Source organism: Bidens hawaiensis, unplaced genomic scaffold, assembly GCF_021521415.1.
Source record: "Bidens hawaiensis isolate Kalapana, Puna unplaced genomic scaffold, B.hawaiensis_p1.1 tig00018997_1, whole genome shotgun sequence".
NCBI lineage: Eukaryota > Viridiplantae > Streptophyta > Magnoliopsida > Asterales > Asteraceae > Bidens > Bidens hawaiensis.
In genome coordinates, this window is record NW_027492889.1 from 81,381 (window position 1) to 153,469 (window position 72,089).

Here is a 72,089-nt window from a genome sequence, read left to right on the forward strand (position 1 = left end):
TATAATAAATCTCTTAAGTTAAGATTTACTTAAATTCAATTAAAATAATAACATAATAGGTCTCTTATGATTCACACTCGGTGAATTTTCAAAGATGAATATCCAATGATATAAATATCTCATTAACGATACTATGTTACAATTCACATTTAGTGAATCTCCAAGGAGTTAAATACACCATCAACATATATTAATTCACATTTACTTATTTCCAAGGAGGTAAATATCGCATTCTTGTGCATTTCATCTTAATACACTCACCGCATTATTCCTGACCCTCTCCCTCTCATGATGTGGTTATACAATTGATGTTTCGTCCTAGACTTTAGTTAACGAAACAACTCACGAGTTGTTTCATAAGCAAAATTCTTTTTGCACTGTCCATTTAAAATTATCCTTTTTAAAAAAAATCGTTTAAAATAATCTTATAAAATAATTTTACACGTCATAATAAATATTGTTGTATTTGATTGTAAAACTGCATGTGCCATCCGAAGATATTGAACACACAATTATAATACAAACGAAGCTACAACATAAAGTATAAAATACTTTTTACTAATAAATATTCAAATGGATAAATAGATGACATCTAGAGATCAAATCTCAAAGTGTTATATTATCTTCAACAATTTCTTCATCCAATTGAAATAATTTCAATGATATCATTTTAAGCCATGTATTAAGGTGCTAACTCAAATAGAACTCCATGCACACATATCATCATATCCTCATTCTAATTTTGAAACTATACTCTTGAACAAATATGTTCAAAACAACATCAAAGTAGCGAAGCTTGAACAATCATTTTTTTTTTGTTCACATGTAACATCCTACTTTCGATAAATTAATAAAGGAAATTTTGTTTATTCAATAGTATGTCAATTATCAGTATTAGTTGAATAAACTATTAGATAGTATGTCAATTATCAGTATTAGTTGAATAAACTATTAGAGGGTGCGCTTAGACTTTAAAAGATTGAATAAGAGATGTAATGGGTCTTAGGTCCATGGGCTTAAGGGAGTATAAATACCCCTTAAACTCTAATCCTTTCCATTTTTATCCATGTCTACACTATAGCCTACACCTTCAAAAACACACACGCCCTTCTATATCCCGAGCCAAGATGGAGGAAAAGACCCGAACCCGTTGGTGCTTAAACGTCGTAACGAACCAAACCAACATCGAGACTAGATCGTGTTAGTAGATCGACTCGTTTAAAGGTACATTTTACAAGGAAACACTTGTTCGGCTCGTTTAGAATCCTTAGATCTGTACATATGGTAAAAACTAATCAAACACAAAGATTCTCGTTGAAATTCGATAACATCTAATAGGTTAATCAGTTGTATTGTATAAACAACCGGGCATATAAATGAATCAATCGCACCATTTAAAACCTGATGTTTGAATGATTAGATGTTTAGGGTTTGTAGGCGCCGTGATTCCGAGTTGATTGATTCCAATTTCATGAAGTTTCGTTGTGAATCGAGGGTCAATTGCAGATTTTGTGTTAACTGTTCTTGACGATTTTGACTTTGACGCTTGAGCAAAGTTTGGATAATTCTGATGTTCATTCGTTATGAGCAAGCGAGTGACTGTTCATTCGTTAAACCATCATAGCGAATAAGACACATTCGTATGTTCCAGTAAAGAATGAGTCTCCATTCGTCACGAATGACCTTATTCATTCGTTATCCATAAATTCGCCGTGAGGAGACAACGAATGGAACCAATATTTATAGATACATTCGTGTGTTCCTATAACGAATGAGCCTTTTATTCGTCTTATAGGAAGCACGAATGGCCTTAGTCATTCACTATGAATTCATTCGTCTCAGATCAGACCATTCGTTACGAAAGGAACCATTCGTCATAACGAATGAGGCTCAACCTAGAGACCATTAGTTATAACAAATGAGATAGTAGATAAAACATTATTAAAGAATTATAATGGAAATTTTGTTAAGAACAGTTAATAAAAATAAAAATTTTCCAAGATGACCTGGCAGCTTAACCCCAGCCAAAGGCTCTGCCCCTTGGACCCGCTAGGGGATACCGCCTCTAGAACCCTGCTGCCAGGGGCGCTGCCCCGACCCTCTTTCGTTGAGATTTATATTAAACTAGAAATACAATATGGATAGTGATAGTTATTTGATACGTGTAATTGTTATACAGTTAGGCGTGCCCATTTAAAGAAAGGAGTTACAATTAACTCTGATAGGAACCGATCTCTGGTGAGTTTCTAGCCCCAATTCCTTGTTATGTTTTCGGGGCTGTGTGCATAATCGATGTGATTAGTTAATACACTTACCCTAAGTGGTAAGTGTATGCCTTATATGATTTATGTGATAGTGATTGTCGGTATGTGAACGATCTTCGGATATTGCACGAATCGCCTGGAAATGTGAGTTTTATATAAGATGCACGAAAGATACATGAACGATTAAGAGTATGTATGAAAGTATATAATAAAATGTATGTGTTAAGAAGTGAATGTACGGTTGTATGGAAAGAAGAGTCTAGACCCTACAAATATCTGAAATAGAAGGGACCAGACCTTAATAATATCTGAGACAGATGAGACCAGACCCTACAAATATCTAAGATATAAGGGACCAGACCCTAATAATATCTAAGTTGGTAAAGATAGTTATGTATGTAGTATGAAAGTATGAAAGAATGCACGTATGGATAAATGTATGTATGAAAGGAAGGTAAATAGGTAAAGTATATAATATGCATCTTCGGATGCGTATATGAAAGTAAGTGTATGTATTGTATGTTGCCTGATTAACTAGAACTCACTCAGCGTAGATGAATTTTAGTATGCACGCAGGTAAATAGACTGAGACAGCTGGCTTGAGGGGGGCACATGGCAGGATCTGAAGATGTTGGCATTTGAAGATTTGTCATGATGTTTTGATATCTTATGTTATGTTTTAAAAGACAAGTTATGAATGTTTGTAATGAATGTTTGACCTATAATATTATTCGGCAAAAGTTTTAATTAACTCTGATATTTAGAACTGTGTTTATGAGTAAATCCAACGCTAAGGTAGGGCACCGGGACCGGGGCATTACATCACACAACACTAAGTTGTTTTCCACCTTTAAGTATCCTTGAGAACGTTATCTAAGTTTAATATATACTACTTTTAGCAAGAGTATTGAACCATTTTGAATTATCTAAAATATGCAAAACTTTGTTTAAAGATCATTCTAAAACATTTCTTTAGTTTTGCAATATGTTATATTAATAATATCAATAAGGTTTTACAAAATTATACATAAAATATCAAACGTTTTTAAACGTTTTAGATTTAATACCCATGTACTAAAACGGTTTCTAGCAAAAAAACGTGTTATAACGTGCACTTTATAAAACTCAACGTTTACATGTGACATTTTCCAATGATACAATCTATAAAAGAAACCATTACTAATTGTTTTAACACATATGCTAGATAATAAAATGTGTACATAAAACATTTTTTGCCCGTATGGTTTATAAGATAAAAAATTTCTAACAAACATGTTAAAACTTAAACGACACGCTATAGAAAAACTATACATACATCAAACATACACGTTGAGACAAAACCTTTAAATTGTTGGTTTTTCTAGTGTATAGCCCAAAAGTCGCTCCATTAACACCGTGTTAATGCTTTATTATTGGTGACTTAATGAGAGGAATATAAATAGACACGGAAGTCAATGTTCATTATTTCACTAAAATGCACCTGATGGACGTCTACGGGCACTATTTTCTAACACACTCGTTAGAAATAAACGATTACATAAACCATTATAAAATTTATTGGTTTATATAAAATAAACCAAATCTAACACGCTCATTAAGAAATAAATGATTACAAAAATCATAAAAGGTTTCTTAGTTTATATAATATAAACTACTTGTAACACTCGTGTTAATAAACGAGACGTTTGGACAAACGTTTTAAACCATACAATTTATAATTTGTAAGAATTTCTAACACACATATTGCTTATAGAATACATCTTGTTTGTCTAATGCACGTTCGAGAATTTAATGTTCACAAAGAACATAGGTTTACACCAATAAACCCGGTCTAACACACAAGTTAGACTAATAACGATTGTAAAACCGTCTTAAATGATATGATTGAATCATAAACCATTCACCTTGTATCAGGGTATATGATTTAAGATTGTACCACATCTCTAAAAATACACATCTTTTATCATGATATAGAGTTTAGGATTTTACCACATCTCTATAAATCCAAACACAATAATTTTTATTACATACATCCTTTCAAAAACTAATATACACTGATTGTCGCAACAATCACAAAATAATTTTAATATTTTTCGTGAACCCAATATCCTTAGTAAAAAGGCTTAAGACTGCCTTAACAATCTCAAGGAAATCTGTTTTAAGACTGTAGGTATATGGGTCCCTTTTTATATTAAAATTAATACAACTAATAACGATACTCTCGTTATTAACACGAGAAAGTAAGTAGTACATATACCTTAATACAAAATAAAACAAATAATGAAATGCATAACAAATATGTTAAATGATTCAACTTAAGAATTTCATATGATAAAGTCTTTAAACTTGTTATTCAGCAACATCTTCTTAAAATCTCCCTGACAAGAACTTAAAAAATAAAATTTTCAATTTTTACCACAACAACGGCGTCTAGTAGTCTCTTTGGCTGCAAGAATGAACAAAACAAAAGTTGACGGTTGAGGCTAAGGTTACATCAGGTAAAATTTCCAATTTTTACCACAACACACTTCCCTTAAATCAGATTTCGCGCCTCTACATAAGACAACGTTTCTGTCTCCCAGGGTACAATGACCGAAGCAGTTTGTACTTCCGGAGATGTTCATGCGCCCGTGGTTACATTAGAAATTTTAGTCTTACAACTTGTGAAAAAAATAAAAAAGAATGAAATGTAGAGGAATCGAATAGAGAAACTCATCTCTATAGGTTATCAACATATGGGTATTCAAGAATTTCTTCTTCTCCAAGAACTCTTCATGTATGCATACATTTTTCCTTGTATTTTCAAGCTAATGTTTTTTTTTTTCTAGCATTTTCAAATGAGGCACCTAGCCTACCATATATACAAGAGTCATGGATGAAAAATCTCTCTTAATTAGAAATTAACTAGAGTCATAAACTCTAATAAACTAATCAAGTTTCTTAAGTAACTCTACTTAATAGTTTTCGCCATATGAAAAGTCTAATAATAATAATTTCAAAAAAAATAAATTTCATTCACAATTTTCTAATTTTCCAACAGTGTCTTTTGTTGGTGCATAAATGTCAGTAGTTCATAGTCTAGTGTCTGTAATCGAGTCTGTAATGTTATTTATGTTTTTGTTTAAGCGAAGTTGTTAACAAGTTCGCCTAGGCGAACTTGTTGAACAAGCGAAGTTATGGACAACTTCGCCTGAACATATCAGGCGAAGTTGTCGTGTATTTATATATAGGTTACGGCTTGTTTTGTGTGAGTGGGTTAATCGTGAAGTGAGTCGTTTGAGTCGATCGAGTTGATCTAAGTCTGTATCAGTGATTCATATCACGTGAGTTCGGTTATTAATATATAACGTGTTTCGGTTTATTCGTGTGTGTTTGTTTGATTTGCTTTCTACGCTTGTAACGATCTACGCAGGGATTCCGCACCTGAGTAGACCGAGATATCTCGTGTGATCTGTCCAAGGAACCTAAATTGGTATCAGAGCGTTTGCTCGATTGTGTGGTTCGGGATATTCACGCGGGTGTAGAAATCGTCCCGTTTCGACTATTCGCGGGACGTGTTTTCTGTGTTTTTGATCATTCTTACCTCCTACCATAGTGTCAAGCCTTTACACCGTCAAAAACCTCGTTAAAATCCGATTTACAGATCTGCAGAAACTTCGTGTTCATCAGGCGAAGTTGACGTCACTGTTCGTAGGGTTTCGGCGAAGATATAAGGTTAAGCGAAGTTATCCACAACTTCGCCTAATTCAAGCGAAGTTCTCTACAACTTCGCCTACCTCTTAAGTTCGCTTACCTCAAGCGAAGTTAAGAATCAGCGAAGTTAATCAGCAGTGTTATCAGCGAAGTTCTTCAGCGAAGTTCTCTACAACTTCGCCTACTTCAAGCGAAGTTATCCGTAACTTCGCCTACAGTACTTTAAAAAAAAAAAAAAAAATTTCTTAATTTTTCATGTTTCTTACTTTTCGGGAAAGATGTCGTCGATCAACATCTCTGAGTTAGTGAAGATGGAAGTTGAAGCAGGGTCAGCTACCAAGGCCCCAAGATTGCTGAAGGGAACCGATTTCGTTGCATGGAAGGATCGGTTCATACAATACGTCAAATACCAGGATGCGAAGATGTGGGTATTCATCCAGGATGGTTATATTCCACCAGTTATGGAGTATGAAGGTCGTGATCAAATTAAAAAGTATAGTAAAATGGAAGAAGAAGAGAAAAAGATGTATGAGGCCGAGAGCAAGGCTCATGCTACTATTACTATGGCTCTTCCTCAAGAGATCCTTCATACGTTCAGAAAGTATACATCAGCAAGAGAGCTTTGGGAAGCTCTTGAGAACAGATTTGAAGGGAATGTAGGAATCCGTGCTTCAATGATAAAATTGCTCAAAACCCAGTTCTCAGTCTTCAAGTATTTGAAGAATGAATCCTTAGATGATATTATCACTCGATATTACCATCTGATGACTGAATTGAGCAACTATTCCATTTCCTACCGAGAAGAAGAAATAGTTGAGAAGCTTCTAGATGCTCTCCCACCAAAATGGGAGATGTACACTGTGCTGATGAGGGAAGACAAGGACTTTCCCACATATGATCTTGAAACGGCAGTCAACAAGCTCAGAACCTTTGAGCTTAACATGGTCAGAAAAGAGACACCTATGGATCAGGTTCAAGATCCAGGTATGTATGGAGCTAAAGTCAACACTAGCTCAGGATCGAAGACTGAATCTGCTGCCTACTACACAAAGGGAGAGTCGGGCCCCAACTCATCACATGAGGGGCATGTGTCAGTTAACACAAATGGGGATGTTTGCTATGTAGCAGCTGGATTGAGTGGTACTCAACCCCATGTAAGCAAGAGTAGTTGCTCTCCAAGTTCTTCCAGCAACAACTACTCCAAGATGCCTATGAGTGTCAAGTCTGCTGAAGAGCAGTTTGGTCTCTATGCTTCTTTCATTGCTTCCTATGAGAACTACATTCAAGGGAAGATTGTTGATCCAGCTATGTTGGATGAAGATTACGATCAGATTGATGCTGACGATATGGAAGAAATGGATTTACAATGGCAAATGGCCATGATCGTGAGAAGAGTAAAGAGGTTTATGAGAAAGACGGGAAGGAAGTTTGTCGGTGGAAAGCCGGGGTTTGACAAGGCAAAGGTGAGATGCTACAATTGTCAACAAAACGGTCACTTTGCAAAAGAATGCAGGAATGAGCGTGTGGAACGAAGTCAGGGTAGGTCTCCACAGCAAAGTGAGGGTAGAAAAGATTATAGTGCCATGATGTCCAGAGAAGATGGTGAATACAACTGGAACCTGCTTTCTAAAGAAACTTTTGAGCAGGCAAATTTGGCGAAGGTTGAAACTGAAGAAAGTGAGAAGGTTACCGGAGAAGAAAAAGCTTTCATGGCAGATGTTAAAGATCAGCTCTCCGAGGTATGTTCTAAACCAACTTGTTCAAAATGTGAGAACTTGTCTGAGCAACTAGCAATCATAACCGATCAGTATGTTAGGTTGGATGCTGAATTTAAAACCTTAAAAGAAGATCATCACTTTATTAAATCAAAAGAAAATAATTATAAAATTAAAATAAAAGCTTGTGAAAAAGATGTTAAAAGTCTAAAAACAAAACTTGCTGAAAAAATTGAAGTGATTGATTTAAGTTATGAAGTTTTGGAAGAAAAGACCAAACTAATTGCTGAGAGAGAAAAACAGATTGCTGACCACCAGGTGAAAGTGGTGGAACTGAATCGAAAAACTGGAGCAGTTCAGAAATTCTTCTGCTATTCTTGATCACCTTGTTAGTGATCAAGGTTCCTCTGCTAAGAGAGGAGGAATCGGTTATCATGAGGTTCCACCACCTTATAATCACAATTACACTTTTAACCCTAGTGTTCAGAAATCTGTTGACTTTGAGATTGCTCAGACAGTGCCAATTAAAGTAACTGTTAAAGAACCAAATGTTAGTAGAGGCGAAACAAGTTCGCCTGTTTCAAGTGTTGAAATTTCTGATCAAGGTCCAGTCTCGTCAGATTCGGATAAGTCATCCGAGTTTGGTAAGGCAAAAGAGGAGGTTGTGTTACCCAAGAGTGGTGAGAAAGATAAAACAAATAAAAGGAGTACTCCACTAAACCCGTACGTCCCACCATATGTGAGACGAACGGGCGGTAATATAGCCTCGACATCTAAAACACCGGTTGAGAAAAAGGTTGAGCATAGGTGTTGTTTTAGATGTAATCAATTAGGACATCTTGTTGCAAATTGCCCTCTGAAGCAGCGATTCAGAGGTGTAAGGCCTACTAAAGCTGAGAATAAACCTAATAGTAATTTACATGCTCCTAAAAATGAAAACCATTTAAAATTCAAAAATGTGACTAATTCAGGTTTTCATAGAAACAAATCTCAGTTTTACACTACTAATAACCAAACCACAAGCTATAATTCTTTCAATTCTCAAAGGTTTGGAAGGCCTCTCAATCAATCTTCAAGGAGGTTTCCTAATAGGACTTACAGGAATTTTAGAGATACTAACTTTGGAAAGCCAAAGTTTGGGATGTATAGATCCAAGACCAATTGGTCTTGGGTCCCTAAATTCTAATCTTTTGCTTTATTGTGCAGGAACAGTTGAACAGGGCTGCCAACAATCTTTGGGTTGTAGATAGCGGCTGTTCCCGGCACATGACGGGTAACAAATACTTGTTACACGATTTGAAACCTGTTCAAGGAGGGAGAGTGAGCTTTGCCGGTGAAAGTGGTGGCAAGAATACTGGAATGGGAACGGTGTCAAACGGAAAGATGACTTTGGAGAAGGTTAACTTTGTAGAAGAATTGTAGCACAATCTGCTGAGTGTGTCGCAGATCTGTGATAAGGAGTACACCGTTCATTTTACGAAGAATGAGGCGATTGTGTTGAAACCTGGTTTTCAGATACCAGAGGAGTGGATTGTGATGAAGGCTCCACGTGAAAGAAATACATATATTATGGATATGAGATCAACTGAAATGGCCACGGCAGAATCATGCCTTATGACAAAAGCGAGTGAATCAGAGTCCGAATTGTGGCATAGGAGAATGGGGCACATTCATCTTCGGAAGATGAACCACATTGTCAGGAATGGACTTGTGCTGGGCGTTCCCTTGAAGAATTTCAATTTTGAAGATAAATGTATAGCGTGCAAGAAGGGAAAGCAGCACAAGAAATCCCATCTCACCAAGAAAGTCAATTCAATTGCCAGTACTCTGGAGTTGCTTCACATGGATCTCTTCGGTCCCGTGAATGCAAAAAGTCTAGGAGGAACTTCTTATTGCTTGGTGATCACTGATGACTACTCACGATATTCGTGGGTGTATTTCCTGAAATCAAAAGACGAAACGGCTCAGATGGTGAAGAATTTGATTACCAAAGTTGAGAACGTTATGGATAAAAGGGTTAAGTTCATCAGGAGTGACAATGGAACGGAGTTCAAGAATTTTGATATGGAGATCTTCTGCCTTCAGAGAGGGATTGAACACCAATACAGCGCTCCGTATACACCGCAACATAATGGAGTGGCTGAAAGGAAGAATAGAACATTAATTGAAGGAGCCAGAACTATGCTGGCTGATTCGAAGCTTCCTGTGGTGTTTTGGGCTGAAGCTGTTGCTACAGCCTGTTATGTTCTGAATAGAGTCTTAACTGTTAAAAGACTGGGTAAAACGTGTTATGAGCTTATGCATGGGAGAAAGCCCAACTTGAGTGGTCTTGAACCATTCGGGTCCCCTTGTTCGATTTTGAAGACAAATTCTAAATTTGGTGAAGTAGCCGATGAAGGAATCTTAGTCGGTTATGTTGTTGGGACTCCCAACAGACGTGTCTTCAATACATCGACCAGCAAGGTTGAGGTGGTGTGTAACACCGATATCACAAGTTACCAACCGCCAAAACCAAGCAACGGACCTGCTGAGTTTTTCGACTATGTTAAACTTTTTAAGTCTTTTAACATACCATATTTGGATATTGCTGAAGAAGAAGAGAGAGTTGCTACGAAGATGATCCTTGATGAGGAAGAAAACCTATTGCAAAGATAGTTGATCGATAAATGTCAACCTTCCTCATCAAATGCTGTTGATACCCCTGCTACCTCGACTGAAGAAGAATTTTTCAATCCATTTCACTCTCAGCATGAAACAACCATTGACGAGCTCTCTTCTAACTTGGAAGACAATTTGCATGTCGGTTCTGTTCCGACCACGAGAATTCATAAAGATCACCCTTTGGAGAATGTGATTGGTGATGTGTCCTCCGGTGTACAAACAAGACGTAGCTTGAATGAGCACACCTGTATTTACACAAGCATCAAGGAGACAGGGATAATCAACGAATGCTTGTACACCTGCTTTATCAGCCAGATTGAGCCGAAGAATTATCAAATGGCTCTCAAGGACAACTCGTGGGTCGAAGCCATGCAAGAAGAGTTGGCTCAGTTCAAGAAAATGGAAGTATGGGATTTGGTTGAAAAACCGAAGAATGTGCATGCGATAGGCACAAAATGGGTGTTTAAGTGCAAGAGAGATGAGAAAGAGATTATCATAAGAAACAAGGCGAGGCTAGTCGTTAAAGGTTTTAATCAACAAGAGGGGATTGATTATAATGAAGTGTTCGCTCCTGTCGCAAGGTTGGAAGCCATTAGATTGTTTTTGGCGTTCGCTGCTTATAAGAAGATGAAGGTATTTCAGTTGGATGTGAAAAGTGCGTTTCTGAATGAAAAAGTTGATGAGGTAGTGTATGTTGAGCAACCTCCGGGTTTTCCTGACCCAGACTTTCCTGATCACGTGTACAAGTTAAGCAAGGCATTGTATGGACTACATCAGGCACCTCGTGCCTGGTATTCAACTTTATCAGATTACTTGCTTGAAAATGGGTTTGAAAGAGGGAAGATAGATAGCACGTTGTTCTTCAAGAGAGATGGAAGCGACTTCCTGCTGGTGCAAGTCTACGTGGATGACATTATCTTTGCTGCATCAAGAGTCTCCATGTGTCAAGATTTTGAGGCCGTCATGAAAAAGAGGTTTGAAATGAGTGCTATGGGTGAACTAACTTTCTTTTTAGGATTGCAGGTTGATCAGGAGAAGGATGGGATGTTCATTCATCAGACCAAGTATGTACATGATGTGCTCAAACGCTTCAAGATGGAGGACAGCACTCCATTCGACACTCCAATCTGCGTCAATCACAAATTGGGTGCTGAGTCAGACAGTGATGCAGATGTGGACCCAAATCAATATCGGGCTATTATAGGTTCTTTAATGAACTTAACTGCTTCTAGGCCTGATATAATGTTTGTTGTTTGTCTTTGGGCACGCTTTCAGGCAAACCCAAACAAATCTCATCTGAAGGGTGTGAAGAGGATACTGAGGTATCTCAAGGGCAAACCGAAGCTGGGGTTGTGGTACCCGAGAGGAGGAGACTTGGAGCTAGTCGCTTACACAGATTCTGATTATGGAGGGTGCAATCAGAGTCGGAAGTCAACAACTGGAGGATGTTAGTTTCTTGGTGGCAGATTGGTGTCGTGGCAATGCAAGAAACAGACTTCGGTCGCAATTTCAACCTGTGAAGCAGAATACATGGCAGCATCCAACTGCTGCTCCCAGGTTCTTTGGATTCAACAACAGTTGCGCGACTATGGTCTGAATTTCTTACTTACACCTATTTGCATTGATAACACAGCTGCTATCTCAGTAACTAACAATCCCGTGAAGCATAGTAAAACTAAACATATTGACATGCGTCATCATTTTATACGGGATTGTGCTGAGAAGAAACTGATTGTGCTTGAAAAGGTGGATACGCTTGATAATTTCGCTGATTTATATACTAAAGCGTTTGACAAAACGAGATTTCAAAACCTTATTGAGTTGAATGGGATGATCAATCCCGAGTAACCATGCTTTTCAAGTTATATTAAAAAAAAAATAAAAAAAAATAATAAAAAAAAATCACTATCGCTTAAATGCATGTCGGTTACCACAGTTTGAAGGACATGTCTTAGGATATGTTTGGTCCTCAATTCTAATTGTAGAATATGAGGATAGCCATTAACCAGATGACTGAAAGTGACCGGGGCGGTTTATGATGAGTTTTCATTCTTTCGCTGAAAATTAGTCGATCGTACTTAGTTAGAAGAACACATACTAGTATGTGGTCGGCCCAGCTGATCCATTGGATCTTCGGGATAGCCGTTTACCTGAAGACTTTGTTTTGGTCGGGGCGATTAATGTTAATTTTTTTTTAAGGGAAATGAAATTATTTTTCAAGTCTACTACTTCGTAAGAAGTTCGTTAGCTATGTTTAACAGAAAATTGATCCAACCTTGGAAAATGATATATATACTGATTCTGTGTGCTTAACTAGTGAAGTTATTAGGCTTAAAAGGCTTTAGGACAGTCATTGTATGTCATGGTAACTTTTTATGGTGCGTAAAAGTAGATGTGATACAAACTAAAACTACTTGATTTTACGTGGAAACTCCTTACGAGTTTTGCATGTCTTCATATATATCTTTCCGAATGATAGGCAGAAAAGCGATTACCCAGTCATACACGAGCCCGTAAGTGTTCTGATTCCCGTGAAGATAGCGTTTCAAGAAACTGCAGTGATCCAGATTCGGGACTTGCATTTGGTTACTACTCTGAAGTCTATGTAAATGTTTATCATAAAAAAAAAAAAAAAAAAAAAACTTATGAGTTATTGAAACATTCTAGAGTTCAACATATCAAGACTTCTTAATCATGGAGTAAGAAAGAGAACGGGAACGAGATGAAGAGTAATTACAAACTTAATCAGACACTAAGGGTCGAGGTCAATTCGGGGTGACTTGGGGAAAGCCAAATATGCTTTGAGAATAGATAGGAGGCATCATAATCTCTGAGTTGTTGCCCACTTAATTTTTGAGCTTAATTGAACTTAACTCGTATCACAGAAACGATGAAAACCATCTTAAGTTATTTACCTGCTTACAACCTGTCTCTATATGTCATAATACAGCTAAACACAGATCTATGTGACAGTCACGTAATTAGTATAATTCCTGTTCGGATCTTTTCTAAAACGTGGTAGTCCCTATCGAGACTGAAATTTGATCCCTTGTACTTTAATTTTTTAAAAGTTTTTTTCGTACTTAGGTAGTTTATGATTTTATAACTGGTTACTTGGACTTGATCGTGTTATTTAATTCTTAAAGGGAAGTTTTAAAAGTTAATTGCAAAATGTTCAAATTAAAAGGGTTGATTTTGTAAATATAGGCGATGTTGTTAAACAGGCGAACTTGTGAATAACTTCGCCTATGCGAAGTTAACCGTAACTTCGCCTGTATAACTTCGCCCCTATATAAGGATTTTCAAAGGTCATCAGTTCATTATTTGAAATATCAGCGAACTTATCCTCGATTCACACAGCGAACTTATCTCAGTTTTTCATCCGATTATCTTTTTTCCGATTTCAATCAGTATTCAAGGTGTGTTTGGGTTCTATATCTTATACTCGATGTTCGATGTTGTTAATCCTAGGTTGTTTCGACACCCGGTTAACGACCTCGGACGTTCGAAACCAATACCCGATTTCAAAACTTGTTTTACGTGTTCATGAGCAAACTGATCGTCCGGACTGCCTTAATACCATGTGTTTTAGTCTCCTAAATCGTCAAAATTGGCCGAAACACCAGATTTTCGATGTTTGAATCAAACTCACTGTCGCCGATTCAGATTCAGGCGAACTTAAGGTTTAGGCGAAGTTATCCGTAACTTCGCCTGATGCTCAACTTCGCCTGAGGCGATGTTGTGATGAGGCGAAGTTATTCGTAACTTCGCCTGGACCTTTTTAAATTTGTTAATTATTAGACGAACTTAAAGATGAAGCGAAGTTGTTCCCAACTTCGCCCCAACTTTAACTTCGCCTATACAGAAGTTATCACAACTTCGCTCATGGTAATAAGCGAACTTGTGTTAAACCTTAATGTGTATCTAACTTGGTTCGTTTGTTGCAGATATGGCTGCAGTAGCAGGTGCTGGAGGTGCTGGAGGCGATGACGGAGATAATCAGAGACAATTCTTCCCGGGTCACAACATGTTCATCACCTTAGACCCGGAAGCGAGTGGTGTGGAGGATTACCGGGAGATAATCACATTCCTCCTTCGCTCGAGGATATTCCACGCAATCACGACGACTCTGCCGATATCCTTACCCAATATCGAGGATTTCTGGCAGACGGTGGAATACGATTGCCGTGTTGAGCCCCCGGTTATGCGAGCAACCGTCAACAACCAAGAAGTTCAGTTCTCATCTGAACAAATACGGGTGGCGTTACGTTTTGGAGAGGAGACTCGGAACGACCCTACGGAGTTTGTGGCTCCGTTTCGTGATGGAGCATTCCTACGAATGGGATATTCTGGTCCCTTGGGCGATACCCAGAGACGGAAGGGGTTCCTGCTCGATCAGTGGCGCTTCCTCATGCACGTCATGATTGTGTTTATGTCAGGGAGGAAGGCGGGTACTGACGGAATGGGTGCGACCATGCAGTCTGCAATGACTGCTCTGACTTATAACAAACGTTATAGCTTTAGTCAGATGGTCTTTTACGAGATCGACAGACAGAGGAGGGCGATGGCTCGTGAGCGGTTCATAATGTATCCAAGATTCATCCAGATGATCTTGAACCATGTGGCTCCAACTTTACCTCAACGACGCCCAATAAGATACGTGGAGAATGTGTGCAAACGTATCTTTGCTCAATGCCGTACTTCGAGTGCGAGGAGCAAGCCTGAACGTCATCCAAGACATACTCCACTCTTTGGGTTCTTAATAAACCCGGGGTATGTGCCAGCTCGGGGGGATGAGTTCAGAGACCCTCAACCACAACAGGCAGGAGCAACTCGAGATGTACCTACTGTGCCTGTGGTGTCGGCTGAGGAGGATGTAGACCTTGATGCTGCATTTGGCGGCCAAGGATTCTTCGACATGGACCGTTTTGATCCACAAGAAGAGGTGCAGGTCTCTGCTGCACAGGTTAGGGAAGTGCGTGTTACTAGAGCAGCTACGACGGTGGCTGACTCAGATCTTGATGACGTTATGGATGAGGCGAGGAGGATGTTGGTGACTAGAGAGAGGACGTTAGGGAAGAGAAAGAGAACGGTGGATGATAGTGAATCAGAAGAAGAGGAAGAAGATATCCACAAGTTGATTAGACGTTCAAGACGGGAGAGGACAGGTGCTGGTATGGGAGCTGGAGAGACTTCAAGGGTTGTACGTTTTGCTCCATCCGCACTGTCGGGTATGTCGATTGTTCCTACTTCTGTACAGGTTACAAGCGCCGCGGATGTTCCCGTGGTGGCTACATCAGCTGTCGGCATCCCATCCATCACACTACAGACGACGACTCCGGAGATTGTGTCGTTACCACCTCCAACGCTTACTCCTTCAGAGGTGGTGGCACAATTTGTAGAGTTTACCGTCGTTGCAACTGCAGGGTTGTCGGTCACGATACCACCTGCGGTTACGTCCACAACTGCTTCTGATGTCCCGGTTACATTCGAGATCCCTGCTGAGTATACTCAAGACACATCTAACATGAGGTTTGATTTCGATGCAACCCTCTCAGACTCGGAGAGAATAGCTGCACTTGAACGGGTCGTGGCAGAGCAATCGAGGAAAAACTTTATCCAGACCCAGGCTATTCAGCGCCTTGTAGCAGAGAATCAACTACAGTCGTCCCTCCTGGTTGAACATGGGCGAATTATAGATGCTATGAAGGAGTTCTTGGCATCTCAGGGGGAGACAGGCTGTAGATGCGACGAGTTAAGGACAAAGAGGAGAAATGACAGAGACGATGATCCCAATGCACCGAAAGGTGCAGGTGGTGAGTTGCCAAGAACTACTCAAGCTCTTGGGACTTCCACAGCTCAGGGGGAGTCTGCAGGTGCAGTTGGTGGTGATGAGGTGGTGATGGTTGATGATGATGATGATGTGATCGATGCGTTGAAAGAATTGGATGATGATATGCTAGAGGATGATGTGATGTTTGATGATGATGTGCTGCCTATTGAGGAGATTGGAGCACAGATTGTGATTGAAGATGAGATTGAAGAAGGTGAAATAATTGAAAAAAATGTTGAACACGAGATCCCAGATGTTGAGAAAGCCGATATGGGTACTGAGATGGAAAATGATGAGACTGAGTGGGAGGAGCAGCCTAGGTGGAAGGAAGGTTGTGCTCATTGGTTTATTAAAACTAAGAAGCCTGCTGTTCCAACCATGTTCAAGAAGAGTTATAATATCAAAGGCTATGCTGAGTCGAAGAAAGGAATTATTTGTTGGCTATATGATGAACAGATAAAGTTGTTTGTGGTGAAACGTTTTGATGGGATTCAGTATTTTAAAAGAACGTTGAGATCTCCCAATACATTGCCGGAATGTGAGGTGAAGGATTTGGCTAGATTGGGGCTGATCAATAGAAGCGACGACAACATGGCAAGGGTTATTGGGAAGATCGTGTGGAAAGAAAGCATAAAAGAGAAGAAGTTTGAGTTATTAAAGCCACAGAAGGGAAAGCTAGTGGAAGATAAAGAAAGGGGAATGAGAGCAGATGGCAAGCCATGGATGGTAATGAAGTACAAACCGATTCGATGCATTAAGGAGGTTCCAATGAAGATTATGCCTCACGATGTGTTGAAGAATCATAAATGGTGGTATGTTGATTGCCAGACTGCTGAAGCCGTGATGGAAGACGAAGACGAACAAGAAGTGCTGAGGGTGTATGATCCGATGCATCTTGTTAATTTATCGAAAGCTGATCTGCAAGTGTTGAATGAAAAGAAGATATTCTATATTCCTGCTTGGAAAGACGAAGCGAGGAAGTATCAGCGAGTAGTCACGGTATGTGTTAGAGAAGGAGTGCATGCGTGAAGATTACAAGACAAGTGCTTAAAGATCAAGATATGAAGCTACTGCCAAGGGGGAGTCTGTTGGTGCATAAATGTCAGTAGTTCATAGTCTAGTGTCTGTAATCGAGTCTGTAATGTTATTTATGTTTTTGTTTAAGCGAAGTTGTTAACAAGTTCGCCTAGGCGAACTTGTTGAACAAGCGAAGTTATGGACAACTTCGCCTGAACATATCAGGCGAAGTTGTCGTGTATTTATATATAGGTTACGGCTTGTTTTGTGTGAGTGGGTTAATCGTGAAGTGAGTCGTTTGAGTCGATCGAGTTGATCTAAGTCTGTATCAGTGATTCATATCACGTGAGTTCGGTTATTAATATATAACGTGTTTCGGTTTATTCGTGTGTGTTTGTTTGATTTGCTTTCTACGCTCGTAACGATCTACGCAGGGATTCCGCACCTGAGTAGACCGAGATATCTCGTGTGATCCGTACAAGGAACCTACATCTTTATTGCTTCAGCGGTTAGAAGTTATTAGTCTTTGTCATATTAAAATCATGTGGTATAATAACGACAGCACGTAGAACTCTTACATGTGGTTCGAACATCATGTATGACTTAAACCCAGTCGTCGGTTCTACTATTTCCATTGTATTGCAAGTCCATGTTTTTAAGTTGAATTGATAATAGGCCTTTCTATAATTTTCACCTAAAACAACAGCTTTAACTCGAGCATTAACAAAGTATATGAGTTTACGGACAAGGCTGTTGAAATGTGATCCAACTCCTAAAAGTCAGCAGATTTTATTGCTTTCAGTTTGTTTACTTTGAATGATTATGTTTCGTCTTTGGTTGTTTTGGCAGCCTGATTGTTAGGGTGTTAGCCGTTTGATAAAATTAACATTTTTTTTGTTGATTTTTGAATACTTTTTGAGTATTTTGCAGTTTTTCTGTTTTTTTTTAATAATTTTTTTTATATATTTTTCAATATTTGAAGCTAAAGCAAGATATAATTTTCATTGTGACTAATCACTAACAGGCTCGTGTATGACTAACTATTAGGATTTTTGCCTTTATTAATATGACTTATTTGGAGTCAGCAACTGCTTTATAAGAGTGTAACCACTAGCATAGGCAGATATTTATGTTTATATCACTATGATACTTACTCATTTGTCAAGCTTATCTACACATCAAACAATGATCTTGTTGGCTTTTGATCTACTCTTTTCATGTGCTAGAATCACTAAAGACAATTTCTTATCATTTTCCAAAGGTCGGATCAATTTCTCAAAATTTTTGATATTTTAATATTATCTGACTCCCTCTAAGCAGGAGCTCCCTCTAAACAAGAGAATATATTTTAGATCTTTTTCTGATTTTCTTAATTAAAAATAAATAAATAATGTAAAATATTTTTGGTTAGTCAACTGGCTCATTTTTTTTTATTAACGAAGGTAAAATCTTTTTGGTGAGTTAAAGTTAACTCCTTTTCTCCCTCTAAAATTGAGAAATATTTAAAAAATATTTACAATTTTATATACAAAAAGATAGATAATTATTTTAATCAAAATTGAACGATGGCTTTAGTAAAAAGGTCAACGACTGTTGTCAGATGGACTATCCTAAACATGCATTATCACATCATATAACAAAGTTGAAGAGATTCAAACCGAAGCCCAGCAGCTGACGCTTGATCCATCACTTGATAAGCGCTCGACAAGTTATGGTTGATCCATTTGAGCAAGGTTGGCATTGTTGAAGCACAAGGTATGAAACATTTCCCATTCCCTGAAGTTTGTCATCCCATATCGCTTATGAAATACTCGAATCCGCCATCAATGGTTTAGCATCAAATAGCAAGGGTTCGTCTTCCATCATATCTCGGGTGCAACAACCAATATCTAAGTATCGAATACCCTTGATAGTCCTCTTTGATTGACCCTACATGCACTAAGCGTTTAAATAGACATGGGTTCCCGATACTTAGTTGTCTCGGGAAAGTCGACCATAAATCGACCAAACTTGATTTTATTTCTTGAAAACAATTTATTTCTTGGCGACTCATCGTTTGAAAAACAGTCCTTAGGAATCCAAGCACAAACTTGTTCCTTGATTTTGGCAATTTTGGACTTTTGTTTTCTAAATTTTAAAACTGCTTTTGGTGAATCCTCAGACTTTTCAGTCTCAGGATTCTTTTTAATTTTATCCTTTTTAGTTCTCCAAAAAGGTTTTCTCTTGTGTTTTAATTTATTGACTTTGGATCTCACATCCATTTCACAGGCTTCACTATTAGCTTGATCAGTCCTTGAATCTGGGCTACTAAAAGCACCTTTTGGGGACTGACTAAGCCGCCTTTGAATATCAAGTTGTTGCTTGAACCAGTGCTTGCAATGTCTTGCAAGGTGAGAAGAATGACCACAAACAAAACAACACTTTCTCCTAGGAGCACTATAGAAGTCATCAGAACTATAAAATGGTTGGTGTGGTGGGAAAGGTGATCCGTGGAAAGGAACATGATTATAAAACACATTTGATGATTGACCCCGATCATCAAAAACATTAGTGTAATATGGATCAACAAAGTTTTGTTGATAATGACCATAGTAGTTGTTATCAAAACAGTTGTATGACTGAGGATTTTGTGATTGATTAGTTGTTTGAGAAAATGATCTTTTATTTGGTGGAACATATTTACATGAAGTACTCATTTGATTATTATTTTCAAACACTTTTCTTTTACTTGAATTATCCTCAGTCTTACAACTTGATGATGAATAACTAGCTATGTTCACCTCAATAGGCCTTTCCACCGACCCACTTTCTTATATACAAACCTCTAAAGAAGATGAACTACCATTAGGACTAACTGAAGGGAACAGCTGAATCAACAATTTTGGGAGCAGCAGGAACGAATGTCTTTGAAATTGGCGCATGACCAATACTATAGACCATTTCTTCCTCTGGTGGTGAGTTAAAATCAAAGTGAGGAAGGCTAGTATAGTTATCATTAAATGGCGGTGGTACAGCAGAACTATCATAGCCTATAGCAGTCTTTATTCTTAACTCCATTTGTGACCCAATTAGCTTATTCAGCTTTTTAGAGGCTAACTCAAAGTTTTCTATGGAAAATTTCTTTCGAGATAATTCAATTTCTAACTTAGAAATTTTAGCATTTAGTTCATCTATATGTTTTTCATGACGTTGAGCTAAATATGTAGCAATAGTGACCTTTTTCCTAAGTTTTGCCATATCATTACCATGAGTGTTAATCCTAGTGGTATAAATCTTTGCAGCTTTCTTAAGATCATCATTCTAAACTTAAATGCTACGAATTTGTTCAAGAATTTTAGCATTGTGGTTTCTATAGTGCAGGACTTTATCAATACAATCTTGTGTGCAAAGTTTGTGTACCTCGGGAATGCGAGAGGCAGGTGTAGGAATCCCATCAGTGGAGCTTGACGAGGTGTTTGCTTGACTACTACCACATGCAGCACACTCGGGGATGATATGACTTGCTTGACTGCTCACACCCGCATCACTTGTCTCATCTTTATTTTCTTTTGACTGATTGTTTATTCGAAGGTTGGCATCCATTGATTCAAAATATTTGATGGTAGAAGTCAACTCTAAGAGTGTTGAGGTATCCAAGTTTGTCGTTCTCCTGATGGTAATCACACTGCTATTCCATGCGTGAGGCAGTGAATCCAACAACTTCATATTGATCTCAGACAACTAGGGATGATACCGACACTACTCAATTTAGTACCGAGTGACTCAAATCTGTTGATGAGAGAGGCAATTGATTCTCCTTGAGTATGTTTAAACAGGTTGAATTCCTCTTTCAACATGTTCTTTTGGCGTTCCCTCATATTGAGACTTCCTCCAAGCTCAGAATTGTAAAACATTTTTTTTAAGTTGACTTTGAGTCTTTTGAAATAAACCAGAACACTTTCTTAGACCTTGAAATCCGGAGGAAAAATTGAAGTGTTAACTTTAACTTATTGTTTGAACTGCTTGTCAACCCATTTCAAACAAAACTGAAATTTCTTCTTGGGTAAAAAAAATTATGAATAACCAAACTTTTAAACTTGAACTGAACAACGAAACCACCAACTTAAAGATCTCTAGATGTCCACAGGTTCAACAAAATAAAGGCCTAAGTTTGAATGTAACGGGCATATGAATATTGGACCCACAATCAAATATTCCAACGTTGTATTTTATTTCTTTTGAAATACAAGGAATAGGGACTTCAAATAAAACAAAATAAATTGATGGACTTCAAAAACAATTAAAATGCACAATTTTATCCTACGGAGTACGGACTTCGGTCTAAACGTCTGGTATATTCACAATTTTATATATCAATTTTTATTTTGCGATATTATCGTCATTGATACTATATTTAATAAGTTTTCTCGTACTGGATAATATAAGTTATTTTAGTTCTAAAATATATTTTAAATGTAGGTCTCGAAACCGAATCAAACAACAAAACAAAACAAGTACTTGTCGTTTTTGGATCAACCGCATAACTAGTTGACGGAAACAACTAGTTGGACCGAGATCTCGGATCTTGTGTGTGTGGGTAAGGGAGGCCGAAAGTGAGAGAGGGTGTGGAGGTAGAGAGAGTTTTTAAGTTACTTAGATGAAATAAAATGCAAGAGTTGTATTCACAAAGATTGTGGAAAAATGAGTTAAGTGACCCTTTATATAGGGTCCCATTTCTCCAAGTTTACATAACATGATTCAAAATAAACATACTGAGATATGTATTACACCGACTCTAAACAAATATAAAGACATACACAATCCTAAAACTAATATAGAATATTGGCCCTGCATTAAAACATTAAAAAATGGAGATAATTTCTATATGTGCAGCTTTTGTTTGAATTAGGGGGAATCTAGCTAGTGATATGTTTTCACTTCATGTTTAGTTGCTTCAATTGTGTGTGGGAAAGGTTCAGCAAGTGGTGTGAAATTCTACCAATCTTTGCTTTTTCCATTAAAGACGTTTTTGACATTCACAAACATTTACATGATATAAAGCATAACAGAAAGATGATTCAGGCTATAGTTATGGCTTGTTGGTGCTTGTGGAACTCAAACAAGGCGATTCGGTGGAGAGCATACATGAAGACATAAAAATTTTAAGCTTTTTGTGAATTAAAAATAGAGTGAAACGTTTGGATTTAAATTGGATTAGATAGAATTTGTCAACTTTGTTTTGTTGTCTAGCATGCTAGGAAAAAATTTTAGAAATAGGAAAAACTTAAACAATAAAATGGTTTTTAGAAGAGAGAAAAATTGTATTGAAAAAATAGGAGATCCGCCATTTGAAATGGCGGATGTTGACAAACAAGTGGGGCATGTCAGATCTTGTCTGGTGAGGTGGATGATTACCACGTGTTCCGCCATTTCAAATGGCGGATCACGAATAAAATATTCGTGATCCGCCATTTGAAATGGCTGATGTCAACTTTGGTGATCCTCCAGTTTGACTGGCAGGTCACAATTTCTAAAATAGGCTACCCCTAAGTGTAAAAGAGTATTTTGATGGACATCCGTCATTTGAAATGGAAGATATCTTGACATCCGTCATTTAAACTGGTGGATGTGAATAGTATTTCTGGCTGATTTGACACATCTTTTTGACTAATTTGACACACCACCTTTTCAAATATTATTATTTATTTATTTTCTTAATAACGTTTTTTTAATAAGGTTATTTAACAATAATAAGATTTTCTTATTTGAGATATTATAAAATATTTTCTCTGTGTCATGTGGTACTTTGAAACCAAGTAAAAAGATCAAAATCTCATTTTCCTGATCTTGTGTTTTGTAATTTAAAATGATTGTTTCCGGTCCAAATTATCAAGGTCCAAAACATTGGGAATGCTAGGCTCTGTTTTTAAACGAGCAAAGTCAAGCCAAAGCTCGATTACTCCAGGGCCGTCCACGAGAATTTGATTTCTCTCGAAGACCCCGTGCGAATAAGAAAATGGGCCTTTAAATATAAAATTATGTATATGCAAAATCAATTTTGAAAGATAAATGTGCCAAAACTAAGTACGCTATTGTTTTACTATTATTTATTGAGTTTAAATTTATTTATGTGTTGTAAGTTTATTTTTTATTTTATTTTTTAATTACTAATTGCTAAGTTTAGTATGTTTTTTTGAACGACTAAAAATTTAGTTTTTTAATTAATTAAACATAACTAAATCTTTTTAAATTTAAAGTTTGTTGAATAAGTAAACAAATCAGTTAAGTAAAAGAGTAAAAGGAAAATTATATAGGCTTGACCCCTAACGTTTTTGCATCCCCATCTTATGCGAGGAATCAAAGAATTAGTAAGACGGATTTTAGAATTGAAAATGGACATGGTTGTTAAAAATATAAAAAATAAATAAATAAAATAAAATAAAATAAAATTTGCAAGTCAAATAGCAAACCAGATAAGTTGTAATGAAGAATTGAACCACTCAAAGTCTCAAATACATATTTAAAATGTGAACCAATAATCATATTTTCAAACTGTCAATAATAATAATAATACATAAAAAGTGGTGTGTCAAATCAGTAAAAAAGTTGTGTCAAATCAGCCAGAAATACTATTCATATCCGTCATTTGAAATGGCGGGTGTTAAGATAACATCTTCCATTTTAAATGACGGATGTCCATTAAAATACTCTTTTGCACATAGGAATAGCCTACTTTGGAAATTGTGACTTGCCAGTCAAACTGGCGGATCACCAAAGATAACACCCATATAACCATGACAGGGAGACGGGGTCCCCCAGGTTACGTTGCTCCGGAGCTCTGGATGTCTTTTCAAGTTACACACAAATGTGATGTTTATAGTTTTGGAATGCTCCTTTTTGAGATCATCGGGAGGAGGAGGAACATGGATGTGACACTCGGTGATAGCCAGCAATGGTTCCCGATTTGGGCGTGGGGCAAATATGAAAAAAAAAACAATTGAAAGATTTGATGATACTCTGTGCGATCGAAGAGAAGGATCAAGAAGTAGTAAAGAGGATGTTAAAGGTGGCTCTTAGTTGTGTTCAGTACAGGCCCGAAACTAGGCCAGTAATGAGTCTCGTTCTTAAAACGTTGGAGGGCATGTCAGAGGTCCCTGAGCCTTCAAAACCATTTACACATTTGTTTGCAGGGACTAACGAACCCAGTGATTCTTTGGCTCAAATGGCATGGAATGTTGCAGATTCGTCTTTGTCTGAAGTTGTAACAAGATCGGTTGTAGTCACAGGGACACCACTTATGATGAACAATGAGATTACAATGGCCTCCGAATAATCATGTGAAATGTTTTGAAGACAAACGTTTCTAGAATTTTGAGGCTAAGTCGTATTTAGGATTGTAGAGTGCTTGCACCCTTGCTTTTTATAGTTAAAACTACTCTTATCTCGTTCGAAAAGGATGAAGTATTCCTTTACATGCATGTTAAAGTTTCAATCAAAATTTGCATGATTGTAAGATATTTTTGGAGCTTCTATTCCATTTACGTCTTGTGTTAATTTAGTGCTGTAATCGAGTTGAGTCAGGCCAAGGTGTGCTCGAGCTGGCTCGAGCTCGACTCATTTTATTTATCGAGCTAAAAAATTGAGCTCGAGCACTCGAGCTCGTCGAGCCAGACTCCTTTAATTTTTTTTTTATTTTTAACTTTTTTATTTATTAATTTTAAACTTTTCATTTTACAAATTTTGATATATAAAAGACAAAAACTATAATTTTACATATATATATAATATAAATTTATAAAGTAGAGAATTTATAACTTTATATGTTTTACTTTTGTTATTTTTTATAAGATTTTAGGATCGAGTGGCATAATATCTGTATAATTTTATTTATTTATTTGTTGGTATGCTAGTATTATATATAGATATTAAAATTTATGGTTTAATCTAAACGAGCCGAGCTAACGAGTCGAGCCAAGACCGAGCCACGAGCCGAGCTGACTCTGACTCGAGCTCGGATTGCTTAAAAATCGAGCCGAGCTCATTTAGAATCGAGCTTTTTCCGAGTGAGCTTCAAGCGTGCCGCGGACTTTTTACCCTAGTGTTATATATGAATATATGTTTTCCTTTTTCGAAGTTCTTATATTTTTTTACTGTGATAATACTTTTTCACGTTAAAGATTCCTTTGCATAGGTACACTATATCTTATGCGTTATAGATTGTAATATTGCCGAACTTGGTCGTAAAAAGAATTTTGTAAGGTTTAATTACCATAAACTTTTAAATATCAAAATTCTAAACACTAATAAAACAAATTTATTTATAGTGGTTTAGTTTTTCTTATTTAAAACATTTTGTAAAATAGACACTTAAAGCTATTCGTAAAGCGCTTTAAAAGTTAAATCGAATGTTACCATAATTAAATGACAGAATTACAAATTTTGTCCTATAAAAAGCCAATTTACAGTTCGTGTCCTTTATTTAGTTTCTTTGCAGGCAGCGTCCTTTAAACATTTTTTTCCTACACGTTATGTCCTTTACGCTAACTGGGTTAGAAAAACTCAGTTAAGTATGACATGTGCCAGACATGTGATGGGCATAATTGTAATTCTAATGTATCCTTAAATTTAAAAAAAGAAAAAGAAAATATATATAATAATTAACTTAAAACAAAAAAAAAATGCATTTTCAATCTTTCTCTTTCTGTCTGCAGCTTCATCCTCTTTTTCTTCTTTCTAGCTCTAAAACACCACCACACAATTACAATCACACCACCGACGCAGAACCACACCACCACAGAAACCCCTTTAATTACTAACCCTTTAACCCGATCTCAATTAATCCCTCTTTTGCCCAAATTCCATTTAATCGATAAAATCCATAAATTAAATGGTTGGTTATGTACAGACTGGAGGAGTGAGATGGTGACCGGTGGTTTCTCAGGGAACTGGGGAACGGATCTGTGGCGGGAAGTGACACAGGCGCGATGGTGGCGTCAATGCAACACGCTAAGGTCGACATTTCTACCCCGATGATGTGACAACAAAGCTCGTGGTTGGATTTTGATGACAATGGTCGGTTTTTTTGTTGAAGAAAAGTAGGGTTTTAGATGTTTGGAGGAGCTCTGTGGCGAGGATGGTGGTGTTGGCGGAGTGTGGTGGCGACGGCTGTGGGTTATGGTAGTGGTGGCGGCGGCTGTGAGTTGCGGTAGTGGTTTGTGCATATAACAATGATGGTCACCGGAAGTCAAAGCAGTGGTGGTAGCTTAATTGTTAGTGGTGGCCCGTGATTTTGTTTTTTGGGGTGGCAGGTAGATTTATTGCTGGTGGGTGGCTGGAGGTTAGGGTTTGGGAGAGAAAAAAAAGTGTAAATAAGATGATAAATTTATGAATTGAAGCCCTAATACATAAATTTGCAGGTACAGACAAAAAGACTAAAATGGCCTCACATGCGCCTTATGTGAGGGTATTTAACTGAGTTTTTCTAACACAGTTAGCGTAAAAGACATAACGTGTAGGAAAAAATGTTTAAAGAACACCGCCTGCAAAGAAACTAAATAAAGGACACGAACCGTAAATTGACTTTATTTAAATGACAAAATGTGAAGATCACAATATCTACATAATGCGTTCTTATATTTTCTAAGCTATCTATAGCAAATCTTAAACTATGATATTTACATTTTATGCCCTATATTTTCATAAATGTTAATAAACACCCTAAACTATATGATATTACACTTTAAACCTCGTACTTACATATTTAATCCATGTTTTCAAGTTATGGATTTTGTTATTCGATTTGTTTACGATTTCAATCTCGTTAAAGTTTAAGTTCAACGTGACGCCGACGGACATGTAGCAACTGGAAGGGTGACAACATCGTTAAATCGAACCTCATGTCTAGGAAAGTAAGGAGTATAAATCCCAATCAACTGTGGGAACCGGTTACTTTTGGGGTGATGGACGAGAGTGTTTTAACCTATTAGGCCAAAACATGTCACACAAAACGTCTTATGAACTAACATAACTTTGATTGGTCTTTTTTTGGTTTAAAACATTCTAGTCTCCATCATTCTAATTAATTAAAAATCTTAACTTAATCTAGGGCATCTCGTGACTGATTCGACAACTTCGTGCTTGTGTTTGTGTGCAATCATTCAACAATGTGAGTTCATAGCCCCTTTTTAAACGTTTTATAATTTAGTGTGGAAAACATGCACAATCAATTTGTTTACATGTTATTTAATTCAAGATTTATTTCATGAAATTCATTATGTGTGATTATTACTGGTGTATATATATCGCATTTACAACCATTAACTTATAAGCATGTGGCAGTATGATGATAGTTTTATTTGCCCGACCCACCCACTCAGGCCTCGGGTAGAGGTGTGTGTGTTCAAAGTCTGACAATCATTAAACATTAAACATATTATAGTCTAAAAATCGTGGGATAAGACTACTCATTAAATGTTTCAAGAGGTTTTGTTTTAATCATTAAAGTATACAAGTAATTGAACATCACATGAATGTCTTTTAAGCAAAAAAAAAACATTTTTTTTATTATTTAATTTTAAAACTTATGTTCTCATCAACTATTTTTAGTTTGCACTCTCACATGTTTTTTAGGTAATGAAAATTAAGCATTGAAGATATCTTGATGATTCAGACAGGGAAGAGTCGGATCCATAAGTTATTAATAAATACAGTGTTATGTTTGTATTTGTATTTTTTTTTTGAGGAATTGAATATGTTGGTTTATTTTAATAAAAGTTTATGCTCGTAATTTTAATCTACATACCTCGGAGTCCCCCCCCCCCTCCCCCCTTTCCAGTTGAATCATTCTACCTCAATGGTGACTTAAGACCAACGCCCTACATACGACTAAATCAAACGCGTCCTTATAAATGAATACAAACTAAACTAGAAAGTCTATATTTCTTGGCCCATAAAGAATGAATATATGGTCTCGAATCAGTGACAAGTTCACCAAAAGTCTATGTCACAGATTTAAATGACACCTTGAAAACTTTATATAAACCCAGATTTTGATCTAATGTAATTTTATTTGATATTAAAATGGTCCAAGTTCTTACAAACATGCCTTCCCCATCCCCTTCTCCTCCTAATTTTAATCTTCCTTGTCCTGATTTAGGTGTTAGTCATTATAACACTTATAATTCACCCTCTCCTTCACCAGCTGGCGGTAATACTGGTTATATTATGATTGGTGTTATGTGTGGCATTGTTTTTCTAATCAGTAAGTTCAATTGTACCACAAAGTAAAAATTAAAAACTTGGGGAACCATACTCATTTATTACATAAATTCTACCTGATTCATTCTAGATATTATTGATTTGTCTTTCAATTTGTACAGTAACGCGTATATTATTAGAAAAAGAAAAAGCAAATCTGGAAGAGAAGTCGAAGGCATTAGAAAACGATGATTCTCAGTTTATTACCATTGCAATGGCCCAGTTCCTTGATGACATTGAAAGGGAAAAGCCCATCCGTTTGGGTTCAGGCGGGTTCGGGATAGTTTACAAGGGAATCATCAACAACAACAAGCCGATAGCAGTGAAAGTACTTAACGGGACCTCTAACAAGCCGAATAGTGGAACAGTTCATGGCAGAAGTGAGTACTATGGGAAGAACCCATCACTTTAATCTTGTCAGGCTTTAAGGTTTTTGCATTGAATCAAGTTTAATAGCTCTTGTATACGAGTTCATGGCTAATGGCTCGTTAGATAATCATCTGTTTAAAGTGAACAAAGAGGATATGCTAGGGTTTGACAAACTTCATGAAATTGAAATGGGAACCGCAAGAGGCATCACGTACTTGCATGAAGAATGTGCTCAAAGAATAGTCCACTACGATATTAAACCAGGAAACATATTACTGGATTCAAATTTTTGTGCAAAAGTTGCCGATTTTGGTTTGGCCAAACTTTGCAATAGGGATAATACCCACATAACCATGACAGAGAGACGGGGTACCCCAGGTTATGCTGCTCCCGAGTTGTGGATGCCTCTTCAAGTTACACAAAAATGTGATGTTTATAGTTTTGGAATGCTCCTTTTTGAGATCATTGGCAGAAGGAGGAACATGGACTTGACTCTCGGTGATAGCCAACAATGGTTCCCCATTTGGGCGTGGGGCAAATAAGAAAAGAAACAAATGAAAGATTTGACGACAGTTTGTGGGATTGAAGAGAAGGATCAAGAAGTGGTGGAGAGGATGCTAAAGGTGGCTCTTTGTTGTGTTCAGTATAGTCCCGGTACTAGGCCAGTGATGAGCCTCATTGTTAAATGTTGGAGAGTGTGTTAGAGGTCCCTGAGCCTTCAAATCCATTCACACATTTGTTTACAGGGACTAATGAGCCGAATGATTCTTTGGCTCAAATGGCGTGGAATGTCGGTGGTTCCGATTGGTCTTCATCTGAAGTTGTAACAAGATCAGTCGTAGTAACGGGGACACCACTTATGAGGAAATGTGAAATTACAATGGCATCCAAGTAACGATGTGAAACATTTGCATGCATACTTGCTTTTTATTGTCAAACTACTTATCTTTCTCTCTTTCAAAATGGATAATATATTCCTTTACATGATAAAGTTTCAATAAAAAATTACCTCCTCTTTGCATGGTTGTAACGATATTTTTGGAGCCTGTGTAGTTCTATTCCCTTTACATCTTGTGTTATTTATAATCTATAATATATATAAACGAAACCTCTAAAGTCCTACGTGTCGTGCTCTGGTCGGTTTTCATTCTTTCTCAAATCGTCAAATTATTTGATTTGTATATAGAGAGTTCTCATTGATTTAGCTCGGCTTAGATCCGTTTAACACTACACGGGCCTAACATCTCAAATAAAAAAACCGACGGGTACCATACCTGCGAACAAAATCCTAACTTCTCCGTTCACCCCTCCACCGCATTCCTTACTTTATAATAATAATCCTTCTGATCAACAAATCCTTCTACTTTAACAAATGACTAGTAAAAGTGCCCGTGCGTTGCGGTAGGTGCATGGCAGGCATTCGATCGGGCTTGATTACACTCTCTGGTCGTGTAAATTAACAAAAGATTAATATAGTTGTATAAGAAACGAAAGGATTTTGATTAAAGTTTGATCTAACGATTTAAGTTTGAACAAGGCATAACTGTATGATGTTTTAAAACAGGCGCATTGGATCGGGTGTTGCAATTGATGTTAGATTTAATTTGGTTGTGTATTATCAGCCGCAGAGTCGTGACGGGAATTCGATGGCTACGGTACGGTTTGCGAGTATATCGTCTTGGTTTTAAAAAGAGTGAAGCACACAAAAGCAACATAGTTAAAAACTAAGGCGCGAAGCGCAAAATAGGTGAGTTTTCCGTACATGAGGCATAATGTATCCCATAGTTTATTAGCATCACAACCCGAAATATAGGTTTATATAATATGCGTATATGATTTAATATATAAATTGCCTACATGTACAAACTAATTCCCTATTGTATAACATCCGGATGCATAAATATTCGTCGTGTACATGAGGCGCACATGTTTTGCGCCTCAACCTCACTTTTTGTACTGAGTAAGCCTTATGTACACAAAAGCGATGGAGCTTGCACCTTATGTCGCTTTGCGCCTAGGCGCGCTTTTTCAAACCACATGTATTGTAATTCGCTATAGGTTAATGCAAGAGATGTTAGTTGAGGTTGAGTAAAAACGATGGTAGTGTTGAGGTGTCTTTAAGGTCAACACAAGACAATTTGGAAGACGATACTCGTTTATGTTAACTTTTCAATCATCTCACAACATATTGAATATGGTTTATTATTATTTTTTTATTTCTAATAAACTTTTCAAATGAGTTGCATTAGTGTGGTCTATCTATATCAGAAGCTTACACTTAACACTTTTAACAACATACACTTAACTAAATAATTAGTTTGACTCTGACAGAGTATGACCCTAACAAGAGATGTGGGTATTAGGTGTTGAAGAAATGAGCTGTCCATACATGATTATAATTAATAGAAGAAATAAACTAAAAACAAAATGAAGTAGTAATTTATAATAACCATACGACCTTGATCCATCCCCATATGCAGAATAAGGGAAGAAACTTACTCCTGCTTGCGTGAACTATGACCGCATTTCTGAGTAATAGTAAAATTCGTAAGAAAATGCACATCTGCATCAGTTTCTACAATGAACTCAAACCAAAAACAGATCCAGCAAGCTGTATGTTAACAAATCCGGCCTTGGAAACGTAAACCGTTAACGATAATATTAAAAATTCGTAAAAAGAAAAACAGAAACCTAGAAAACTGGCTCAAATTAGGGCGGTAGAAATAAAACATATTACCAGAGCGTGATCAAACCCACGCTTCGCGGCGGGTGTGAAATACGGCCATACTACTTTTATTTTCCAAACACAAAATACGGCAACTGTTTCCAAAAGCCACTTTTGATCGAAATGTCAAACTTTTAAAAAAGTCAAGTTTGATCAACAAAAATTCAAGATTTACAAATAACTTATGATTAGTCAACTTATTTCGAATCTCTAATTCTCTAAAAACAGCAAAATGCCCTTTGTGTCAATAACTTTCATCATGCATATGTTATTATCTATTTGTAGATGGGAGGGATGCGCATGAGCATGAAATTCAACCATAGTACAAAATAAGTTGGAAACTTTAAACACTACTATGTTGAGTTACATAATGAGCTTTCAACCCGCGCAATGCGGAGGGGTGACAAAATCTTGACTTTTCACAATCCAACCTATACTGAAAAACTAAAAGAATTCAAGAATGTTGAATAGGTCGTGTTCGCAGGTCAGAACGGGTTGTTTTCAGGAAATGGTGTTTTTAGTTTCGGTCAGATGGCCGGTCGAAACTGATTACATTCTTTTGACAAAATCGAACACGAGTCAAATTGGGTAGTTTTTGAAAATGAGGCCAAACGTAAAAAAAAATGGTATTTTTTTGTCTGAATTTCTCACCTGTTTTTCGAGTTCATAAACTACTTTGCCTAATTAATAAATAAAAATGGGCAAACATGAAATTAGCAGCATGTGTGTCCTCATAAGGTGCAGTTGCAGCAGAAGAGTACTTTATATCCACCATCAAAAGTCAAAGACCAAGTTCTAATGTTATGCCTTTAAACTTTCCTATCTTCTGTATAACCTCCATGTTTTGCACCATTAGTTCCACTTAAAAATCAATATTATTAGTAAATAATTTGAATGAAAACAAAAATGAATGTATATAAACGAATGCTAATCAACTAACATAAACGAAGGTGAATGAAGGAAAACAAACAGACGTTCACGAACACAAATGAATGAATGATGCATTCATGTTCGTTCGTTTAATTAATGGAAAAACAGTTTGTGTTCATCTTCGTCCACATATTAAATAAACTTAAATAAACAAACGATAATAACTGAATATAAATGAACGAAAACAGACAAAAATTTAAATAAATGTCATTGGTACCATTACCTTTCTGAAGCATTTTTTTGGTGATGGACAGGAGAACATGAAATGTTTATGGACAATTGCACAACCAAAATTTAAATAATGCCTATTTTTCTGTGAACTTAAATATGAAGGTAACTTTAGTATCTCGATATTATAGACACACACATCATGTGTTTTGAGACCATGTCTATCATAAATAGCTCATTCAGCTTTTTAGGAACGCATTTCCTTAATGGTTAAAAATTACACTATATTTTTAGCCTATTAATTATCACCCATCTAGTATGTTTCTTTCTGATGATCTTGGCTAGTTTTGTTACCAAGTCCATGATTAAGTGTTCCTATTTCCATACGATTATCCTAAATTGTTGTAACTTAGTATAGGGTCCTTGATGTTCAACCTTTACTTGTAGGCATGCATGGCGGTTTCCACATACTTCGTGACGTCTCTCTTCATGCCAGGCCATCAACAATTATTCTATAGGTCATGCCACACATTTTCATAGCACCCAAATAATCAAACTTGACTTTGGTGCCTCGTCAAGAACAGTTTCTTGACTTTACAATTCCTTAATATCCATATTTTTCGAGCGTAATTCTCAATTCCTTAGTCACTCTCGTTCAATAGTTGAACTTGTTTCATTATCACCTTGTGTTTTAGATTATTTAGCGTGAAGATGTTGAGACTAACTTTAGTACATAGGCTATTGCCATTCCCCTTTTCTTAAAACACCTCTTAACCGAAGTCTTGAGTTATCAAAATATACCACAAATTCTTATGCTCCTTCAGGTGATGCTAGAACTAGTCTTTGTCAATCTTCCCTTCAATGTTTAGAATGGACGCTGCATTTACAACATGGGCTAAAATTTGTATTTACTCTTAACAAATAGGACTTGTACACCCTTCGAGAACTCACTTGTGCATATAAATCACTTACCTAACATCTCTTGGAGTTATGCCATTAATTCCTTAGTATCACTAGAAAACGGTTTCTTGCCCTTGTCATTGAGCAATGAAAGATCTGGCTCTTCCTTATTTTATAATAGTAAATCTTCTTTAAATTGGACGATAAAATTTTTAGAATCTTCCAGTTGAAGATGAATGTCGTGTGATAGGAGGAAAGTAAATCAACAAAATTCATTTCTCCTTTAGCAAGCTGTCATAATTTTGTCATATCTCAGTTACTATGAAATTTCTAACATTAACGACCATAACTTCTATTTCCCTTGTTAATTTACTTTTAACAAAAAGTTAAGGGTTGTAAAATCTATGGCTATAAAGGATTTACTAGTTTCTTTAATCAAATAAAATCCAAAACTGGTAGGAAGTTTAAGAAAAAGGTACCGATAAAATGTTAAGTATGTCCTTAGCTTCCTTGATGGTTATCTTGTGAATCCACACCTCATGGTTTTGGAGTCTAGTTACACTTCACTTCCTCGTGTCCTTGAATCCTTAAGCAGCTTTTTCACCTTGCTTCCTCAACTAGGAACATTCCCTATTCACGTATCCCGATCTTTAACAGCTGTAACAATATCTTGCTAGAAATTCATATTGTTGTAGCATATGTCCAGTCGTTCCTACTTAACATAGATGAGAGTCCAATATGAACATTCTCCCAAATGTATTTTCTCATATGAATTACATTCCCTAAATTCTTTCCTTAAGTTAGAGGTTTTTTTTTAAGACCTTCCACATATATTTAGCTCTAACACAAAGCTTATTGGTTGCAAATACCATTTCATCATTTCATTTCAAAGACACTTATCAAAGATAGTCTCCATTGTATCAATCTACCCCTGACCTTCTACAGGATCCAATTTCTTCCTTACACTGCAATCGTTTGCTTGACATAAAGTCCTTATATGAGCACTTGGTTGATCCAATGTCTACTCCTGACGTATCATTGACCTTTCCAAGAGATTTTTCTACTGGTACATCTTTGTGCCTCTCGATAAACTCTAATCTCCTAAGAAAATTATATAGCCCAGCCAGAAAGGGAATGTTGGCTTCAAACGTTTTACCTACTTCTAATACAATTTGTCTCAGAGACTTGTTTTATATTGTTCTCTTGGTTAAGTGGAGGCACCGACATTAGATGGTTGCCTTCCCATCAAATCTACGATTTTTGCTTCCCTGCCATGAACCTTTCTTGGTTACCGGATACATTTATTTTCTCCCACGGTACTCGAATCACATGCCTAGGATAATCAGTTTAGAACTTACACCATTCTACCAGTTAAAGTACTATATAATTCCAATTAAGGCAATTATATATGCATATTCATTTTTGCATTTTCCTTTTCCTGCCATTTAACTGCTGATTTCAGTACAATACAATGTTTATGAGATCATAGCGGTGCCATTCATTAACCTCCATACTGGCCAGGCATGAAAGCAATCTATGATACACACCATGATACTCCCAACTACCATATCGTGCCTCCATCATACAAAATTTCAGCACACATTTAACATTATTTCTTTTGACAACCTCATGTCGAATTCCGTCTAAGAATCCCTATTCATACTCAATTATAGTCAAATCTCATTATCTCCTTTTAGCTCTTAACATATTCTAGTTAAAGCCTAGGTACTCACACTAGATACCTAATTCCCTAAAACCACAAGATCTGATACCAACTTGTCACACCCCACCCAGGTTGGGATACTAAGAGTGACCAGTAAGCACAGAGTTACTGCGGAAACGTAATCTTCTATAAAAAAAATTTGTTACATGTTTAACTATTACACTTACTAGAAAATGTAAAGGTAACAGGATAAAACATCTAAACTCTTCCAACACGTAGCACCTAATCTCCATGTCCTTATTTATCAACCTGTAATACATGCTCGGGTAAAAATACGTCAGCACAAAGCTGGCGAGTCACATAAACCGACATATTTAATAAAGTGGTACTAAAACAATTTTATTGATCAAGTATGAGCTCATTGCATGTCATGTCATAATTATAACCCGCCCGCTTCACATTAAAGTCGGGTCAGCATTATATATTCACATATACAGACTTTACGCACGTCTATTGCTGTATAAAGTGTGTGTCCCCTCGGGAAAATATAATGATCATTATAATATACATAACAACTTGGGTGCCACACCATATGCGCCATGCAAATACATGATCAATCACAGTCCAAATAGTTTAATGAGCATGTATCAGAGTTTTGAAAATAGTTTAAGTAACTCACCTGAACAGACTTTCTTCATTTAGTGTGGCTCTTTCCACTTCAACTGAAATCTAGGATTAAATATACTTGTTTACTTATTCATGTCCAAAAAGTGATATTTTAACACTTATAGCCTTGCACATAACAACTGTCATTATCTTACACAACTATTCAAGTCCAGACATATTACGGTTCAACAACCATACCAGTCATTTACATTTTATCGTTACCATTTATGACCAAAACGGTCATACCATACCACAAAGCAAGTTGTGCACATACTAAACAGGTTATGTCAAAACCATACATCCTACTATAATGAGTTACCACCCTTTAGTCACTAAATATTGAAAAAATATATTTTCTTTGTCTACGGGGCAAGCCAGGTTCCCTAACTACCTTTAATATAATTAAAATAATACATAACTATTATCTTGTAATTAAACTATTAAAGTGCATACTTTATGAGCCAATTTTCTGTGTGGGGATGTCGAAATATGAAGTTGTATACAAATTTGGTTAGCTATTTATAATAAACTTTTACCGACTTAAATGGTTATTCTTGCCATCAAATATCTTCATCATCATGAAGATTAAAATTAGAATATATATTTACTATGAAGAGTCACTACACACGTGCACTTGTATAGAGTTCTGTAAATAAATAATTATATTATGATATTATTTTTCTTATTATACTAATATTTAAATAAAAAAGTTACTTATAATTTATTATTATTAAAAATAAAAATATTGTAATATAAACACATACCTTACTCGATGTTCTTATGGTTGAAATACAACTATGACTTCAGTAATTGAACTAGCTACTAATTTATAATCAACTATTAACCGACTCGAATATGTCGGTTTAATTCACGTCCCTCACATCTTCTTGAAAGATTGAAATCTTCATGATGAAGATTAATAGCCAGTTATACACTATCACACGTGTACTTCTTTATATAATTCTTAGTATTATATTACAAAAACACTACACAATGGATTATTACAAACATACGTACACTTCAAGAGTTTATTTTCAAAACCTTATTGTCACTTATTAGTATTTTATATTACTATTCTTGTTGTAATTATTATAGCTCAATTCTTATTTTTTCTTTAATAACTATCAAAATACAACGTTTTATAAAATTACAATCATGTCTTTAGGTCGAGCTCATTTTTAACTTTGTTTTGACCTAAGTTTCATTAAACATGGAACATGGCCAAAATGATATAATTAGCAGCATCATTAATCGGTTATCTCATAACACTAAATACTCATTTAGATACCGACCGATACTTATTATGACCCTTATATATACCGAGGGGTCATATATGAGTGATATATACATTATAGTGGCTAACATGTTGATATTAAGACCCCAGTACGTATAAAACCATTTAAACAAAAAAGGTTACGTTTAACAATATGCTGTGAACTTAAACGCGATCGTTAATACCAAAACAAGCATTGCATCATCGTTCAAGCCGAAAAAGACTTATAGAACACTTATATAAGATTTTTTAAGCAATGCATGAAAATACCTTGGATTTTTAACAACGAGTTAGTACGTTTTTCTTAATTTACAAAAATTGGCTGAAAAACACTCGTTTTTGCGCTGTTTATCAAACCCAAACTATTTTTCTCGCAAAAAACCAAACGCGGACTAAATTTGGGACCAAGATTGAACTTTAGGCATGCAAAACGATGCAAGTGGCCCAAAAGAGAGGCCCAATGGGCCTGTGACATTCATCAATTTCGGCTTCTATTCGTTTGTATATTCGTTTATCACGTAAACTGACCCGATTTATATCCCGAACATTTAAAATATATAAAATATTGGATTTCATGTTACTAAATCATTCCCACTTGTTCAATTTGAAAAACCCCTTTTACGGATTCAAAAACGCCTTTAAAACGCTCAACTTACATCGAAAACGAACTTCAGTGACACAAAACGAACCACGCAAGACGAGCTGACCAACCCAAACCACCTAACACGGCGCTCCGCATGGACAGGGAGGCTAGGATGGTCACGTGGCGCGGCCTCAGACCTGCTGATTGCTTTTTGTGTTCCCTTGTTTGTTCTATTGTCCAACGAATCCGAATTTTAACCATTAAACCTTTTGTTTAACCTCTTTAATCACGTCCTATAAATACCCAACCCTCTCCAACATTAATCCCTGCTCATAAACTCTTTTCTCACTCAAATTCATAGATCCTTCAAAGTTATTTTCATGTTTATATTAACTTTGACTTTCAAAGTCAAACTGTTGTAGTTTTGCAATTTTAACTAACTTGCTAACTCTTATTAATACTTGAATCTTATGGCACAACATATATATAATATACACCCCTTGTTACCTTTAATAGTTACTTATCCGGCCCCGGTTGGTTAAGTTTCTGGCCTCGTAAGGCAAGGCTTCATGGATGACTCCGTGTTCTTGATATATATATATATATATATAGAGAGAGAGAGAGAGAGAGAGAGAAAAGATCCAATATACTAATGCTTATCGTACAAATACGTACGCAAATTCCGTTTTTCACAAATCGATCCATGAAATCACATCCAAACATCTCGGAATCGTCAATACATATCCAATCAATCATTGCTTCACCGAAAAAACAGTATTGGATGGTTAATCGATCAATTTTTCACTTTTTTTCACAAAGACGGTTTTTGAGCGTTTAATGAGCGTTTAAGGTTTTGTGAGCGTTTTCTGAGAGTTTTAGGTTTTTGCCTTTGAGCGTCTTGCGTACCTACCGTACGTTAAGCATTAGCGTACAGTAACTGCACCCTATATATATATAACTTATATAACTTGTTTATACATACTAACCATGTCTAACTTCTGATCATTTTAGTTTGTTTGTCATATTTACAAGTTCCATGGTTAAGGGTTCTAAGAGTCTAGCCTTGGTTTAACCGTAAATATCTCTAGACCGTAAACCGAACTTTGTTTACTAGTTTTTGTTAAATAATTGTTTAAACATGCTTATTATTAGATTTAAGTTTCTAAAATCATTTTTACAAGTTCTTTGATATTTGGGCATGTGGTAACCGTCTATGAACTTATTGTGAGATGGAAACCGAACCAAACCGAACTTTCATTTAAAGACTTTATTGTTAACATTTTGGTTGTAAAACTTAAGTTTCACCATTTATAAATCATTATACAAGTTCTTTGATATTTGGGCATGTGGAAACCATCTATGAACTTATTGTGAGATGAAAACCGAACCAATCCGAACTAAACCGGTTTTCACTCGCTTAAGACACACAAGTGTGTTTTTAGCTATTAAGACTTGTATATTTCTTTAAAATTACTTTACAAATTGATTTTAATTAATTTCTTAAAATACTTGGAATGTTGAATCCAACTTGATCTTATAACAAAGTTGGACCGACAAAACCGAACACTCGCTTAACGGACGTTGTTAGTTCTAAAACAATAGAATACATACTTGGTTAAGTCTTCTTAGATTTTATTGAGTTATCTCATAACATATGTTATCTTGGAAAGTTGACTTTGGGTTTGACCAATTATCAAGACCCAAACCAACAACCCAAAATACTCGTTAAAAACCCGTTTTAGTATATATATTATAAGGGACTTGCATTCTTGCATTTTTAACCACATTATTAGTTAACATAGGTTGAGTAAAGGCTAGATACTTTAACCCGGTTTCGAGCAAACGTACATTTTTAAAGGACTATTATTATAATTTCGTAAATATTTACATTTTAAACCTTAAAATTTAAATTGTTTGCATTTCTTATCATTTATTTCATTTAAAGACTTCCTAGACAACCTTTCAAATACAAGACTTCCTTTCACCTAGACTTTGCTCGTTAAACCTCATCCTTCCGGTTACTCGCCATTTTTACCGAATCAAGTTAGTTTATAGCTTAAACGTGAGTACTTTTCGTACCCCGTTTTCCATCTTTCGTTTTGGGGGTGATATTGCATGCTTATTCAAACTAAATATTTTATACTTGAGTCTTAAATCACAAACTTTATTGTATACTTCACTTAAATAAATTCTCGATTTGGTTTTCTATGCTTACATGATTATATGCCTATGTGTTTATCGTTTTTGGTTGGTGGAACTATAAACCCTAGTCTATTTGGCAACCCCTTATAGCAAGGTGTCGTTAACGTAATGCAATTAACGATAACTATAAAATCCTAGACTATTTGGCATCCCCTTATAGCTAGGTGTCGCTAACGTAATTCTATTAGCGATTTTATCTATTTATCCAAATTATTGCTATTATTTATTTTTTTCGTATACAAATTGTGGCATTTTCTTATTATATACATACTTGTTCAAAAACTATGAAATTTCTCACCAACCTTTGTGTTTACAAACTTTATTTTATGCAATGTTACATGTTTGAATTTTGTTGGCTCGAGGACTTGACGAGAAACGTTATCAAGACTATTAGGATATTAGCAAAAAGAACAATATATATTTGTTTACTTGTATTTAATTTGTTTTTTGTGTGAACAAGATGTGTTGTTTATTGATTTTGTGAAATTAAATGAGTTGATAAAATATTAAACACTTTAATAGTCTCTTGTGTATTTGGGCAATTCGTTGCACCCCGGCATGTTCCTCCGCCTTTGGTCGGGGTGTGACAGCCTCCTTATGTTTCGGCCGCAAATATGGGGTGGAACCCCTTTGAGAAAAATTCTTACCAACTCAAATATAAACTTGTATATGTTGATATTTCTGCACACAACTCAAACCAACTCAAAAACTATCTGATCCTCCCTCTTTTCCAGCCAAACCATAAGGTAATTCATTGATTTTGATCAAATTATTCATGTTTATACAAGTTTAACACATATATTTAGTCTTTGATTAGTAATAATCATGCTTAACCATCCAAAACCTCTTAAAATGACCTACAATCATGTTTTGATCTTAAACATGATTACAAACCAAAAACATATGGATGGATTTTTGACCAAAAAACGGATTAGAACGTTGATATAACGTTTTTACGGTTTAAAAGTTCAGTTTGAAACCCTAAACGAAACCCTAAGTAATAAGGCCTGATTATGAATGATTTATGCTTGGTATTGTTGTATTTGATCTGTAGATTCTTTTTATAGCTAACCAAGGACACGAAAACTTGAACAAAGAGCTTAACCGATTGAAAAACCGACAAGGTATTACCGGTTTACTCGTTTAGGGGCTGTTTAGTATTAGGTTGTGACATGCTTGTTTTTAGATTTTGAAACTTTAAAGGAACATTAGGGATCATATAATTGAGTCCCTGCTAAAATTTGGTAAATTTTTTGATAAACAGAGAATATTTGGAGAATTTATTACCGTTTTATTGCATTTTATTATGCAAAATAGTTAAACTTCTTGAAAAATTATGATATTTGACTTAGAACTCTAGAACTCATAAATATTATGGTAATATAACAGGTAAAGTTTGAAATCATTTGGAGATGTCTAAGTATAGTTTGTGCATTTGCGTTTAATCGCGCTTTAACAGCCGAAAAATGCACAAAAAGGTGTTTTGGCCGAAGAACTAGGTTCTGGAATGTTTACAAGGGTCATGTTATGGTATTTGGATCACTCAGAAAAATTATCAGATTTTTCAGGAATTGTTCGGTATAAACGGGTGATTTATCGGTTAATTATAACTCATAAAATGAATTTTTATAAATAAATATATAAGTATAAAAATTCAGGAAATATTTTTATAAAATTCTACAGATTTTAATTTGTTTGTAAAAAAGTTCTCATAATTTATATATAGTTATATAAATAGTTATAATAATTTAAAGATTTAAATTATATATGTTACAACAAAACCGACAACATTATGTTTAACGAACTGACTGGTATGTCAAAACGTCAAAAGTGGTCAAATATCATAGTTTTGAATGAACGTGACAAAAACGAACTTTTTACAAGATTTCCGGACAATTCGGTTGGATTGTACGCGTTTTGTATAATCAAACCCATATGAAAACGAAAACGAACCTGCGACCAATCCAGATACCGAAACCTTAAATTTCTTTCATAAATTAAATCATTTATCAAACAGTATGTTTATTGTTTACTTAAGTTTGTGTGATCTTACCTATTTCTGAAACACGTAAACGACCAACTTGGTCAGGCACATAAAATGGTGGAACTGAACCAATACTGGTTTGAACATTTTATAACATTCAACGTCACAATCTAAGACTACTGACATTATCTGGGTGTAATAGCCATACCTAGACTAGATATACAACCCGATTTAGTTTAATGACAGTACTAGTGTTAATAGTATTATACCGTTTTTAGGATTCAGGCTATAATCGAAGCATTATACATACTGCACTTGTAACTGATTGATACTACAATAAGGTGAATTTCATGAACCCACTTTTTAAACTGTTTTATGAACATTTGGGGTGAAAAGCATGTTTATATATACCTATTTATCTGGAAACGTTTTATGATGTGAATTATTTAAGTGCTAACACTTGAAAGTCCCCCAACACGATTGATTAACTATGAGCCGAAGGCATGTGAATAGTACTATTGGTTTGACAAACCCAATTGACAGGGTCGGTGGGGTATGCCGAAACATGTTTTTACAATTGCACATGACTATGCGAACCTTTTGTAACATGCTATGTGGTGTTAGACATAGTACCTATTGGGGAAAATAGAGCCAATATGGGCATAGGAAGTGCGTGGGCAGTGGTCGCCACGTAATAGAAGCTGGTCGAGGATTCACTCGTGGCTTAGTATAATTACATCGCATACATACAACCCATGAATACTATGATTACGTATACTGGTTTTGTTTAAACTTGTGAAACTCACCAACTCTTTGTAGTTGACCCGTTTTAACATGCTTTACAGGTAAGCCGATATTGGAATGAATTGCTTATGTGCTTTGTGATAAGAATGAGACTGATACGTTGTAAATAGACACAAGTATATTGTTAAAGAATAAACGACCAGGAGAACATGTTATGTATATTTCATGTAGTTTGTAAACTTAGTAAAAACAATGTAACATGATGTAAATTAGTTTGTTAATTTTCTTTATAACATTGATGAGAGAAATTTCGAACGGTGTGTAGGTTGTGACTATCCATATTTGGTGGAAACTGAGATATTTTTTATAAGGCCGTGATAAACCGTCGACTGATGATGTCTTGAATGATTGTAACGGTTGTTATGATGATTATATTGAATGATTGTATTGAGTGCGCCAGATTGTGAACCTTGGCCGGGAAAGTTGTCGGATATGTTAATAATCATTAAATGTTACGGCGTATGATGTAGTGAGGGTTAGGAAGGTGAAAGGTTTCCTATATGTATTATAATGTAATATAGACAATCTTAGGATGGTTCCTGATATAAAAACTTCCCTTCAACCTTTAAACTTCCAAAATCCCCATCTGGTGAATCCGTATGTTGACCTCACAATCGTCCATCTGCTTCTCAATTTCTCAACCTCTGAAGATTGTTATTCAATCAATTTCACTAAGGTATTAAATCAAGAGATTCCGAAAATTGAAACCAGTATTGTCGTGTTTAACTTGTAGCTATGATTCTATTGGGCTTAGATGACATAAGTATTCAATCTAAAGTTATAAACCAACTGGGCTAAGGGTATGCTTCTGGTATTTAGATAATCATATACATTGTAAGCTTATCCATCCGTGTGATATGATTATGAATCCCTTGCATAAGATATGTTTACCTTACCTTGGATATTTTCTAAGTATGATATGTTTACCTTACGTTAGATTTTTCAAAGTATTTAATGTTGTTGCTATGGTGTACAGATGGATAAAAATGAAAAGGATTAGGGTTTAAGGGGTATTTATACTCCCTTAAGCTCATGGACCTAAGGTCCATTACCATTCCGTATTCCATCTTTTAATGTCCAAGCCCACCCTCTAATAGTTTATTTATCTAAACGAATACACACCACGTTAATAACAAACAAAATTTTCTTTATTAATATCATCGAAAGTAGGATGTTACAATCCTGCCGTACAGTTTTTGTGTGGCATTCCTATGCACACAAAACAGTCTTGTACTCAATTTTCCAAGCAATGTTATATCAGTGTTAGACGAATAGACAATTATACTTAGGATTTCAAACAAATTTCAAGGTTTGGGTTATCATCGTTGGAAAATACCTCATCTATATTTTGTTGACAAGGATATCATGAATACTGCTAGGGTTCTTGTACCTGTCTTCATTGATCAATTATCAGCAAGGCCAGATTTCAAATAAGATAGCAACATCGACCATGTCAATTTCAAAATCAAAACAGTAGTATTGGTTCGATTGTATAATTAGGGCTACGCATGGGTCTAAACTGTCAATGAGAGCTCATTAATTACAATCAAATGGCTTCATAAAGGGTGGGGAGCGATCAAAACGTGACACATTGGATTTTAAAGGTTTTGTATATATATATATATTATAGATATATTCATTTAAACACGAATATGTGATATAAACACATCTCTCACACTATACATTATTTATTAGGGAAGCATCTAAAATTGTTTAGTTTGATCCAAAATTTCCAGAAATAGCCAATGAGATGACGACATGTATCCAAATTTTCCGGTGGATCCAACGTTTTTTTAAGTTATCCGACGGATTCGTGAGGTAGCCGTCGTAATAACAAGTAGTTGGATCTGATTGTTTAATTTGTCCTTTGAATCCTAAAATATTAAATCGTTTTAGAGTGAAATTGAACACTATGGCTGTGTTTTTCTCAATATATTAAGTGATTTGCTTGATTTTGTTGAGAAATAAAAAAGATTGTGGAGGTTTAGGGTTTGAGAAGTAGAAGATGAAGAATTCCGTCGAACCCATTAAAAATTTTGTCGGATTTGATGGTTCTTTAAGAAATTCCATCAGATCCATTAATACGTTGACACAATTTTGAAGGACAACGAATTTTGTCGGATCAACTATTGTTTTTGTCGGTTCCGACGTGATTTTAAGGCGGTTTTGGGGTTTTTTTAGAACATGAAATATTTCTGGAAATGTTGAGTCAAACTAGATTAATTTAAGGATTTTCCCTGTTTATTATCTTCCATTTTCATTACGGAATTCTATATAAGATTAATATCAGTAGCTGATGCGCAATTGATTTAGAAATATATTTTTAGGTTTTTAAAGATTTAATTTCCTTTTGTTTTAAATATGTTAATATGACGATTTTTTAAAGTTTAGTTTCGATATCGTAATTAATTTAGTCAAGACCGGCTCGTTGCCGAAAAGTCCGGTCGGTACCATCACTAGCCTATTGATATTGACGGAGTTCACATCGACTCGCCTCCGCAACACCTGAGTTTTACCGAACGAATATACGTCGTTTTAAATATGTTATTTATTTTATCATAAACTATACAAGTGTCACTACTATGTTGGGTATTGCTAATTTAATTTTTGGGTTTAGTGTCGTTATCGTAACAAACCTAATCGATAGAGTTCATGCGCTTTGATCATAAGCCGTACGTGTGTCGATACCATTTTGAGCGCCTAAAAATTATATTTAGTGTCGGTGTCGTAACATAGCTAATCCATACAGACCGAATCCACACCCAAGTAAAACACTAGTTTTATGTAACTATCCTCTTTCTATTTATAATTCCTGTCTTTATTAATAATTGGTTGTCCTTTATATTCAAAGTTGACATGATTTGTACTATACGTTTCCAAATGCTACGCCGTTTGTCGTTTAAACCTAATTTGGTTAGTTTTTCAACAATGGTACTTACTACTCATTTCTTCCTTTAATTCATATTCTATTTCACACATAATCAAACTTATTATAATTTGTATTTAATTTGTAATTTGCAGACAGTAGAAGCAACAGTTAACCCTAAGGCTTACCCGTTGGCTGATGCTCAGCTTACAATTACTATATTGGATCTTGTTCAACAAGCTGCTAATTACAAGCAACTCAAAAAGGGTGCCAATGAAGGTATATATAATCTCCATTCTCTTGATTAATTTGATTAGTTTGAATTGTTATTAGTTGTTTTGATGTTTTAAATTTTAAGACTGGCAAACGAGTCGGGTAAGAATGGGTTAGGGTAGAAACGGATCATATTAAAAAAGGGTTGTTTTGGGACGAGTCGGAATGGGTTAGGGTCGAAACGGGTCAAATTAAAAAGGGTTGTTTTGGGTTGGGTTGGAACGGCTCCGGGTCGGAATGGGTTTCGGGTTGGAACAGTCCGGGCCGAAATGGGTTTTGGGTCAGAACGGTTTTTTTCCCGGTAAAATTTAAAAATGTTTGTTTTGGGTCGGGTGAGGTCGGAACGGGTCCGGGTCAGTTAGGGTTGAAACGGGTCAAATTAAAAAAAGGTTGTTTTGGGTCGATTCGAGTCGAACGGGTCCAGGTTAGTACGGATCCTGGTCAGAACGGGCCTGGGTTAAAACTTAAAATTACAGAGGACTTGTTAAGGCTCTACGAGCCCAAGCAATGAGATTTAAAGTAGCTCGAGAGCGGCTTGGCTCGTTTTGTCTTACAAGAGCTCGAGCTCAGCTTGTTTCGGCTCGTGAGTCATTTTTTCAAGCTCGAGCTTAGCTTGTTTATTATATGCTATTTAATTTATATACATTTTTTTAAAACTATTTTTATATATTTTGAGAAAAGTCTTAAATGAACCCATACACAGCTCAGGAGTCGAAAAGAGTTAAAACTTAAAGTTACACAAGACTTGTTGAGGTTCAACGAGCCCACACAATCCAATTTAAACTAGCTCGGGCTCCACAACTAAACGAGTTGTATTTGAGGCTCAATAAGGCGTGGCTCGTTTTAAGCTTTTTATTGATTTGATCTCGAGTAGCTCGTATTGTTTGTACCCCTAACAAGGACTGATAATGATAGTTAAAACAACATCAAACTGTATGAAAATAAGTTGTGTAATATTTTTAGGCATGTCGCACAAATTATTTATATCTAGCGGGCACTTAAGTAGCTGGCCCGTATATCGAATATGAGAAGGTGTGCGTGGTTTACACACATAATCTATCCCTTGATTTTCTAGTTTCTAGGATTGATCCCAATAACCAAAAAGCTACAAGTTTCACGGACTAATAATCGAAACAAAGCGTAGCAAAATGTCAAAACTGAAACCATACTAAATAACGTACCAGAATTTTCAAAAGGCGTTTAAGATACGTAGAGGCAAAACTGTTTATATTAATGACGTATCGCACCTCATGCCCTCATGGAGTAAATGATGTTGAATTTGTGCAACAAATACAACAAAATAAGATAAATTGTATTCAACAATCACGAGAATTTAACTTATTTTGTTAAAATCTTAGTTGGAATATGATTCAACAAAACTGAATCATATTCCAACTAGAATTAACAACATAAATTAAATTCTCGTGATTGGTGAGGGCAACTTAACTTGTTTTGGTGTGTTTGAGGTACGGATTTGATATCATTTTTCTTCATGAAGTGCGGCACGTTATTGATATTAATAGTTTTACCTTTGGGAATTAGATTACGTCGTTCGAAAATTTTGATATGTTTTTATGGTTTCTCATCGATATAAAACATGATTTTATCTTTTGGGCTACGGCTTAATGTTTTGGGTCACCTCAGCTACTTGTGTGTGATGAAACCATTATAAATAAACGGTTTTTGGGGAATCGTAGACTTTACCAAGTACTGGTACTGTAACAAACAGAGTTGTTGTCAGAATAACGGTTTTTTTTGTGTTTGTGTTGTAAACTCTAAGGTACGGTCATGAAACGGATCGGACCGACTGAAATTTATCTTATTTATTATGATTTATGCTTTTGACTTTGACCTCTATATTGCAGCTACAAAGACCCTAAACAGAGGTATATCCGAATTTATAGTGATGGCTGCAGACGCGGAACCTCTTGAAATTATTCTCCATCTTCCTCTTCTTGCTGAAGATAAGGTATGCTCTTAACTGGGCGGGTCAAACTGGTTGGGTAACGGGTCAAATGGGTTTGGGTCAAAAACGGGCCGGGTCATATTTGGAGGCCAACGGCCAAGAAAGTTAGCTTAAAATATCAAATCATTTTTTTTTGAACACATGCAACATTTTGGCTCTTATTCTATGAATTATGACTTTGATATTATTTATGCAATTATGATGCAATTATTATTATTTTTGCAGAATGTACCGTATGTTTTTGTTCCTTCAAAACAAGCGTTGGGGAGAGCATGCGGAGTTACTAGACCCGTGATTTCGTGTTCAGTGACTAGTAATGAAGGAAGTCAACTCAGATCACAAATTCAGCAACTCAAGGTTTACCATTTCTACCAAATATAATTTTATAAAAATAATATTACTTGTTTCCTTTTTAAATATTTCGTTTTGTTTTACTAGTTTACCTGTTTTGACCCGTAGAATTTTGTTCCTTTTCGCAGGATGCCATTGAGAAGCTTTTGATATAAAGAGTTTAGAGACGTCGTGACGAGTCTTTTTATGACTTTGACCAAGGGTGGTTTTGTTAATGAAAAATTGTTTGTTACTTATTTGTTATTTTTTTAATGTGTTGGTAATCTGGATCAATGTTTGAGCTTTGCTTCTTTTTTCGGTTATGTTTTGAATTTGTTTTCAGTTTGGGACAAATATCCCAAAGTGTTGGACAATTTCGTTGAATGAATTAACAAAAAACCAATTTTAATATCTATTCAACTTATGATTCGAACATTGTTATCAAAACTCGCTAACTGATATGATAACGCATTATGTAGTTTGAAAGAATCTTAAAGTGGGTTGAGGTACTTTTGAAACACGGCATTAAAACAATATTATCTTTATGTAAATCGTGAAGGGATCACCAATAACAAACTAATTAATTTTGTAAGACCAAATAACAATTGGTCAGATGCAACGTCACCTTAATTGCTTTGGTCACCTCATCTCTACGTTTTATGTGTGATGTGTCACACATATAAATGGGAATGAGGACAATGCATTTTCCATAAGATTTCTTTAATAACCATTCGGAAATACACGTTGAAGCTTGGTTCTAGAGACTATTCACTCTGTGATGAGGCTAAATGATGTCACGTGAAGAGATAACATTACTAATTGAAGCTATAAATAGAATTAAATGTAAGTAACGTAAACAAACTTACAAAAGAATATCCTCTGAAGACTCAAAACTCTATTAAACTTGCAACACATAAAATCAAAAGGAAATGATCATTTGTCTCTTAGTCTAGTAGCTTCAGGTGTTTATCTCTATTAAACCGGTGAAGGTTCGAGTCTAACAAGGTACCTTGAGTTCAACATAAATAAGTGCTTTTTTATTTTATTATTTTTTTAATGATTTTGTATCCAACAAAATAAATATAATTAAAAGTTGTTAGCTTGAAATTGTGTTGGGCCCTATTTTGTTAATTAATTTTTTGTATTATTTAGAACTATTCACGATGTAGTTTACTAGCTTACAGTTTCGTTTATGTATTATTAAAAACGTCGGCAAATTGTGATCGGTCAAATTAAACTTGTACAGAAAATTCATTTATAGAAGTATTAGATTTAATTACATAAAATATGTCTCGTATAACCAAAGATAACAGTAACATCATGCAAGATATTAGAAGCATGAAGCATCTATTCATCAAGGCCAAATACAATGAACACGTTTTCTTAAAACATTTGTGGTAGAACTACTTCATTGTCATTTACATGTACTAAAATTTTAGTGATATAAAGAGAGAATAATATGTATTACAAATTACGATTTGTAAGTGGTAATGCAATTACACATAAAGTAAAAAAAGCAACACTCCAACCATGTAGGGGATATATTTTTTTAAGCTATACAATATATATTTTAAATGTGTGGGGGAGGCGTCATGGCCACCTCACCAGCTTGTTAGGGTGTGGGTAGTGGGGCGCGGACGACGTGGCCGCCGCGCACACCACCACCCCTAGCAGTGGACGGAGGCGCGGACGGCCGCCGTGGACCGGTCCACGTGGCTTGAACGAGTCTTTGGGCATGGGGTGGATAAAAAACTTGGGGGTGGATCAATTAAGCCCCGCTACACCCTCTGGGGTTTGATCCAGAGGCTTGATCCTGTGCCACGTCAGCGCCTACGTGGCGTAAATATATTGGATCACTTGGGGTTGGATCAAGCCTCACTACCGTTAGCCTTAAACAAGAAGGATCCCATACGCCATCTTCTTCCATCCACTTCTAGCGCCATCCGGTTAACGCCTCCAAGGGCTCAAAATGTGGGGGCCAACCCCACTAACAACCAAAACTATTTTTTATAAAAAAAATTATTTAAATCTAGTTAACCAATCACAACGCTTAAATTAATGGGTAACTGGTTAGCTATTACCCCACCATATACACAATAGTGGCATGATGCGATAAAGAGCTCTCGGTAGTTATCCCTCAACACAACCTAATAAACATTAAGTTTTTTCAATGGGTAGGTAAAAAACACATGAATATATTTAGTGACAACTTTTGGTCTACCATAAAATAATATTCTTTAGCACACGTTAAAGGGCTGAATAATTTTTCATAAATGGTTTTGAATATAAAGTTTTAAAGTAAAAGAAAGCTTAACTTTGTATAACTCTTTAGAAGCTTCACTAGAAAATGATTTTCTAAAGAACTATATAACCATTCTTAACTTCGATATATCTATTATCAAAGTAGCTCATATACATACTATTCTCGATTCATGACATGTTTAAAATTGCATGCAAACACCTAGTAAGGATGATCAAGTGAACATGTTAAATGACCTTTCAAAATCCGAAGGGCTAGCGAACAACATGTAAGTTGACTCGGTAAACCTTTTATCACAGTATAATTGTACATGAAGCACCACACATTGGGACGGCTAGCTAATTCATGTTGTATGTTGGTTAAGTGGCAATAATTGATATGGGCGGTGGAATATCAACTTACACATTCCACATGTATATGCCCATAAGTTCATGTCAAAATAATTATTTTTTTTATAAAAATAAATAAAAATATTACTTATTGTTGCAGGTGACAAAGTGCTCTTGAGTACCTTTCTGCCAATAATTCAAATGTACCATTGGCCCATGAGAAGTCAAAAGAGAGATGGTTAACTCTCCACTCAAAAAATCAAAAAATCAAAAAATCAAAACAAAAAAAGGTTTCTAGATACCATTTTAGGGTTCCTCATCAAAAGTTCTCAAAGATTCCATAGTATCATGATTCTAGGATATTACCTTCTACTGTAAAGATAATAATTTTTAAGTGCTAATTAAAATAAAGTTATATATATATATATTATAATAATTCTTTTTAGCACAATGGTGTTTGATTAATAGAAAAAGTGAATGTAAAAGTCATACAAAATCAGCCCGGCCATTTCATAAATTAATTTATTAGAAAAACAGGATTAGTTAATTTATTAGAGGTAGGTTATAATGTTTGAGCAATTGGTATTCTGGTCAAGTGACGTGTAGGTGATGATTAAAACTTGAGATATTTAACGTCTAAGATACATAACTTGACTCAAGACGGTTTTTTAACATCTATATTTAAGCTAGACGTCCAAGATAATCGTCTTTGTTTGAGTTTAGCTCTTTAAAATATCGATAAGTTTTATGTTATGCCTTTTTATTTCTTATGTTTTATGCTGAGATGAACACTCCTCATTCATCATGGAAATTCCCGACTTCCACCAAGATGAACACTCCTCGCCCACTGTCAAGCTTGTGGCTTCAAGACACCCCGTCGAACTTACAGCTTCGACACACTCATCGAAAGTGAACTTATGGATCCAACAAACCATTTTGAACATGATTTGTTGGTCTTACCCCTTGGATTCTTGGAACCAGCTTAAGCGGACCAGACGTTTTTTCTATGCTTATATATTACCTGTCTCCAAGTAATTGATCATCTGATACCTAACTTTCATTGAGAGTCCTAGACACCTTCCCTACTAGTCTCGAGTACTTAGTCCACAAACCCATCAAATAAGGATCAATTTGATCATCATAATGTGCATATTTTATTATATTATAGTTAGTAGTATTTATAAGTGATATAATATAAGTAATATTGTATTTATATAACTGATCATAGGCAAGCAATTTGATCATCATAATGTGCATATTTTATTATATTATAGTTAGTAGTATTTATAAGTGATATAATATAAGTAATATTGTATTTATATAACTGATCATAGGCTTGCTTGTTTGGACTCACAAAATACCATTAAGTGGGCATTATTAAAAGCTCGAGTTGTGAATCCAATCTTATTGACCCTTGAAAAATCAAAAGGAATATCCCACTCAAATAAACTAGATACCGATTCAAGGATCTTAATTAAAGTTAATCAAAGATTCCTAATATCATGATTATGAGATGCTTTTTAGGTTTTACCGTAAAACCAACCCTATTTAATGGCTAAATATCTATTAAAATATAACCATGTTTATTTTTATTTTACCGTACGACCACTTGGTGGACGGTAGGATCGATCCCTTGCTCTACCTCTTTCACAAAATAATTGAACACTCATTTTTTTTAAAAACTAAGCTCTCTAGGTTGAATTCTGGTTAGTTCTATACTCGAGCCTCACTTTGTCTACTAATTCGGGACTAGCTGGGTTCCACGCACTACTAGAAAAAGAGATTTTTTCTACAACTGAATTCGTAGGAAATTTGTTGGAAAATCCAGTTTCTAACAATTTTCCAACAAAAAGTTACGTTGGAAAAACACATGCTTGAAAATCGTTTTCAACCGTTTTTCAACAACTTTTCTTACAAAAATGCTACAAAAACATGTGGTTGTAAACTTCCTACAACTTTCCTACAAAAACTACTTTGACTTAACATAATGTATATTAGATAATGTTGTAGCAAAGTTGGAGCTTATTTTTTTTGTTAGAAATCTGTTGGAACTACTTGTCGTAGGAAATTTGTAAGAAAGTTTTGTGGGAAAATGACTTGTTTTCTAGCAGTGATGCTCTTGTGTTTGTATGAGAAATGTGTGTGAGGTATGTATAAGTTATTTGTAAAATAAGTTTAAAAGGGGGAGTAGAGAGTGGTATTTATGATGGTTTTAAAAAAGTAATTTACTTAGCCGTTGTAGAACTGGTGGTTTCTTAAAAACTATATATCTTTTTAAATTTGAAGAAGGCAACTGCGTGCACATTTCCGGGGGTGGGGGGGGGGGGGGGGGGTTGATCGCGGCGCCCATACCCTCGAGCCTAAGGCTAGAAAGGGCACTCCTACCTATACCTAAACTATCCAAAACATCAACTAGCCATATAGTGCTACGTACGTCGTATTTACCCAAAAGGGTTGCGACAATGTTCCCGAACTACCCATTAGTACCTGAACATACTTTTCAACACAAAACAATCAATATCATCGGCGTTCATCATCGGGTTCAACAACCCAAGTGCAATCCAATTGGTAATCCCGAGCCAGTTGCGACCGTGTTTCCCGAATAACCCCGAAATAACCCGATGATGTAACGGATGTAAATAGTCAAATTAAGTTCAAAAGACATATACAATCTGGTTCGCTCATGTCTACTCCGATGGTGGTAAATTAGACCATGTGTAGTGGATGAAGTCCATTTGTGAGCGTTGTGCAACATGTGACGCCACGTCAGCAAATGAGCTTTGTGGCTAAAAGAGATGTAGTGGATGGCTAAAAGAGCGTTGTGCAACATGTGACTCCCTATTAATCTTTACCTCATTATTATTTTTTTTCCTTTTTTATTCAAAATAATCCAAATAACATTTTATTTAATAAAATAAACAAATTTACGTTAAAATTAGATAACAACTAGAAATTACTAGTCTTCGTCTTCTTCGCTGTCTTCGTATTCTTCGCCGTCTTCGTCTCCTTCAAGCTTGTCTTCACTTTCCTCGTCTCCATCGTCATCCACGCTTGATAGGTTTTCACCTTCGCATTGAGTTGGGCGAACCGACCAAACATGTTGAATCAAATCACCCGTAAGTGCATTATGTATTTCACATGAACGCATTCGATAAGCATTTTGCACCCTCTCCGCGATACTTTCTTGAGGTTGTTGTTGTTGAACAATCCTGGTATATAATGTTGAAATATATCTCTCCCGTCGTCTTATAAAATCATGTTATACAATATGATACACGTATACATTGCATCTATCATTTTTTCCAATGTCCATGCATGGCACAAAATTTTCACGTAATGCAAATGTTGGCGAAGAAACCCCGAAACACCTCTCGATGTCCTTTCCTGAAGACTCTTGAACTTTCTTAAAACAGTTTTTCTTTTCATCCATCGTGTCTCTAAGCGTTTTGATAATAATAGAATATTTCGGATATATCCCATCTCCCAAATAGTATCCGTGTGGGTAGAAGTTATCGTTAGCCCAAAACGATGCGACTGGTGCGACAGCGTAGATGTAATCTTCTACCACGGACGACGCCTCCAACACGTTTATGTCGTTGTTGGACCCGGGGCTGCCAAAGTAGGCCGACCAAACCCAAACGTCTTATGAAGTGACTGCTTGAAGTCTCACCATTGGTACTTTCTGGTCACCACGTGTATTTAGACCTTGCCATGCAGTTGGACGGTTACACTACTTCCAATGCATGCAATCTATACTCTCGATCATGCCAGGAAAACCATGTTCCCTTTCATGCCAGGTAAACCATGTTCCCTTTGATGCACCGAGTAAATCCGTTGTAGGTCGTGCTAAATGAGTCTTCTAAGACAACGTTCACCGTATAGCTGTATGATGGCTATATTCGATTAGAATTAGTAAATAAAAATATTAAAAATATATACAGTATAATGTTTTACAAGTTTAATAAACTCAACATAAAGTTTAATAAATACCTTGGCAAAATACTCCAAAGTGTCTTGTTTCGTTTTTTCCGCCATTTTTAATTACTCTTCGTTGATGTTGGTCGTGGTTCCGTAGGCGAGCACGCGTAACGCTGGCGTACAATTCTGGATATTGGTGAATCGTAACAGCCCTCGTGCGTCCTGTTTGTACTTAAAGTAATCATACTTGCGCTCTAAATTATTGGCAATGGTTAAAAATAAATGTTTAGACATCCGGAAGGTACGTCTAAAAGTCTTCGGGTTCTTGTATGTCGGCGAGTCAACAAAATAGTCGTCCATCAAATGCTTGTTGGCGCCCTCACGGTCTCGTTCAAGATATTCTCTTCTCAAAACTGGTTGAGGAGGAAAAGAATAAATATATTAAATATACTTTGCCGCAAACGTAACTGCACTTGTACCCGCCTCCTCCTCCGCCTCGTCTTCGACCGTGTGCTCTTTATTTTGCAAATAACGATCGATGATGTCGGAGGAGGAGGGAGAATCCATTTTGTTGGTGTTTTGGATAGAAAGTTTGTAGAGAGAGTTTAAAAATGTGAGGAATTTGTAAATATGGTTTTAGAAAGTTTAGATGGTTGGTTATATATAGAAAAATAATTGAAATTTTTATTAATAATTGAGCTGTTGTTCAACGACTAGATTTGACTAGGGTGGAATTCAAGGCACAAACCAACGCTGTGTGGGAGAGCCCCCCTCCAAAGCGCCTAAGGCGCCCCCGGGTCCCGAGCACTTTGGGCATTTTAGGCAGGGGGCACTACAGCATGTCTAAGACCTTTTTAATCAAATCAAATCAACAGTTTCTCTAAAATTATTTTCAGAAGTCAGAAGATAATATTCTTGAAATTTTTCAAACATCTTTAATCAAATCGAAAGTTCAACCATAATTGCCTTTGTGGAATTTAATCTTTTAAAATATCAATAATTAGTTTATTTAAACTAGAAATTATTCTATACCTTTTTCTAAGTCAAAACTATTGGTGTGGGGGGTAGGCTGCGGTACCCTAGGTACATCGCAACATAGGGTAAGACTTAGATGACAGTGCGGGATTGATCGCCTCCTAGGGTAGTTTTTTAACTTAAAACGAGCACTCCCCCTAATAATAAATGCATTTGAAGGCTAAAGCTTTCGTTTCATTGGTGATGCATACAAATGACAACTTTGTTAAATTGTCAAAATGCAACCAATGTTACAAAAGTGAATAGCAATAAACGAGTATTATCAATGGAGCATTTTCCAACAAAAAAAACCCATTGATAATTACCTCACTAATGAATTTGAGAATTTGTGATACCCATTTGTTTTATTGTGAGTCATCGCTCAATATGTAAGGCAAACTACTATAGCATGTGTGTATTGAGTTATGATATGTTGTCCTACTCTACGTGACGTATACTTCTGACGGGTGGTTCGCTGGACAACCCTTAAGTGCTTAAAGACCATTAATAATCATACATTTTATCGGTTTATGTTATGGAATTGGATGACTACGATAAAATGTTATTTCAGGTACAAGAGAAGTAAAAGAAGTGGATATAATGAAGTGGAATGGAGCTAACCGAAAAGAGGAGATCGAAAGACGAAAGGTGAAAAATTGACAAGAAAACAAGAAGGCATGGAAGAAAGCCACCGTAGCTTACGGTATCCACCGTAAGCTACTGTGGAAGCTGGGTATAAACTCTGTCGTAAGGAAGTAAATCCACCGTCGGTTTTGTAAAGGCCACCGTAAGCTACGGTGGCCACCGTAGCTTTCGGTGGGCTTGACGCTGGAAATTGTAACCGCCATTTGTAATACGTTTTTGGACGGCTTTTTGGTATCTTTATCATATCTTTCAACTAGGGACGACCTAGGGGCGATTTTCAGGTTCCATAGCTTAATTGTGAGCTGTGTAATAATTGGATACTTGTTTTTAATTCATATGCATACTATAATCGAAGGGATGATGAACCAAATCATGCTCGGCTAATTTTCTTTGTGTTTTCCCTCGGACTGTAAGGTTTCGTTTTGAATGTTAATTGAATGTTTAAGTGAAATCTGAGATAGTAGTTTAATCGTCTTGATTTCATTACTATGGTGTTTATGTGTTGATTGATAAATTGTTAATTTGTTGATTTCGTTTTTTAAACCATCAGTTCTTGGTGCTATACGCAATCGAGATTAATCGGGTGGGATTCGGGGTTGGATAAACTAATTGATCTTTGGGTGATTACCTTGCGTTTTGTAATCCAGGTACTTAGTCTCCATTTATCACAATTCTTTGCATAATCACGAACTACGTCTTTATAGTTCATCTCAGATTAAACGTTGTTGGTGCATAATGTCAGTAGTTCAGTATCTAGTGATTTGTATGTGTCTGTAATCGTGTTAGATTGTTTGTTTTGATTTTAGATATGTAATCTCACAAGTTCGCCTAATGTAAGCGAACTTGTGGAGAAGCGAAGTTAAAGACAACTTCGCCTAGTCTGTTAGGCGAAGTTGTCGAAGCCTTTATAAGCTTAGGTTACGGCTTGTTTTGAAAAATGATTCCAGAAAGTGTATTGGTGATTGGATATCACGTGTTGAAGTGTTGCAATACAACGTGTCGTTTTAGTATTGTAACGTGTGTTTGTGTTTCGGTTTAACGTATTATACATCTTACGCTCGTATCGTGTTACGTAGGGATTCCGCACCTACGTACTACGAGATACTCCTGTGTAGATCCGGCTAGGGAACCTACAATTGGTATCAGAGCATTTGCTCGTGATTGTGTGGTTCGGGATTATCACACGAGTGTTAAGATCGTTCCGTTCGACTATTCGCGGAACAAGTTTACGTTGAAATATCTAGTTTGTGTTTTACCCATCTCCCACCATCAAATATAATCCATTACACATTCGCATACCTCGCAATACGTCAAATTAAAACCTGCAAAAACCTTGTGTTCATCAGGCGAAGTTTCCGCCACTGTTCGTAGGGTTTAAGCGAAGTTATCAATCAAGCGAAGTTGAAGTTAAGCGAAGTTATCAATCAAGCGAAGTTGGGAAACAAGCGAAGTTAGGGGTTCAGCGAAGTTGAGGAAACAAGCGAAGTTAAGCTTAAGCGAAGTTAAGCATAACTTCGCCATCTGATCACTGTTCAAAAAAAAAAAAAAAATTTTTAATACTTTCGTTGTGTTTTCGGGTCGTGTTTCTTTCAACGATGACTTCAATAAACATTACGGAACTGGTGAAAATGGAGGTTGAAGCCGGTTCAGCAACTAAGGCTCCAAAAATGCTTAAGGGTACCGATTTCGTTGCTTGGAAAGATCGGTTTGAACAATATGTGAAATATCAAGATGCTAAGATGTGGGTGTGCATTCAAGATGGATACATTCCACCTACGGCCTTGTTTGAGGGTCGTGAACAGATTAAGAAGTACAATAAGATGGAAGAGGAAGAAAAGAAGATGTATGAGGCAGAAAGTAAAGCTCATGCTGCAATAACGATGGCTCTTCCACAAGAGATTCTTCATACATTCAAGAAGTACAAAACTGCTAGAGAGCTATGGGAAGCACTTGAAAATCGATATGAAGGTAATGTGGGGATACGTGCTTCCAAAACAAAGCTACTAAAAACCCAATTCTCTGTGTTCAAGTATCTGAAAAATGAATCATTTGACGATATCATCACTAGATATTATCACTTGATGACCGAACTCAGCAATTACTCCATTGTATACAAAGAAGAGGAGATAGTAGAGAAACTTCTTGATGCTCTTTCACCAAAATGGGAAATGTATACGGTTTTGATGAGGAAGGATAAAGAATTTGCCAATATTGACCTTGAGACAACAGTCAATAAGTTACGAAATAACATGGTTCGAAAGGAGACACCGACTGACCAGGTTCAGGATCCGGGAATGTATGGTGCGAAAGTCTCTCCAAGTTCAAGTTCAAAATCAGAATCGTCTGCCTACTACTCAAAGGGAAATTCAAACTCCAACTCAACTCGAGATGGTCATGTGATTCTCAATATGGATGGCGACGTGTGTTTCGTAGCTGGAGGTAGTAGTTCTTCAAAACCTCAATCAACAACTACCCTCAAATGTTCCGACCTACAACTACTCACATATGCCCATGAGTGTTAAATCAGCTGAACAGCAGTTTGCTCTCTACGCATCCTTCATTGCATCGTATGAAAACTACATCAAAGGTAAAATAGTCGACCCTGCAACTTTGGATGAAGACTATGATCAGATCGATGTTGATGATTTAGAAGAGATGGATCTGCAGTGGCAGATGGCTATGATTGTAAGAAGGGTTAAGAGATTCATGAAGAAAACAGGTAGAAAGTTCGTTGGAGAAAGACCAGGGTTTGACAAATCAAAAGTTAGATGTTACAACTGTCAACAAAATGGTCACTTTGCCAAGGAATGTACCAATGAGAGAGTCGAACGTAGTCATAACAGAGCTGCACAACAGAATGGGGGAGGTAGTGAGAACAGGGCTATGGTATCTAGACAGAATGGTGGATACAACTGGAACCTGCAAGTTGAGGAAGTGTTCGAACATGCCAATTTGGTAAACATAGAGACTGAAGGAAGTGAGAGGGAGACGGGAGAAAATCAAGCCTATATGGCAGAAGTCAACGATCAGCTCTCTGAGGTAAGTTCTGAACTTCATTGCATGCAATGTGAAAATCTGTCTGAACAATTGAAAACTATAACTGATCAGTTTGTTAGTTTGGACGCACAATTTAAAACGTTAAAAGAAGATCATCACTATACTAAAACTAGAGAAAACAGTTACTCGGTAAAAATAAAAGCTAGTGAAAAGGATATCAGAAGTCTTAAAGCCAGTCTAGCTGATAAAATACAAGTAATTGATCTTAGTTATGAAGTGTTAGAAGAGAAAACTGAACTAATTGCTGAAAGAGATAAACAGATTGCTGATTACCAGGTAAAAGTGGTGGAACTTAACAGAAAAATTGAACAATTTAGAAATTCCTCAGCAATGCTTGATCACATTGTAAGTGTTCAACGTTCCCCAGTTAACAAAGGGGGAATTGGATTTTCTGAAGTTCCACCACCGTATAACCACAACTATACTTATAATCCTAGTAATCAGAAATCTGCTGATGTTGAGATTAATCAGACAGTTCCAGTCAAAATTTCGACTAAAGAACCTGAAGTTAGTAAAAGCGAAACGAGTAAGCCAATTCCAAATGTTAAGATTTCTGTTCCTAGTTCTGTCTCATCAAACTCGGACAAGTCATCCGAATCGGATGAGATAAAGGAAGAGGTAACATTACTAAAACGGGGGGAGGAATATAAGCCTGATGAAAAGAGTTCTTCCCTAAACCCGTTCGTCCCACCGTATGTGAGACAAACGGGTAGTAATGTAACCTCAACATCCGAAACAACTGTTGAGACGAATATTGAACACATGAGTTGTTTTAGATGCAATCAAGTAGGACACCTTATTGCTGATTGCCCTCTAAACCAGAGAAAATTTAGAGGAATGAGGCCTCCGAGGACTGAGCATAAAAAGTATGGTAATTATTATACTGGTAAGAATGCGAACCCACCAAACTTCAGACATTGGACAAATCCAAGATTTCAAAGAAATCGATCTCAGTTTTTCCAAGTTAACAACCAAACTTACAATTATAATTCAGTTAATTCACTAAGGTTTGGATGGCCTCATAGTCAATCCTGAAGAAGGTTTCCTTTCAGAACTCACATAAATCATCCTCAAACTGACTTTGGGCAACCAAAGTACGGGATGCTGTTCAATAGATTTAATCGACCCAAGACCAGTAGGTCTTGGGTCCCCAGATTTTAATCTTTTGCTTTAATTATGCAGGAACAGTTGAACAAGACTGTAAACAATCTGTGGGTTGTGGATAGTGGCTGTTCCTGGCACATGACTGGTATCAAGAATTTGTTACATGAATGGAAACCTGTTCAAGGAGGAAGAGTTAGTTTCGCTGGATAGAGTGGAGGTAGAATCACTGGTATTGGAACTGTGACAAATGGAAAAATGAAGTTAGAGAAGCTGAATTTTGTTGAAGAGCTGAAGCATAATTTGTTGAGTGTGTCTCAGATTTGTGACAAAGAGTACACAGTGCACTTTACTAAAAATGAAGCAATTGTTCTTTATCCGGGTTTCAAGATTCCAGAGGAATGGGTGGTGATGAAAGCTCCAAGAGAAAAGAACACGTATGTAATGGATATGAGGTCAACTGAAATGACAACAGAAGAGTCATGTCTTTTGTCAAAGGCAACTGAGTCCGAGTCCGAGTTATGGCATCGAAGAATGGGACATATACATCTTCGCAAAATGAATTACATTGTCAAGAATGGGCTAGTGCTTGGAGTTCCCTTGAAGAATTTTAACTTTGAAGATCTATGCTTGTCGTGCAAGAAGGGAAAGCAACACAAGAAACCTCATCACTCCAAGAAGGTTAACTCGATTGTCAGTACCTTAGATCTACTTCACATGGATCTCTTCGGTCCCGTGAATGTAAAGAGTCTAGGTGGAACGTCATACTTCTTGGTAGTAACCGATGATTTCTCTCGATACTCTTGGGTATATTTTCTGAAGGCAAAAGATGAGATGGTTCAGTTGGTAATTAACTTGATTACCAAGGTTGAAAATATTGTTGGGAGAAAGGTTAAGTACATCAGGAGTGATAATGGGACAGAGTTCAAGAACTACCAGATGGAGATGTTCTGCTTACAGAAAGGGATAGACCATCAGTACAGCGCCCCGTATACTCCGCAGCAAAATGGGGTGGCTGAGAGGAAGAATAGAACGCTAATTGAAGGAGGCAGAACCATGCTGGCTGATGCTAAACTTCCCGTGATGTTCTGGGCTGACGCTGTTGCCACAGCCTGTTATATCCTTAATCGTGTTTTAACTGTTAAAATATTAAATAAACTTGTTACGAACTCATGCATGGTAGAAAGCCAAACTTGAATGGTCTCGAACCTTTCGGGTCCCCATGTACGATATTAAAGACAAACTCGAAATTTGGTGAGATAGCCGACGAAGGTATTTTGGTCGGATATGTTGTTGGTACACCCAACAGAAGAGTCTTTAATTTATCGAACAGCAAGGTTGAGGTGGTATGTAACACGAACATTACAAGTTACAAATCACCAAAGCCTAGCACGGGACCCGCTGAAGCTTTCGACTATGATAAACTTTTCAAATCTTTTAATTTGCCTTACTTGGATTTTGCAGAAGTTGATGAGAAATTTGCTTCATAGATTCTGTATGATGAGGAGGAAAATATTGTGCAACATCCGCGATACGATGAGAGTCAACCTTCCTCGTCAAGTGCTGCTGATATTCCTGCTGCCTCTACTGAGGAAGAATTCTACAATCCTTTTCACTCTCAACATCAATCACCCATAGCTGAACTCTCTTCGAACTTAGAAAACAATCTGGAAGTCGGTCCGGTTCCGACTACTGGAATTCACAAAAATCACCCTTTGGAGAACGTGATAGGTGATCTGTCTGACGGTGTTCAAACAAGAAGAAGTCTGAATGAGCACACTTGTGTTTACGCAAGCATTAAAGAAACGGGTATCTTAAATGAATGTTTGTACACCTGCTTCATCAGCCAGATTGAACCAAAGAATTATCAAATGGCTCTAAAGGATATTTCGTGGGTCGAAGCCATGCAAGAAGAGTTAGCACAATTCGAGAAGATGGAAGTATGGAAATTAGTTGCAAAACCAAAAGATGTACATGCTATTAGAACAAAGTGGGTTTTTAAATGTTAGAGAGATGAGAAAGGAATAATCATAAGGAACAAGGCGAGGCTGGTAGTAAAAGGGTTTAATCAGCAAGAAGGAATCGACTACAATGAAGTGTTTGCTCCAGTAGCAAGATTGGAAGCAATTCGACTATTTTTGGCATTTGCTGCTCACAATGAGATGAAGGTGTTCCAGTTAGATGTGAAAAGTGCCTTTCTGAATGGTAAAGTCGATGAGGTGGTGTACGTTGAACAACCTCCGGGTTTCCCTGACCCTGATTTTCCGGATCATGTATACAAACTGAGCAAAGCGTTATATGGGCTACATCAGGCCCCTCGTGCCTGGTACTCAACCCTGTCTGATTATTTGCTTGAGAATGGGTTTGAAAGAGGAAAGATCGATAGCACGTTGTTAGTCAAGAGAAAAGGAGGAGATTTTCTACTAGTGCAAGTCTATGTGGACGACGTCATTTTTGCTGCATCCAAAGTCGCCATGTGTCAGGATTTTGAAGCAGTGATGAAAAAGAGGTTTGAAATGAGCGCCATGGGCGAATTAACTTTCTTTTTGGGATTGCAGGTTGATCAGAAGAAAGATGGGATGTTCATTCATCAAACAAAATATGTCCATGACGTACTCAAACGCTTCAAGATGGAAGACAGCACTTCTTTTGATACTCCAGTTTGCGTCAATCAAAAACTGGGTGCAGATTCTGACAGTGATGAAGACGTGGACCCCACCCAATATCGAGCAATCATTGGTTCTTTAATGTATTTAACTGCATCTAGACCTGATATTATGTTTGCAGTTTGTCTTTGTGCTCGTTTTCAGGCTAGCCCGAAGGAATCTCACATGAAGGGAGTGAAGAGAATTTTGCGGTATCTCAAAGGCAAGCCTAAGTTGGGATTATGGTACACGAAAGGGGGAGAACTAGATTTGGTCGCTTACACAGATTCTGACTATGGAGGTTGTAATCAGAACAGGAAGTCAACAACCGGTGGATGTCAGTTTCTGGGGGGTAGATTGGTGTCGTGGCAGTGCAAGAAGCAGATCTCTGTAGCCATTTCCACCTGCGAAGCAGAGTACATGGCAGCATCGAACTGCTGCTCCCAGGTTCTTTGGATACAACAACAATTGCGCGATTACGGTCTGAATTTCACTCAAACTCCTATTTGCATTGATAACACTACTGCTATCTCAGTAACTAACAATCCCGTTAAACACAGCAAAACTAAACACATTGACATTCGTCATCATTTTATACGGGATTGTGTTGAGAAGAAATTAATTGTGCTAGAAAAGGTTGATTCGTTGGATAATTTCGCCGATCTTTTTACTAAAGCGTTTGACCGAACTCGTTTTCAAAATCTTGTTGAACTTAATGGGATGATCAATCCCGAGTAACCGTGTTTTTCGTTTTTATTAAAAAAAAAACATCACTATCGCTTAAAATTATGTCGGTTGCTTCAGTTTGAAGGACACATCTTCGGATGTGTTTGGTCCTTACTTTTACTAGTAGATTATGAGGATAGCCATTAACCAGATGACTGAAAGTGACCGGGGCGGTTTATGATGGATTTTTATTCTTTCGCTGAAAAATAGTCGTTCATACTTAGTTAGAAGGACACATACTCATATGTGGTCGGTCCAGCTGATCCATTGGATCTTCAGGATAGCCGTTTACCTGAAGACTTTGACTTGATCGGGGCGATAGAATTTAAAATTTTGACTGGTGAAGTTAATAGGCCTAAAAGACTCTAGAACAGCCATTGTATGTTATGGTAGCTTTTTATGGTGCGTAAAAGTAGAAGTGATACTAACTAAATCTCCTTGTTTTAAAGTGGAGAATCATTCAGAGTTGTGCATGTCTCAATATACATCTTTCCGAATGATAGGCAGAAAAGTGATTACCCAGTCATACACGAGCCCGTGAGTGTTCTGATTCCCGAGAAGAAAGTGTGTCAAGTACCTGCAGTGATCCAGATTCGGGACTTGCAGTCGTCTATTATTTGAAGCTGTATTAATGTCAGCTACTATTATTACAAAAAAAAAAAAAAAAAAATCTCTTATAAAGCTTATGTTGTTTCAAATATCAATCAAGAGGCAAGAAAGTGAAAGGGAAGAAGACTCTAAAGATCGATATGTACTTACTGTTTAATCAGACACTACGGGTCGAGGTCAACTCGGGGTGATTTGGGGAAAGCCAAATACGCTTTGAGAATAGATAGGAGGCATCACAATCTCTCATGTGATATTAATTGAACCTAATCCGTATCACAGAAGCGATGAAAACCATACTAAGTTGTATACCTGCTTACAACCTGTTTCTTTATGTCATAATACCGCTGAACATGGATCTATGTGACAGCCATTTAATTAGTATGATTCCTGTTCGGATCTTTTCTAAAACATGCTGGTCCCCGTCAAGACTGAAATTTGAACCCGGTTATTTATTTACTAAAAGTTAAAGTTGCGTATTTTGTTTTATGGTTTAAAACTTGGTTACTTGGTTCTTTGATCGTCAAGTTTAAATGTTTAACGAAGAATTTTAAAAGAAAGTTGAACTTTGATCTAATGTATAAGGGCCTGTTTTGTAAGTTTAATACTAAGCGAAGTTGTGCAGAGGTGAAGTTGTTAATGAGCGAAGTTAAGGGTAAGGCGAAGTTAACCTTAACTTCGCCTGTGTTGTTTCAACCCTATATAAGGTGTCTTTTGGTCAAACACTTTACAAACCAGGCGAACTTATAACCAATACTAACCCTCGGCGAACTTGCTACTCGAATCATACCTTGTTATTATTTGATTTCGTTCCGTGTTAAAGGTGTGTAGGCTCGGTTTGACACGTAATTCTTGTCAATGGTGTTAATCAAATGTCGTTTTGGTCCGATTTGTAACTTCGTTCATGCAAACCTTTAAACAATCGTTAAACCAATATGTTTCTAATGTGTTCGTAACTCAGTTGATCGTCTAGATCTCCATTGTAACATCCTTTCTTGTTTTCAATCACAAATTCACCAAACATACCATGATCAGCCCTCTGTATATGCCGTTTCAGATTCAGGCGAAGTTATGATTAGGCGAAGTTGTTCTCAACTTCGCCCTAGGCATAACTTCGCCTGGTTATTTTAAATTAATTAATTATTCTGAGGCGAAGTTAGATTTGGCGAAGTTATACTTAACTTCGCCTTATGTTTAACTTCGCCTGATGCTTATCTTAGTTAATTTAAAAGTTCTGATTATTATCAGGCGAAGTTAGGATTAAAGCGAAGTTGTATTCAACTTCGCCCTATGTCTAACTTCGCCTGCGCACTAGAAGTTATCTTAACTTTGCTCATGGTAACAGGCGAAGTTATGATCTGATTTGTCGATTTTCTAACTTAGACCGTTTGTTGTGCAGATATGGCTGCTGTAGCAGGAGCTGGTGGTGCCGGTGGTGACGAAGGTGGTGATAACAACAGGCAATTCTTTCTGGGTCACAACATGTACATAACATTGGATCCGGATGCCAGTGGGATCGATGATTTTCGCGAGATCATCTCCTTCCTTGTTCGCTCGCGTATTTTCCACGCTATTACCACAACTCTACCCATATCTCTACCGAACATTGAAGATTTCTGGCGAACGGTAAAATATGACTGTAGAGTTGAGCCTCCGGTTATGCGCGCCACTGTAAACAATCAGGAGGTCCAGTTCTCATCTGATCAAATAAGGGTCGCCTTGCAGTTCGGGACTGAAACTAGAGATGATCCAACCGACTTTTCTGCTCCATTCAGAGATGGTTCATTTTTATGAATGGGCTATTCAGGTCCATTGGGCGACACTCAGAGGAGGGATTTTTATTGGATCAATGGCGTTTTCTGATGCACGTGATGATTGTATGCATGTCGGGCCGTAAAGCTGGTTCTGACGGTATGGGTGCAACGATGCAATCAGCTATGACAGCACTGACTTACAACAAGCCCTACAGCTTCAGTCAGATGGTGTTTTATGAGATAGATCGTCAGAGACGAGCGGTCGCTCGTGAAAGTTTTTTGATGTATCCCAGATTCTTACAGATGATCTTGAATCATGTAGCTCCTACACTACCTCAACGCCGTCCCATTCGATATGTAGAGAGTGTAAGCAAGAGGATATTCGCACAATGCAGGTCGTCGAGTGCTCGTAGCAAACCAGAGCTTCGTCCACGGCATACTCCTCTATTTGGTTATTTGATAAACCCTGCGTATGTTGCTCCTCGTGGAGACGAATTTCGGGACCCGGCACCGCTACAGGCTGATGTTCCCCAACCACCACCTGTGGTACAACAAGCATTGCCTGCTGCTCCTGTTGTGGCACCGGAGGAACAGGTAGATCTTGAGGCTGCTTTTGGTGGCCAAGGGTTCTTTGATATGGAGCGAGTTGATCCTGCTGCAGAGATTTAGGTCTCAGTAGCAGAGGTATCTGGTGTAAATGTGTCGATGGTAGCTACGTCTGTAGCTGATTCTGAGAGAACCGATTTTGACTCCTCAGCTGATGATGTTGCTGAAGCACGACAGATTCTGATCACCCAAGAAAGAATTCATGGAAAAAGAAAGAAAGATTCGGATGACAGTGAATCTGACTTTGAGGAGGAGTTAGATCGGTTGATACGTCGATCGAAAAGAGTCAGAACTGGTGAGGGATCGGGAGCTGGTGAAAGCTCAAGGGTGGTTCGTTTCTCTACACCCGCGTTATCTGGTATGACCATAGTTCCTGCATCGATGACTGTGACAGGACCGATCATCTCAAGTTCTCCCGTGATAACTACATCATCATCATCATTTGGCACACCACCTACCACGTTTCAATTTTCGGCTCCTGAGATAGTTTCTTTGCCACCTTCTATTCTTACTTCATCGGAGGTCGTTGCAAGATTTTTTAAGTCAACATTGGTGGCTACTGCGGGGTTATCTGTGACAATACCACCCGCGGTTACTTTTCAGCCTGCTTCGGATAGTCCAGCGAGTCTGGGAATTCCTCCACCGTATGCGCAAGACATTTCTCATATGCGGTTTGATTTTGATGCTACCTTATCTGATTCTGAAAGGATAGCGGCTCTTGAAAGGGTGGTGGCTGAACAATCAAGAATCAATCTTATCCAGACTCAAGCTATTCGACGCCTTGTTGCCGAAAATCAGATCCAATCGTCCCTCCTGGTTGAGCACGGTAAACTTTTCGATGCTTTAAAGAAGTTCTTAGCATCTCAGGGGGAGACGAGCTGCAAGGGCGATGAGTTGAGGACAAAGAAAAGTCATGACAGAGACGATGATCCCAATGCATTGAAAGGTGCAGGTGGTGAGTTGCCAAGAACTGACCAAACTCTTGGGACTTCCACATCTCAGGGGGAGTCAACTGGTACAACAGGTGGTTCAGGTGGTGACGATGTTGTGGTTGTAGATGAGGAGGAGATGTTGGATGATATTGTGGGTGATGAAGATGTGTTACCGGTTGATGAGATTGAGAAGATAAGAGCTGAGATTGTGATTGATAGTGAGATTGAAGAGGGAGAGATTGTGGAGGACAATGTAGAACATGATATCCCAGAAGTTGATAAGGCAAATGTGGGTCAAGATTTGGAAATTGATGAGTCTGAATGGGAAGAGCAGCCGAGATGGAAAGAAGGCTACGCTCAGTTGTTCGTAGAGACAAAGAAGCCAGCGGTTCCGACTATGTTCAAGAAAAGTTACAATATCAAAGGGTATGATGAATCGAAAAAGGGTATTATATGCTGGTTGTATGATGAGCAGTTGAGGCTATTTGTGATTAAACGCTTTGATGGGATTCAGTACTTTAAGAGGTTGTTGAGATCGTTGAATACCTTACCTGAGTGTGAGGTGAAGGATTTGGCGAAGTTGGGGTTGATTAATAGAAGTGATGATAATATGGCCAGAATCATTGGGAAGATTGTGTGGAAAGAAAGTATAAAAGAGAAAAAGTTCGAGTTATTAAAGCCGCAGAAATGGAAGCTTGTTGAAGATAAAGACAGAGGAATGCGTGCTGGTGGCAAACCTTGGATGGTAATGAAATATAAGCCGATCCGGTGTTAGAAAGAAGTGCCGATGAAACCAATGCCCAAGGATGTCTTAAAGAATCTTAAATGGTGGTATGTTGATAGTCAAACAGCTAAAGCGGTTATGGAGGATGAAAATGAACAAGAAGTTCTGAGAGTGTATGATCCCATGCACTTGGTAAATTTGTCTCAAGCTGACTTGCAGGTGCTAAACGAGAAAAAGATATTCTATATTCCTGCATGGAAAGATGAAGCCAAGAAATATCAGAGAGTTGTCTCTGTTTGTGTCAGAGAAGGCGTTCATGCTTGAAGACGTGTGACACGAGATTTTGGGATTACTAGACACGTGAATGAAGATAGAGATATGAAGCTACAGCCAAGGGGGAGTCTGTTGGTGCATAATGTCAGTAGTTCAGTATCTAGTGATTTGTATGTGTCTGTAATCGTGTTAGATTGTTTGTTTTGATTTTAGATATGTAATCTCACAAGTTCGCCTAATGTAAGCGAACTTGTGGAGAAGCAAAGTTAAAGACAACTTCGCCTAGTCTGTTAGGCGAAGTTGTCGAAGCCTTTATAAGCTTAAGTTATGGCTTGTTTTGAAAAATGATTCCAGAAAGTGTATTGGTGATTGGATATCACGTGTTGAAGTGTTGCAATACAACGTGTCGTTTTAGTATTGTAACGTGTGTTTGTGTTTCGGTTTAACGTATTATACATCTTACGTTCGTATCGTGTTACGTAGGGATTCCGCACCTACGTACTACGAGTGTAGATCCGGCTAGGGAACCTACAAACGTTTATATCAATATTCATAGAATCCTAAAACCGAGGGAGAACATATTCTCTCGTCTTGATTTAAAACTTGTTAATTGTTTTTAGTTCCTTTTGTTAATCAAATCAAACAATCGAATCTTTGAGTTTATTTTCTGCAGTTAGTTTTAATATTGTTATTTTACAAGACTACTTGGTAACACATTTTCCACAAACTCCCTGTGTTCGATACCCACTTACTACTATCTAATTAGTGTAATTGGTTTATATTTTAGTGAGTCTACGACATCACGTCAAATTTTGGTGCCGCTGCCGGGGAGTAGTGCGCAACGTGTGTTAACTTTTGTAATTCACTACGTGAATATCGACCTTCGGCCACACATGTGGTCTGGGAGATTTGCCACACTTCGGCTTAAATGTGTGGCTAAAAGGTCTTTGACCATGTTTGAAAACCTTCCATAATGTTTTTGCCACACATATTATTCTTCATGTGACCATTCTATACCTACTCAAGTACTTTTCGCCACACTTTGAAAATAACTGTGACAAAAACTAGCCACATTATAAAAACGTGTGGCGAAATGTGACCTACAGTCATAGTTTTTTTGATCTTTGATACATGTGACCAAAAACACATGCATTAGCCACAAACTGTGACATTTAACTAGCCACATGTTTTAATAGTGTGGCCAAATGTGACAAACGGCTACTGTATTGATAAGAGATGTGTCTAAAAGGTAAAAGATATAGCCACTTATATTACGTTGTGTGACCTAATGTCACATTTTCTAGCCAAATTTTTAATAATGTGGCAAAATATGACGAACAACCATTGTATTTATTAGTAATGTGGCTAAAACGCTTAAAATATATGGCCACTTATACGAGGTTGTGTGACCAAAGAGTAGTTTACTTTTATTTTTCCTAAGTTTTTTATTGTCACGGATACACTTATTATGTGTGGCTATAAGTGATAAATTGTCACACTTAAATATTTTTAAGTGTGTCCAAATGTAATTAATGGCCACCTATACGAGGTTGTGTGACCAAAGAGTAGTTTACTTTTTTTTCCTCAGTTTTTTATTGTCACGGATACACTTATTATGTGTGGCTATAAATGATAAATTGTCACACTTAAATATTTTTAAGTGTGTCCAAATGTAATTAATGGCCACTTATACGAGGTTGTGTGACCAAAGAGTATCTTAGTTTTATTTTTTATAAGTTTTTTATTATCACAGATACACTTATTATGTGTGGCTATAAGTGAGAAATGGTCACACTTAAATATTTTTAAGTGTTTCCAAATGTAATTAATGGCCACTTATACGAGGTTGTGTGACCAAAGAGTATGTTAGTTTTATTTTTTCTAAGTTTTTTATTGTCACAGATACACTTATTATGTGTGGCTATAAGTGATAAATGGTCACACTAAAATATGTTTAAGCGTGTCAAAAACATAATTAATGGCCACACGTTGATTTGATGAGTGGCGACGTCATCATTGCCTTTACAGTTTCTTGTGCTGCCAATTTCAAATTGTCAGGGTGATGTACCGCCGGGTTCCGATGGTGTTTAAATACCAGTCACAATCCACAATCACAATCACAATCACAATCCACAATCACAATCACAATCACAATCCACCTTTCTTCCGATTATAATTTCCGATAATGGCTTCAACATGGGTCGAACATGCACCGGGTACTCATGCCCCCATCTACTACAACCCCACATTTTTCACCATACGATTACACTTTTCTTCCGGCGCCGTCCGGAAGAATCAAAGGGTGAGGTTTGTGGACTATGTCCACCCTCAAACCTTCACGTACCAACAACTTAACCGAATGGTTAGGTGGCTTGGGTACACCACTGCTGATTATTTCAACATTGATATGGTAGTCCCCGGAATCGAGGTGGCGTACATTGAGTTGAACGACTTGGAGGACTTCAAGGCTGTGTTCCTTTATGGAGTATTCCATACTCAGGTGAACCTTCGCCTCCAAAGGCTTAAGGACTCTACCTACACCTCGGATGGCATGTACGAGAGGATCATGCCCTCTCATACTCCAGAAGAGAATCCGGATGTAGATTCGGATACAGAATCTGATGGTAGGACTCCAGAAGCTGAGACATCGATGGATATCGATGTAGATTCAGATATGGAGTCAGATGCTAGGAGTTAGTTTTATGTAATTTGGTTTTCTATATTAATGTAAATGTTATTATATTTTGGTATTAATATGTTATGTGAATGTTATTATTGTAAATGTGATTATTAACTGTAAAGCATATGAGCGTTTCCATAGAGTGATATATATATTTCCAAGATATATAGTAGCTTGTGAGCATTTCCAAAGCATGTGGAAACCATTTTGACAGGTATTATGCAGTTATACACTCAACAACCAACTATAAAACAACAGAGACTTTAATGACTGAAATAAAACTGGTGGCTGAAATTTATTAGGCTTTAATATATATATGTTATGTGAATTCCAAACTTGGCCAAGCAGAAAAAATCTAAGGTTTCCACAGATCTTAAACTTCCCAAAGATCTTAAATTTTGATAAAATCCCTTCCAAAACTCAATGCCATCACCAAATCTTAAATTAGGTTACTGGTGATGGCATTGAGTTTGGAAGGGGTTTTTCAAAACTGAATTTTATTTGTTCAAAGGCTTCTTCAAAGTCAAGACTCACAGATGCTTTGGACAAAGATCTGAGTATGGAGGGTACAATTTTGGTATGTAGGTTAGTTAAAAGAAGGGCATTATGGTCTTTTTTTATAAAATGATTTAATAATTTTTTGCAGGAAACCAGCTGTTAAAAAGTATGTTAAAACATAACCAAATAGAGGTTGTGCAA

The 72,089-nt window shown here is 36.7% G+C and overlaps 1 protein-coding gene and 1 pseudogene across 1 annotated transcript; both read left to right on the forward strand.

Moving 5' to 3' along the window:
• The first annotated feature begins 28,241 nt into the window (after positions 1-28,241).
• LOC143557525 (G-type lectin S-receptor-like serine/threonine-protein kinase At1g34300) lies at positions 28,242-29,691 on the forward strand (annotated as a pseudogene).
• Positions 29,692-30,159: 468 nt separating this feature from the next.
• On the forward strand, positions 30,160-48,383 carry LOC143557526 (uncharacterized). Its single transcript, XM_077046578.1, has 6 exons — positions 30,160-30,188; positions 30,352-30,442; positions 45,707-45,830; positions 47,690-47,793; positions 48,016-48,147; positions 48,270-48,383. The coding sequence occupies exons 1-6, from the start codon at positions 30,160-30,162 to the stop codon at positions 48,294-48,296; spliced, it is 507 nt and encodes a 168-aa protein (XP_076902693.1). The 3' UTR covers positions 48,297-48,383.
• The last annotated feature ends 23,706 nt before the right edge of the window (positions 48,384-72,089 follow it).

Coding starts and splice junctions, on each gene's coding strand:
- LOC143557526 (XM_077046578.1), top strand. CDS start 30,160: ATGACTAGTAAAAGTGCCCGTGCGTTGCG. Junction 30,189..30,351: donor AAAAGTGCCCGTGCGTTGCG/GTAGGTGCATGG, acceptor GTTTTAAAACAG/GCGCATTGGATCGGGTGTTG. Junction 48,148..48,269: donor CACAAATTCAGCAACTCAAG/GTTTACCATTTC, acceptor TCCTTTTCGCAG/GATGCCATTGAGAAGCTTTT.